Genomic DNA, 70,508 nt, shown 5'->3' with positions numbered 1-70,508 from the left:
AGAAGAAAAAGAAGGAAGAAAGCAGAGAAAGTGACCGAGGAGTGACTATGAACTGGACGGGAAGCAGACTGCCACCGCCTTGCCCACTCGGTAATTTATTGAAGCAGATGATACCTTTACTTTAAAACATACCTGAAAGTACAAGATACGCGGATGTCAGCTTGCTATTTTTCTTTAATTGGAAAAAAATTAAAATAAAATTGAAAAAGAAGTGACAAGTAGTGACTTTCCTCCCGCCCCATGTCACCTTGTCACCAGTTACACGGCAGCCGCGTGCCGAGGAAATTCAAAACAAAACGCGAACTGCGACAACACAGAGTGCGTGCAGCGTTGTTCCTCGATGGGATTTGGTGACAAACGCCACCACTGGAACACAGCGAGCAAATGAATTACAAGTCATGTTTCTCTCCTTTTTTTTCCTGCCTCCAACCCCCGCTAACGCACACTTTGCGTGCTCGCGTCGGAAACTTGAGAAAACTATTACAGACTATTAGCGGGCCAATCAGGCGCTGCCTCGAGGATTGGGGTCTTACGGTCTTATTATCATTGTTTCCAGAACGCGATTTAAAAAAAGCCATTCAAAGTCCCAGACGTCGCCAAACACGCGTCTCTCTCTCTCTCTCTCTCTCTCTCTCTCTCTCTCTCTCTCTCTCCCCGTCTGTGTGTGCGTTTGCGCGTGGATGTATGCGTTTGTACAAAAAGGCAGAAAGGGGGAAAGACTCCCCGAAGGACGCTCGTAGGACAAGAGTCCCTTCGGGAGGATATCAGGGCCAAGGCCACCAAGGCCGTAGTACAAGCAGCGCACACACACACACACACACACACACACACACACACAGACGCACAGACCCACGAGACGGGAAACGGCGGAGGCATAAGATGACTCTGGGCCAAACGTGTGCTGTCACAGCTTCACAAAGGTCAGCGAAAGTCAAGATTGAACCGCCTGAGCCGAGGGACACGAATACGACTCGCGCGCCACGTATGCGCCTCCGTCTCTCTCTCTCTCTCTCTCTCTCTCTCTCTCTCTCTCTCTCTCTCTCTCTCTCTCGCTCAAACACAAACTCACACACATCACAACCCTCTCTCTCATTCTGAGTGGCGCATGCCTGGACTGTCGTCCTTGCGGCAGAAAAACCGCCCCCGCAACAGACAGTTGCCTAAATCAGCTGAAATAATCAGTGCGCCCAGGATGATCTCGGCCCGCTCCCTCGTTGTTGTTTTTGTTGTTGTTGTTAGTGCTGTTGCCGCGGTCTGTTGCTGACAGTGTTGCTGTTGATGTCAGCGTGGTAATGATACTTGTTGTTTTTGTTGTTGGTGTGCGAGGGAGAGGGCCGCCCCCCGCTCGCGCGTGCGAGAGAGACGGCGGCAGCGTCGCCGTCGTCGAAACCGCAGGACAAACTGTTGTTGTCGTTCGTCCCCCACGGCGCCTCGCCTCGCACGACCGCACGCCGCGCGCCTCACTACTACTCATTGGCCAGGTCGTCAAGCCAACTTAGGCGGCAAATTTGAATTTTCGCCGAGCAAGCCACAGTGGGCTGAGACTCGAGACGCGTTTTGAGGTCCAGAGTCGCTGAACAGGACTCGAACCGAGCGTGTGACCCCACCAATGGATTGCTCTCCAAACGAGGAATCCATTGGTGGGGTCACACGTTCGGTTCGAGTCCCATTTAGCGACTCTCGAGTTCGAAACGCGCCCGGGATTTCGAGGAGACGGGCCCAACTGCATGCGATTCGGCTCCCAGTTGAGGCCCCCCTCGGGGCAGGCCGGGGCTGGCTGCGGCTCCCGGCCGTGCCGTGCGGCGCCGTGCGGTCGGAGTCACTTTCCACGCGAATTGTGGCTCGGGTACCGGCCGGGCCATGGCGGGGCCCACGCAGGCCCACGCCGCAAAACCACACGACAACAAATGTTTTATTCCCTTCCGGGGATCGGCCGCCCCACCGCCTGCAAGGGCCTGCAGCCGCCAAGCCAAGGATCCGCCCCCGCGGCCATAACCGCAGAAATTACCTTTCTGTTACCGTGGCGCGGCCGGCAGACTGATTCCGAGAGTCGTCGCTCTGTCTCTGTCGCACTCATGCGCGCCCCGTATAGGTGCGAGAGAGACAGAGCGACGGCTCTCGGAACGAGTCCACAGGCGCGGCGACTACGAAGGAACACCCCTGCGACCGGCACTCCCCCGCCACTGTCTACCAGCCAGCCACCCTCCGCACACGCGCCGTCGCACGCTCCATATATCACGAGTCCGTATAACATGTTTCAAAAGCACTTATCTGTGAGAGTCATCTCGAATCGGTATAAAAACAAGGCCCGCGAGAAGCCGCGCTCGCCGCGCCGCGCCGCCGCCGTCGGCGCTTTGGCTTTGCTTTGGCTGCTCGGCCGCTTGGCTGCGGTTTTCATTAAATTTATTGCGGTGGCGCAAGTCCGGCTGACATGACTACACCACGCGTGGCGAATCTGTTAGTCAAGGTGGGGTCATTTGCAAGGGTTGGCCTGGCTGGCTGCCTGCCTGCCTGGCTGCCTGCCTGGCTGCCTGGCTGCGCCTGCCGGTGATGGCCGCGCCACTCCCCCTTGTCCTCCTGTAGTGCCGCAAGAAGTTGGAGATGGCGGTGCAGCAAGAACCGAGTGTGACTTAGTATCCACGCGTTAGCGGTGCGCCACTGTAACACAGTCCGCGGCACAGTGGGCCAGAAGACCGGTGGAGGCGGCCGAAACTCTAGACGCGTTTTGAGCTCCAGAGTCGCTAAATGGGACTCGAACCGAACGTGTGACCCCACCAATGGACTCCTCGTTCGGAGAGCGATTCAATGGTGGGGTCACACGTTCGGTTCGAGTCCCGTTTGGCGACTCTGGAGCTCAAAACGCGTCTAGAGTTTCGGCCGCCTCCGCCGGTCTTCTGGCCCACTGCGCGCTGCAGCCCCTCACCGACGGGCCGAGAATAATAACGCGAGGGAACGCGTTCGTCAGCGGACTGACTCCGTCCGAACACCGGCGCTATCGCTCTGTCTCTCTCGCACTCACGGGGCGTGGTGGCGTGCCGTGGGGGTGCGAGAGAGACAGAAGCCTGCACGTGCATGCCGGTCTGATTCGCCCGTTCTTGAGTGGCCGGGGGACCCGAGAGGTCCCGGACCTGCCGGGCGCCAATGCGGGCCTCCTGCCCTTGGGCTGCCTGCCCTCGGCTGCAGACTGATTCCGGGAGTCTGTCTCCCTCACACTCATGGGGCATCCCGTTCGGTGCGAGAGAGACAGAGCGACGAAGACGACTCTTGGAATCAGTCCATAGCCTTGGGCTGCTCCACCGCCACGGCGCGCCACCCCTCAAGCGGCGACTGATTTTGTCTCCCCTGGGAGCCGGTCACACTTGAACGACCTCCACCTGCAATGCTTCCTGTCTGTCTGTCTGTCTGTCTGTCTGTCTGTCTGTCTGTCTGTCTGTCTGTCTGTCTGTCTGTCTGTCTGTCTGTCTGTCTGTCTGTCTGTCTGTCTGTCTGTCTGTCTGTCTGTCTGTCTGTCTGTCTGTCTGTCTGTCTGTCTGTCTGTCTGTCTGTCTGTCTGTCCGTCCGTCTGTCCGTCCGTCCGTCCGTCGGCCCTCCTTCCCGGCTGACACCCTCCAATCCAAGCCACTCCACCCACACGTGCCCCGCGGCCATGCAGTCGAGATAGTTGTCTTACAATCCCCCACCGCGCGCGCTATCTCCGCCCGTCCGTCCCGCCTGTCCGTCCGCCTGTCTTCCCGACTGTCCGTCTGTCCGCCTCTCGGCCGCCGCACGGAATGTGGCTGTGTGAATTTTGCCGCAGCGACATATCTGGCGGCTGCTATCAGTCGTGTGCGGCGCTGCGGCGCGGGGAAGGAGTTTGCCTTGTGGGGGTGTGCGCGCACTACTTGTTGTTTTAATGGGGCTGGCCACCGGCCGGCACGCGCGGGCTCCCCCCCTCCCCTCCCCTCCCCTCTCCTCCCTTCCTCTCCCCCCCCCTCCCCTCTCCTCCCTTCCTCTCCCCTCCCCTCCCACGCTTCGCCCGCACGCGCGTGCAACCCCCGTCGTGTCGCACGCCGACGACGCGCTTGACTCCCCCCGCAGACTTACCGACCTGCAGACTGATTCCGAGAGTCGCCTTCGTCGCTCCGTCTCTCTCGCACCTATGACGGCCGCCCTACGAGTGCGAGAGAGACAGAGCGACACACGAGCGGCGTTCGGAGACGAAGAACGCCGCGGTGTGGGAAGCCGAACCCACTTGCAGCACTTGCAGCAGGCCATGCATTCGAACGGTGTGCTAGCGTCGCTCTGTCTCTCTCGCACTCAAGTGGCATCCCTTCCGGGTGCGAGAGAGACGAGACGACTCAGTCCGCAGGCAGACTCCTCTTCGGCATTCCTCCTGGCCAATAAGCATATCAATGCCAACTCTTTTGTTGCGCGGCTTCGCGCAGCCTCGCGATGACCGAGGCCGTGCCGTGCCGTGCCGTGCCGTGCCATGCCGTGTCGTGCCGCACCGTGCCGCGGGAAGCGCGTTGCCTGGCTTTACGCCGCCGCCTCTTTTGTTCTTCGGCCAACGGATAACGAATGATGGTTTTCGCATTTAGAAAAGCGGACGACAAAAAAAGGGCGCAAAAGAAGAACGGAATAAGAAAAGAAGTGTGATTTGGACAGCCGGCGACTTTATCCAGTCAGAGGGGACTTGGGGCGAGGGCTTGGGCTGGATTAAAACCGGACGTGTTGGCGCGTGGAAAGCGTGTCCAGCTCGGACCCAGCCGACGGCGAAAAGAACAAAAAAATACCGCACGCGTTTTGAGCTCCAGAGTCGCTGAATAAAACTCGAACCGAACGTGTGACCCCACCAATGGATTGCTCTTCGAACGAGGAGTCCATAGGTGGGGTTCACACGTTCAGTTTTAGTGGCATTTCGCGATTCAGGAGATCAAAACGCGTCTTGTGTCTAGGCCGCCGGCGCCAGTCTTCTGGCCCGCTGTGCCACCTCCCAGGAGATGATTTTTACCGTGCTTGACAGTGTAGGCACGTGCACGCGTACGCCACACGACAGTGCAGCACCACCTGCCAAGGAAGCAATCTGAGGCCTGCATTAAGATGGCGCGAGCCGATAGTTCTGGCGGGTGCGTACACTGCGTAGCACTGCGTACGCGGTACTGCCTCTCCCGTCTCGCTCCGTTCGCCCGGATCGGCGGGTCGCTCTGTCTCTCTCGCACCCATACGAGAGACACCACGAGTGCGAGAGAGACAGAGCGACGACTCTCGGAATCAGCCTGCAGGGTAGCCATCGACCCCAAGGCAGGCGGCACGCGGCGACCAGTACGGAGCGGTACCGCACCAGCCCGGTACCAAAAAACACATTAATGTTCCGTTCGCTGTAGATATGTCGCGGGCAAGTTGGGTCCCCCGACCCCGCACTGCCAGGTGCATTACTCCAGAGCCAACCGGCCCTGCAAACGGAACGAGAAACGGAACCGTGGTTATTTTATGGTTTTTAACATCACATATCATCACCGTGCAGCCTCTGCGCTCGCCCATGCTCGAACTGCTACAAAATATTCTCACCGCGTATCAACGCTGTGGAATCACACCAAATTGCAAATCCCGCGAACATCATAACCACGCTGGATTCCTGGAATGCTTCCATTATTCGAAGCAGTTTCGTTCCTGATGTCACCAGTCCAGCTAGAAATTCGAGCTCTCTCTCTCTCTCTCTCTCTCTCTCTCTCTCTCTCTCTCTCTCTCTCTCTCTCTCTCTCTCTCTCTCTCTCTCTCTCTCTCTCTCTCTCTCCCTCTCTCACGTAATAATGCCTTGACTTCGAAAAGAATAATCCGCGAACGCTCTCAACAACGTGACTACCCCATACCAAAAACTTTTCTCTCTTTTATTTTTTTTCTTCTTCTCATTTTATTTTATTCCTTCCCCTCGTTGCATAGCGAAGCAGAACAAGTACGTAGGGGTGTCGCGTGCCCGGCCTGCCGCCGAGCAGCACTCGCCCCTGTTCACACACACACACATGCACACACACACACACACACACACACACACACACACACACACACACCACCTGCGTCCTGCCGGCACCCCGTCCGAGCCCCGCCCTGCCACCCCCGGCCCTGTTGCTCAGCCGCTGCAATCACAGCTGCTGGGTGGCGGCCCGGCGGGCCGGCGGCCCCTACACTCGCGCGGCCCGCACGGCCACAGCTGTGTGCCGCCGCACTGAAACGGAAGCCGCATCATCCATACACCTCCACCAGGAAAAAAAAAAACACCCGACAAAAAGCAACAACAACAAAAGTGACATTATCATTTATATTTTGCACGCGCGTTATTACATTTATTATGTGTTTCTGCAAAGCATTTAACATGATCTTGCTGCACCCCTGTTAAAGACCACAGCTCACGAGAGAGAACGTCCGAGCTATGTACAAGCGTGGTCACTCTTGTGAGTAAAGCAGCCCCCTTCTCTCTCTCTCTCTCTCTCTCTCTCTCTCTCTCTCTCTCTCTCTCCCCCTCAAGTGGCTGGCCGACCGCACCGCAATGCCATCCACGGCGAGTCGTGCCGCCTCTTGCTTCTGTTGGCGGATGAGCCGCGCGGGTCTCGTCGTGCGGGGAGAAAAATGTATTCCCGTCTCTCTCGCTCCCGCCCGGGGCTGTCCCGTGAGTGCGAGAGAGACAGACAGCGGACGAAAGAGGACAGAAGAGCACTTTTCGGACTGGGCCCGCAGGCTTGTGCCCCGGCCTGGCCGGCGCCGCGGCGGAGAGAAAAGTAGTAACGCTTCCCGTTCCTTTCGGCGACCAGGGAGACGGAGGGGGAGGGGGGTGGGGGAGGGGGCAGATCGAAGGAAAAGGTCGAGTGGTCCAACGAAAAACTTGGCCACTCCGGGCGATACGCGCCCAAAGGCTAAAGGGGTCTGTCTGGGCCGCGGCCTCGGCCACGGCGGCGTTGGCGGCGTCCGAGTGGTGCCACGCGAGAAGGCGACGCGACGGAATGGAAAATTAAGATCTCGAGGGCGGAGAGCGCGAGGAGCAACGTGATTTTTCTCTCTCTCTCTTTCTCCCCTCGCGCGGCAAATCTCTCGGCGGTGGAATTGTGCGGACGCAATTGGCTATGGTGCTGGTGGTCACTAGGGCCGCGCTGCCGCGCCGCTGGCCCCGCCATGCCCGTCCCGCTGACTGCACACAGGGGCTTTTGACTGGCTTTCTTTTCGTCTAATTTATTTTCGCAGGGTCTCCTTATTCTCACGCCGCGATGCGCGGGCAGAGTCATTGTTGAGGGCCGGATTTTTTGGTGTTTCCGGCAAAGATCTCAAAAGCGAGATTTTACAAGCCGGATCTTGAAATCGAGATCTCAAATGCGAGATCTCGAAAGCAAGATCTCGAAATCAAGACCCTGAAAGCGAGATCTCGAAGGCGCGCCCGTTCCCAGAGTGGAGCGCGTGATTGGAACTGAAACAAGGCGGTGGCGGCGGCCAGGAGGAAGCAGCACTGAGTGGTCCAGTCGTCTGATTCCGAACCGCACTCTCTCTGTCTCTCTCTCACCTCGGCCCACCCTGCGGCGGGGCGCGTGAGTGCGAGAGAGACAGGGCGACGAGGGCGCCGTGCGGAGGCAGCCGCCAGGGACTCACGCGAGGAGGGCCAATAAGGTTCGGCTCTCTAAAGTTGGCGGTAATGGACGGCATTCTTGTGGCATTGCAGCGGCTTGCAGTGGCGTGGCGTGCGAGTCGAGTTCCTTTCTCGGCGAAGGAAGCGGGGAGAGCACAGTGGGCCAGAAGACCGGTGGAGGTGGCCCAAACTCTGGACGCGTTTGGAGCTCCAGAGTCGCCGAATGGGACTCGAACCAAACGTGTAGCGATGTAAAAATACCTGTAAGATTCAAAGTTACGTATATAACGGTAAAATACGGTATTTTACTGTATTATACGGTATATTTGGGTAAATAAAATTTTATCGTTTTGATTACTTTGCTGCGATACAGCTCCCAAACTAAGGCGGCCAATCGCACTCCGTAACAAAGGTGTTCTAAAGGAAGGCCCAAAGACCAGCTACCCGTTGGGGGAGAACGATTATGCACCTTAGATCAGACGCAGTGGCTGCCCAAAGTCAGCCCAAACGACGATTTCTACACATTTGATACCGTTTCGACAAACTTTGCTGCAATACCGCTCCCAAACTAAGGCGGCCAATCGCACTCCGTAACAAAGGTGTTCTAAAGGAAGGCCCAAAGACCAGCTACCCGTTGGGGGAGAACGATTATGCACCTTAGATCAGACGCAGTGGCTGCCCAAAGTCAGCCCAAACGACGATTTCTACACATTTGATACCGTTTCGACAAACTTTGCTGCAATACCGCTCCCAAACTAAGGCGGCCAATCGCACTCCGTAACAAAGGTGTTCTAAAGGAAGGCTCAAGACCAGCTCCCGTTGGGGAGAACGATTATGCACCTTAGATCAACGCAGTGGCTGCCCAAAGTCAGCCCAAACGACGATTTCTACAATTTGATACCGTTTCGACAAACTTTGCTGCAATACCGCTCCCAAACTAAGGCGGCCAATCGCACTCCGTAACAAAGGTGTTCTAAAGGAAGGCTCAAAGACCAGCTACCCGTTGGGGGAGAACGATTATGCCCCTTTGATCAGACGCAGTGGCTGCCCAAAGTCAGCCCAAACGACGATTTCTACACATTTGATACCGTTTCGAAACTTTGCTGCAATACCGCTCCCAAACTAGGGCGGCCAATCGCACTCCGTAACAAAGGTGTTCAAAAGGGAAGGCTCAAAGACCAGTACCCGTTGGGGGAGAACGATTATGCCCTTTGATCAGACGCAGTGGCTGCCAAAGTCAGCCCAAACGACGTTTTTCACATTGATACCGTTTCGACAAACTTTGCTGCAATACCGCTCCCAAACTAAGGCGGCCAATCGCACTCCGTAACAAAGGTGTTCTAAAGGAAGGCCCAAAGACCAGCTACCCGTTGGGGGAGAACGATTATGCACCTTAGATCAGACGCAGTGGCTGCCCAAAGTCAGCCCAAACGACGATTTCTACACATTTGATACCGTTTCGACAAACTTTGCTGCAATACCGCTCCCAAACTAAGGCGGCCAATCGCACTCCGTAACAAAGGTGTTCTAAAGGAAGGCCCAAAGACCAGCTACCCGTTGGGGGAGAACGATTATGCACCTTAGATCAGAAGCAGTGGCTTCCCAAAGTCAGCTCAAACCACGATTTCTACACATTTGACGCTGTTTCGACAAACTTTGCGGACTGCTTGTTTCAAAATTAACAATAGTTTCAAAATTACCAAAAAATACTAATTTTACCGGGGGCTGCGTAAAATACCGTATTTAACCGTAATTTACCATTTTTTCTGAAAAGGACTTGAATCTGAAACCACCCGTTGCTCGACTACGCGCGGATGGACTCTCGGATTCGGCGGGAACGCAGTAACCATAACGACGCGTTGTGAGTCACGAGACAGGTGTTGCAGATAAACAGGCCGAGAATGTAGTAATTACCAAGCCAAAAGAAGGAGAAAGAAAGGGAAATGGGAAGAGAAAGAATAATACGACTTTTCCTAGAGATTTTGGTCTCTCTCTCTCTCTCTCTCTCTCTCTCTCTCTCTCTCTCTCTCTCTCTCTCTCTCTCTCTCTCCTCTCTCTCAGTTTTTCAACCTTTTTTTGTGTCCGTCGTGCCGCGCGAAGGCGTGTGAATGTGCCACTTTGTACACTTGGTTCATTACGACCGAAGCTGATAAGGTTTTACGGCTGTTTTTAATTGAAGACAGTACAGCAGGTTGAGGAAAACGGAGTGGGGCCGCACCCCGGCAAGGCGTGGCGTGGCTTGGCGTGGCGGTGGCGCACGCGAAGAAGCGGCAACTGCGCTCAAGTGATTGTAAAAGTTGCCCTATAATATTTTCCCTCCCTTGAACTTTAACAAAACAAAATTCCTCCAAGTGAAACAGTTTGCTAGTTTACATAATCGACGAACAGCAGCAGCACTTTCGCAGCGCCACGCACGACCCGGGTGGGTGGTTGGGGGTCGGAGCGCCGAGGGATTGTGCTACAACATTCATAGTGCATTCCTCCGGATATAATGCATCTTTGTTCTGAGCGCGTTTTCAACCGCACTCCTCTCATCGCAAGTTTGTGACGCTGAAATAATTCTTCAGTTGCAAAATCAATGACTGACTGCAAGCCTTGTATCTTGTATCTAAGCCTGCTTCGGTCAACAACAAAACTGTAAAAAAAGCTACAGAAAAAATGGTTAGGAACAGGAACCGTGTCCTTTCCTCTTTCCCTCTTGTCCCCGGCGGACGGTGACCACTGCACACCCCGTTCCTTGTTTCCACCCCTGTTGCCTCCCCCCCCCCTCTCTCTCTCTCTCTCTCTCTCTCTCTCTCTCTCTCTCTCTCTCTCTCGCGTCGCCACGGCCCGGGTTGTAATTAAAAGTTTGGCTCGCTCCGGTTACGGGTCGACACGCTAATAATCTTCCAGCGCGGTCCTGCGCGTCGCCGGGGCAACGAGTGCAACGCAACAGCCGCGCTTACTTGGAACGTGCTATGGGTCAGGGCGGGCTGGCTGGGGATGGCCAAAAATATCGGACAAAGTGTTGGGATTTTGGTGCGGCACTGTTCGTAGTGTTCGGAGCTCTGTGTTGCTGCTGGGTGAAAAAATCGACAATCACTACTAATCTCTACTACCATCACCAAAAAAAAAAAGCCTTTAAGTATCCGAGAAGCCAGTATTCGAACCAAGGACCAAGGGAAATGAAAAATTTTCGTGGTTATGCTGAAGTATACGCTTTGCCGTTCCCAGTCAAGAGTGCTGGCTATCCCCTCCGGCTTGGCTATTTATTCCAGAAGCAGCCCTCGAGTTGCAACTCGATTTTTCTTCGTAAGCATTTCTAAAAACCTTACCGAAAACAGTCCCGTTTTGAACTCTTTCGACAGCAATGTAACACGTACTGCCGCTTGTCCGTGCACGAGGTAGCTGAGGCCTCTTCGACCTGGGACGAGCCAGAGCGAGCCGGGGCGGCCAAAAACGATACGAAGCCCCCTCCGATGCAAATATGATCACTTCCGTTGGATTTATACCCCCCGTAGACTCGAGCGAAGCCGAGCCGGGGCGGAGTCACTGGCCCTGGCACGGGCCTGCCACGGCCCGGCCGCCACGGAGGGAAAGGTGTTTCTCTTTCTTTCCCACGCGTAAAACGGAGGGAGAGGGGAGGGACAGGTGAAAAGGGACGTATCTCGTTTGGCGATAAATCCGCTTGCTTGTTTCATCCCAAAGGTCTTCGCCGAGGCCTCTGCGTGCCCAGGCCCAGTGAATCACTTATCTTGGCCTTCTTTTACGTTTTCTGGACGTCACAGACGTAGTTTAGCGGTGTTTACCCGGCTCGCGTTCTATCAGCCGAATCTGCACAAAGAGATCATCAGCGCACGGCAGCGCCACGGCCCGGGCCATGTATCTCTCTCTCTCTCTCTCTCTCTCTCTCTCTCTCTCTCTCTCTCTCTCTCTCTCTCTCTCTCTCTCTCTCTGGCGGGGCACTGGCGGTGTCTCGCAATAAAAAGCTGCTCCTGACGGCGCGCTGAAGTGAGTGAGGAAGGAAGGGTCTCGCGGGGAAAAAAATGAGTAGTCAGCGGCACCGCGATTTTTCTCCAGATTGGGAGCAGCGGGCTGTCGCTCCGTCTCTCTCGCACTGCCAGGGGGCGCGCCGCGAGTGCGAGAGAGACAGAGCGACGCTTCTGAATCAGCCTGCAGCGCGAGGTGAGAACAGGGGCGTAAAAGAAAGGGCAGCAGCACTGTGCGCGAATTTTTTTTTCAAGTTAACGAAACAAAAAAGGAAATGAACGAAAATATACTCTTTTTTTTTGAAAGTGTGCAAATTGTGCCGATGAAAAAGAGCACACACTCGGAACGGACTCGGTAAATGACGGAGTAAAAAAGAGAACGTGACTTTCGGCCCGGGCGGCCCACCCCCCACCCCCGCCACCACTAATCATATTCCCGACTGCACGTTCCTCAAACGACCAAAGCATCAACTCGACACGCCACTATCTCCAGCCAAAGCTACAGTTTGTTTCCAGTAATCTTGCAGGCGACGGCTGCTCTCATTTGAATTTCTGTCGCGACCGCCCCGGAGAGACCACGTCCACCGCCAGCAGGCCGCCAGCGGGAAGGGGGGGGGGGGATGTCCCTTGGTCTCTGCTTGCTCTCGAGGGGCGGGGCGGGGCGGGGCGGGGCGGGGCGGGCACAAGTCGCGGGGACGCTTCTCGAAGCCCTCTCGGAGGCAGCCCCTCTCGGCCCCGGCAGCACTGCGGCGTTGTAATCTGTTTGCGTAAAGCACTTTTTAGTTGGCTGGCCGGGGCGATTCTCGCTCTTATTCACTTCGAGGAAGACCGGGGAAGGGGAAGACCGCCGGCAGGGAGGCCGGAAAAAGAGAAGAAGAGGAAAAAATGAACCGCCTCTTCTTTAAAAGCTGTTGTTGTTGTTGTTGTTGTTAGCGCGAAAACGCGCATTTAAATTAAAAGAGAACTAGTCGCCGCCCTGCCCGCGCGCGCACCGCGTTGAGTTTTGTGAGTTTTGTCTCTCACGGTCGCTGCGTGCGGCGCGTGCGGTGTCACCGTGTGCACGGAGTTGTTGTTTGGTAGTTCGGGATGTTGCCGCCAGGTGCGCTGTGGACATGCGTCTCGGACACGCTTCCCGAAGGGCTGGACCGCGAGTGCCCGTCACAAAACTATCGTCCCACAAAAAAAACATGAAAACTCGAGAAAACTGTACACATTTCTCCCTAAATGTTTTTGGACAAATTTTGTACGAGACATCACATTTTTTTGTGCACAGGAACATTTTGTACAAATTTATTCGCGGTTTCGTACAAAGAGTGCGGAAATGTGTGCAGTTTTTCGTACAAAAATTGTACGAAAAGTTGGTGTGAACAAAAGACTGCGGTGTCTCGTACAAAATTGTACACCTGTGTAGTGTGTTCGTTGAATTCGTCCACTCAAACCCACGAAAGGGTATGCGCTACTAAAATGTGTGCCCCGGATATTACGTCTATTCTACTCCATTACACTTCAAAATTATTGGGATTTACTTTAAAACAGCCCAAATCATGCCAAAAATGGGTTAAGCTTTCGGCAGAATGACATATCAACACGTGCACCCCTCTGACGTCACACTATCGGTGAGAGTTTCTTCCTCCTCTCCCTTGTAAAACGAGAAGTCCAAAAAAAAGTGTTATTGCTACGTCAGCGAGTTACGCAGGGAGGGGACACGCTCGGTGATGCGTCGCTGCCTGACCATTCCACTCGGCCGAGGAGAAAATGGAAGTTAAGCTGTTTGGAGCCCCCCCCCCCCCTCTCTCTCCAGCCGCCCTTCCGGCACCTGACAGCAGGGCTCATCCACATGCGTGGGAGCAACTACACTCTGCCAAAAAAGTCATTTTCACTTTCCGTTTGCCGCTCGGGAACTGCCACTGCCATGCGTGCTTACACCGTGATAAGCTTTGAAAAAGTTTTTATTTTCAATTCCAAACTGAAAATTTAAACGGGTTTAAAAGTCCAAACGCACCCAAGAGAGTGAGTGGGGAGGGGAGGGGTGTCAGTTCAGAAGGCTCGGTACAATCGTAATGCAAGAATCGTTCAGGTCGACGGTGGAAAACGGTAAGCGCGGTGGAGGATGAAAAATTCCCAAGGTGTGTGAACCTCATCGTCGGCGGACGGTGAGGTCGGGTCGAGGGAAGACCCGGGCAGAGCCGGCAGGGCAATCCGAGCCGAGACCGATGCGGGGCAGCGCTCTTCAATCCCCTTTTCCCTTTATCCCTTTATTCCGTTTGTGTTGTCTGATTCATTCCCTTTTTCGTGCCGCTTCGTGTCGCTTCGTGTCGCTTCGTGCCGCTTCGTGTCGCTTCGTGTCGCTTCGTGTCGCTTCGTGTCGCTTCGTGCCGCTTCGTGTCGCTTCGTGTCGCTTCGTGTCGCTCCGTGTCGCGGCCGCGCGGATCGGCCCTGCCCTGCCTTGTCCTCCGCCCCGCACTACTTAACATGCGCAAGGAGAAGTCGCCGAGTTGTAGCGGTGCGTCCTTTTTCTGTTTTGTTTGTTCTATCGATTTGCACCCGCGCGCCTCTACTCCCCCCCCCTCCCCTCCCCCTCCACGCCCCGCTGACGTATTTTGTTTATTTGAGTCGACTGTTTGGCGGGGCGAGGGTGGCAATCAGTCCCCACACAAGGCACACTGCGCGGAAGCGCTGCGCAAACCGGATTCGGACATCGGTGACGCGGCGCACAGTGTGCCAGAAGACCGGTGGAGGCGGCCAAAATTCAAAACGCGTTTTGAGCTCCAGAGTCGCTAGATGGGACTCAAACCGAACGTGTGACCCCATCAACGGATTCCTCGTTCGAAGAGCAATCCATTGGTGGCGAGTCACGCGTTCGGCTCGTGCCCCATTTAGCGACTCTGGAGCTCAAAACGCGTTTTGAATTTTGGCCGCCTCCACCGGTCTTCTGGCCCACTGTGCGACGAACGAGTCTTGTCTTGGGTCGCTCTAGTTCTCAACACCTGGTTTGTACTTCATGCTTTGCTCCGAGTCTCGTATCGAGCTCCATCGTCACTCGTGTTAGGACGAAAGTCACACTTCTGGCAGGACGAAAATTTTTATTAGTCAACGGAACAAACTTTCAAGGAAAGCAAAGCGATTATCTTTGTCGCTGACGCCGCGACCCTTTTTTTCCTGTCTCCGAGGTCGTCACGAAGTCTTCATCGACGTGTTGTTCGTTAATGAGTGTCCACGACGGCCACGACATTTCTCGGCGGGCAAACGCGTTGACAGGCAGTCCAGTTGGCCCCGACGCCGGAAAAAACGTCACTGTGAGAAAAAAAGGACGGAAAAAGTACGGAACATGTCTGGTCAATAATTTGCCTGGACCGTCCGCACTTGCCAACTACGGAACGTTCCGTACTTTTCTCCGTACCTCCGTACTATATTTGTAACACTGTAACACTGCAAAAATTGGCGATTCACTTCTGAGGTTTTGGAGGCGTATGTCATCTCGTCTCTCATGACAGTCGTTTAAAACTGAAACAACTCCGAAAAGGTAAAGAAAATTTGACGAAAATTGGGAAGAGCAAAATCTAACAAACTTTCATGAATGCTTTATCTATGAACAAAATCATTTTCATGTTCTTCAGGTCAAATTTTAGGAAACTACGATGAAAGAATGGGTGAGACGAGAGGCAGGGGGTGGTGGAGCACAGTAGCAGGTACAGTGGGGTGAGGATGCAGCAGTGTCCCTGGAGTCCATAACCACCGCCAGGGGCGCGAACGGGCTTCGGACCAAGAAACCTCCCCCTTCCCCCTCTCCTCCCCCTCCCGCGGGAGCCCTCCAGGGGGCAAGACGCGAGGAATAAATCAGATGAGGCGGTGGATGTCAGAAGCTTGGCCATGAGGCTTGGCCCCGCTCGCTAACTTCGTTCGGTCCGTAGTTGTAGTGCCCCCCCCCCCTTCCCCACCACGCCCCTGGGCTCCGCGGCCTTCCCCCTCGACCTCTAATTTGTTCGGACGGAAAAAAAAAAATCGTCCGCCAGTGCCACAAACACTCTATCGGCTTGCATCGGCTGGAAACTCGCAAAGTAGGCGCTTTTACTTTCCTGAAGAAATCGGCAAAATTTAGCGCCGCGTAAGAAATGAACTTTTACTCGGTGAGCCAGCCACAAAACATGGCGTATGAAATGACACTAAATTGCAGAGTTGAATTTTTTCAATATTTTTGCATTTTAAGTGTCCATTGCACCAAGAAGGCCTTGGTTTTTTTTTCGCCACTGCAGGCTACATCTCGGCCAGGAGACTGATTTTGAGAGTGGTTTTGGCGCTCGGTCTCTCTCACACCTATAAGGGACGCGCCATGAGTGCAAGAGAGACAGAGCGACGGAAATGGCTCTCGAGATGAGTCTGCGCAGGGCTCCAAGACCGCGCGTTCTGCGAGAGAGAAGCGTCCCCACTTTACCTGTTTCGGGAGGACCTGTTGACCCGCGCGCTGCTTGCCGGCCGGGGCTCTGACCTCCAGCAGCAGCGAGGAACAAGGACAACAAGGACAACAACAAGGGCAACCAGGAAGGAAGGTGGCTGGGCCGGACATGGACTATCGGTTGCACTGCACATGCCAGCGTGGCCTGGGCGGCGGGGCGCGGCGGGGCGGCCCCCTCCACTGCACTGTGAAGCCCCACACTCCGGGTGCAGCGCGCGCACGCCGCACGCGCCTCGCCCGGCAGTCCCGCCTGCCAGTCCGGCAGTCCTGAGTGCCGCACAGTGGGCCAGGAGACCGGCGCAGGCGGCCAAAACTCCAGACGCGTTTTGAGCTCCAGAGTCACTGAATGGGACTCGAACCGAACGTGTGACCCCACCAATGGATTGCTCTTCAAACGAGGAATCCATTGGTGGGGTCACACGTTCGGTTCGAGTCCCATTTAGCGACTCTGAAGCTCGAAACGCGTCTGGAGTTTCGGCCGCCTCCACCGGTCTCTGGCGCACTGTGAGCGGCACTGTGTGCCACGTGTTGTGCTTCCGGTGATGCGTCATCTCGTGGGAAGGGAAGACCAAGGGAGGTGATCGGTTTCACGCGGGAACAGGGGGAACCGCGCCGCGCGGGGGGAACCCCTAGAACGACGCGCCTGCTGTTCCCGCCTCGGCGCGCCCGCCCGCAGCGCCCCTCGAGGAAATGATGAGGATTAACAGTGGGGAGGGGAGGGGGGGAGGGGGGGGGGGGGGGGACGTTAGCACGGCCAGTGACGCAACTACCGCTGAGCGCCGGAGCGGTCGGTCGTCGAAGAAAAATATTCGTTTCATTTCGGCAACGCTATTTTTATTAGTTTTTCTAACGTTATACGGGCTGTCCCACGTCTACGTTTTTGAACCCTGAATTGCGCTTGCACCGCGCGCGCGCGCACACACACACTCACACGCACATACACACACACACCCGCGCGCCCCCCACGCACACACGCACACGCACACACACACCCCCCCCCCCCCCCCACACACACACACCTTTGTGCACACGTGCGCTCCGCGCGCATGCCGGAGAGCACACCGCCGGCCGCCGCCGCCGCGAAAGAGAAAGAAAGGAGACGTTCTCGGCGACGGAGTAGGAGGAGCTACGGACTCTCCCTGCGCCCCTCCCCCTCCCCCACCCGAGCCCGGGCCGCAGCCAGCCAGCCAGCGCGCCCCCCGGCGCCCCCCCCCCCCCTCCTCGCCCCGCCCCCGCAAATCGGTACGCACCCCTGTGTGTGTGTGTGTGTGTGTGTGTGTGTGGGGTGTGTTTTGGGGGGGAGTGTCCTGTCACGTCGGACGTCGCGTTGCGTTCGAACGAAGCGGAAGACGCGGGACAACTCGGCTCGCTTCCGGCGGCGCGCGGTCTTGGGGAACGCGTCAATCCGCCAGCCGCCCCGCCAGGGCAGCCAGCCAGCCAGCCAGGCAGGCAGCCAGGCAGGCAGCCAGGCAGGCAGCCAGGCAGGCAGGCAGGCAGGCAGCCAGGGCGGCCGCCGCTCTGCCCTTGTCTTAGCCGTATCAGTCAGTCATTGTGTAACTCTCTGACTTGTTGTTCGCATTTTGGGGCCGGGCCAAAGTTGGGCAAATGCGGTGGAAAGTTTGGCGTCAAGAGTGTTGCATAGCGCTCAGGGGAAACGTGTCAGCGAAGCGTTTGCCTCGCGGTTGCCAGAGTTGCTTTTTTTTCTGTTTTCCGGAGGTCGGCGAAGGCGAGGGGTAGTAGGGGGCTTCCAGAGGATAGAAACAGTTTCCCCTTTTTTGTTTTCGGCTTCGGGATACATAGTCTGCCCTTTCATTTTCGGCGCACGTCGAGTCCTCGGCTCCTCGGCGTCGTGATTCGTGATTTAGCGGGCGCTGACCTGACAGGGTAGCATCCCCGGCCAAGACTTTCAGCCGCTTTCCCTGGGGCGGCCCAGGGCGGCCCAGGCGGCCAAGGCCCGTGAGGCCATAGCAAGGCCTAGCCCTGGCCGGCACGGCCGGCATCGCCTTTGAGCCACATTCCAGGACACGCGAAATTGCTTTCCGCCGGCCGGCCAGACGCCAGTGGACGCCGCCACAGCGGTGGTCAAGCCGGGTCCAAAACGCGAACCTGGAGGGAGCGCGGCCAGAGGACCGGCGCCGGCGGCCAAAACCTTGAGACGCGTTTTGAGCTGCAGAGTCGCTAAATGGGACCCGAACCGGACGTGTGACCCCACCAATGGACCGCTCTCCGAACGAGGAATCCATTGGTGGGGTCACACGTTCGGCTCGAGCCCTACTTAGCGACTCTGCAGCTCAAAACGCGTTTATAGAGTTTTTGGCCGCCGGCGCCGGTCTTGGGCCTCTGTGGTCAAGCCGAGTCGAAAAAACGCGACCTGTGGGGAAACGAAAAGAAGGCCGCCACAGAGCGACCCGTTTAAGTCGGACGAGAAGCAATCGGCATCGATCTGAGTCGCAGTCGAGCGGCGTGGCGGCCCAGCGGCAGCGCGGCGTGCCGCCAGACACTCCATCGGGGATCCGGGGCCAAATTGGGGAGCGGCATAACAGTATAACAGCATAGTCCGGCCGCGGCCACACTCAATTGCACGTCCAAGAAAATGGCCGGGTGCCGTGCCTTGCCGTGCCATGCCGCGCCGTGCCATGCCGCGCCGTGCCACGCCCGCCCGGCCGCACTCATTCGAGTTATCGATTGGCGTTGTTACGGTTCCGTATCCCCGGCCGGCGAGTCCCTGAAAGGGCCTCTGAAAGGGTCCGCGAAAGGTCGCTGCAGTCATCAGCCTGGTTGATTTCCTTTTTGATGAATGGATGGCCGGGCGGGGCGGGGCGGGGCGCGGTGGGGCGTCGGGCCTGCTGACGCAGCGCTACGCGGCGCCCAGTCCGCCAACAGGTTAGTGTGGGGAAGTTGGCGGCGAGGCACGGCCGCGAGGGCGCGGCTAGCGCGGCGGAGGCAAGGCGAGGCGGAGACGGCTTGTCCGGGGCTTGTCCGACCACACGGTAGCCACCACGTGGGGCATGGAATATGCATGGTGCCGTGACGTGCCGCTACACGCCAAGCCACTCCACCCACTCGCGACCAAACTCCACTCGAAACTCGCGGCCAAACCCCACAGCTCCCACCCTAACCCAGTGGTTCTCAACCTTAGGGTCGCGACCCCAAGTGGGGTCGCGAAAAAATTTTGAGGGGTCGCGGCGGGCTGAGGTCACCTAGGGGTCGCGGTGGTTTCGTGGCTGGCCTACAGGCCGAGCACTGCCGGGAACATAAATTCGCGGAAAGTTGATCAAAACGGTCAAAAATGCCTTTGAAAAAACGTGTTTTTGGGGCCCACTTTAAGCAGCCACTGCGTCCGATCCGAGGCGGGCCTTCGTAATTTCTCAACGGGCATTTGGTCTTTGGACCTTTCTTTAGCATGCCTTTGTTACGGAGTGCGATTATCCGCCTTAGTTCGGGAGCAGTGTTGGCTCAAAGTTGATCAAAACGGCCAAAAATGCCTTTGAAAAATTCGAGTTTTGGGCCGACTTTAAGCAGCCACTGCGTCTGATCCCAGGCGGGCCTTCGTACTTTCTCAACGGGCATTTCGTCTTTGGACCTTCCTTTAGCATGCCTTTGTTACGGAGTGCGATTATCTGCATTAGTTCGGGAGCAGTATTGGCTCAAAGTTGATCAAAACCGACTTTAAAGACATTTTTGACCGTTTTGGTCAACTTTGACCCAAATACTGCTCCCGAACTAAGGCAGATAATCGCACTCCGTAACAAAGGCATGCTAAAGGAAGGTCCTTAAGACCAATGCCCGTTGAGAAAGTACGAAGGCCCGCCTCGGATCAGACGCATTTGGCTGCTAAAAGTCGCCCGAAACACGATTTTCAAAGGCATTTTTGACCGTTTTGGTCAACTTTGAGCCAACACTGCTCCCGAACTAAGGCAGATAATCGCACTCCGTAACAAAGGCATGCTAAAGGAAGGTCTAAAGACCAAATGCCCGTTAGAAAGTACGAAAGCCCGCCTCGGATCAGACGCAGTGGCTGCTAAAGTCGGCCCAAAACACGATTTTTCAAAGGCATTTTTGACCGTTTTGATCAACTTTGAGCCAACACTGCTCCCGAACTAAGGCAGATAATCGCACTCCGTAACAAAGGCATGCTAAAGGAAGGTCTAAAGACCAAATGCCCGTTAAGAAAGTACGAAAGCCCGCCTCGGATCAGACGCAGTGGCTGCTTAAAGTCGGCCCAAAACACGATTTTTCAAAGGCATTTTTGACCGTTTTGATCAACTTTGAGACAATACTGCTTCCAAACAAAGGCGGATTATCCCACTTTGTGTCAAAGGCATGCTAAAGGAGGGGTCGCGTGGGGTCGCGGAAATTTTTGGCTACAAATTTGGGGTCGGGAGCGGAAAAAGGTTGAGAACCGCTGCCCTAACCTCACTCGTGCTCCAACCTGATTCCCGTCCTACCCGCCCTTACTTCACTCCCACCCTTATTCTAAATATCTGATGCAGATGCGCAGTAATTTTTCTTCGGGGAATACACGAAGATTTTTCCTAAAATCTTTCAAGGAGAATAAAAAAACAAAACTTCGTATTACGGATAAATTTTGCTTCCTTTTACCTGCATCATCATCATCATCAACGCTGCTGCGCTGCATGGAATTTATAGTCACAAATCTCAAATTTGATTGTTAGACATTAAGAGTGTGTTTCACTTTCACTTTCAGCCTCACCTCACTCCCCCAACCTAACCTCACTCCCGCCCTAACCTCACTCCCGCCCTAACATCACTCCCGCCCTAACCTTACTCCCACCCTACTCCCTCCCCTACCTTCGCCCTAACCTCACTCCCGCCGTAACCTCACTCCCGCCCTAATCTCACTCCCGCGCTACTCCCGCCCAAGCCTCACCAACCCTACTGCGGCCGGCCGATTGTTCTCTCCCGCCCTAGTGTTGTCCGTCGGCCCGTCGCTCTGTCCGCCCGTCCGTCCGCTGTACCTGTCCGTGCGTCCGCCCGGCAGTAAACATGCACGGTGTCTCGCAGAGTTAATGGATTTCATGAATATTCAGGGTCAATGGCGCAGAGCGTAGCAGAGCGTAGCAGAGCGGGCTGGCTGAGCGCGCGCAGACAGCTGACAGACAACCTTTGCCAACTAATTCTGTTACCAGCACGCGCGTGAGTGTCACAGGGTGTGACAGAGGCTTCGTCACATTCGAACCTCTATTTCTGGTCTTCCTCGTTGAATGACGACACTGCACCGGAGTGCGGAATGACGTCATGTCACAATCAGAGCGAACGAGATTGGGCAGTCTGCGAGCGCTCCTCCAGGCCACGGTCTCTGGGTCACGCTCGGGCCACGGTCTGTGGTATACACTTAAGACTACGTTGTGGGCTTCGCTCTGAGCTATAGTTCTTGCAATAATCTGAGCTAACGCTCTATATGTTTTGGGCTACGCTCAGGGCTATGAGAGTATACTCTCGCGGCTACGCTCTACGCTCGAATCTTCACTCTGCACCACGTTCGGCGAGTGCTACGCTCCGGCGGCTACGCTCAGGGCTACACGCTCCGCCTTTGTCCAGTGTCCTTCCCCCAGCGCCCTTCCCACACATAACCTCTTGCTTACCACATCAAAGGCAAAAGACCACTTCTTATGAGCTTTCTTCTCTCGTCCCTTCCCCTCCATTTTTTTCTCCCCTTCTTCCTCTCATACCTGCTTAACCCCCCGAGGCCACCCATGGCCCCGGCCGTGGCCCCGGCCGGGCCCACACTGTCATCTCGGGCTGATCCGGCCGAATCGCGTGGTTTCCTTACCGATGCCGCTACGCCACGCCACGCCACGCCACGCGGCGCAGACCGCAATATGTGTGCAGGGAAGCCCTCTCATATCTGGCCGGCCGAGGCTGCTGTAAAACGTTTACGTAACCTGGATTTGTTTTGAGCCCTTCGTCGTCGGGATCGGAGGAAACGTCATTCTTTATTCGCCCCCTGCCTTTTGTTTCTTCATTTTTGTAAAAACATTTTGCCGTTGCGTTGTTGCAAGTTGATTTTTCCTTTAATTTTTTTTTAACTTCCTGTTCTGGATTTTTTTAAATTTGATTCCCCGGGGCAGGTGTGGCACGATGCGCTGCGCCGGCGCGTTCACCAGTAAAGTCAATAAGGCGATTGGCTGCCTGTTAAGAGGACGGCGCCCCGAGCGAGCCCTCTGGTGCCCTCTGGTTCACGGCGCATCTGCCCAGCGAGCCGTGCCCTGCCGCCCCGCCGCCGCCCCGCCGCCCCGCGCCGCGTGCCGCAGGGACGAACCCCTTAACACCTTTCCCCTCGTCATCGGTGGCGTACCCGCCGGCAGACTACCGCACACGGATTGAGAAGGAGAGGGGAGCGCTCGTGGTTTTTTTCCGGTGTGAAAAAAGCAAAACAGGAACCAAAAAATATGAAAATGTCGGACTGAATAAAACGAAGGTATCCGGGGCGGTTAGGACACCACCAGACGACCGCACCTTATTTTTCTCCTTGTATTTTTTCCCGCTGCTACTGTCCCCGGCCATAAGTAAAGTTTTTTCTTCTTCGGCATCGATCCAAGACGGGTGATATAAAAGTTTTGATGCGACCGGGTGTGGTGCATGTGCGACCCAACGTCGCCGTGGGCGCGCGGCCCAGCGGACTCGACCCGATTTCTTCGCTCTGTCTCACTTGCTCTCACGGGGCGGCCAGTGTAGGTGCGAGAGAGAGAGAGACAAAGTGACGAAAACGACTCTCGGAAGCAGTCGACTCGGCCGCCGGGTGGGCGGGGCATTTGATTCCACTCTTGCACACGCATTTCACTCATTTCGGCCCGTCAAAGATCCGCGGCCGAGATAGAGCGGCTACTTCGCGCCTTCTCTCTCGCTCGCTGGGATTAGGTTTGTGCCGTTTCCGTCCCGATAAGCAAAATGAAGGGGGAGGGGGCAGGCGAAAGGGATGGGGGAGGGGCAGTGTGAAATCAAGACCTACATTCCAGCTGTACTAGATTCACCGTTGTTTTGGTTCCTTGTCCTCAAAGCTCGTCAAAGTCCCATAACCGACATTCTACAACTTTGCGTTTCCTTTTCCGATCATCTGGTTTTTCTTTCTTTTTTTAGAGTGGCGCGTGGCCGCGCGTGGCATACGTGTGGCGGCCCGCCGGCTGTTCCCCGCCACCTTCTTCATCAAGACCCCCTTTTTTCATTCCGTTTTATTCTTCCACAATAAAAAAGGCCTACGATAAAAATCCGGTGCAGACACTGCCGTGATCGGTTTGATGGGCCGACTAGGCACGAGACGCACCCACGACGTTCTTTTTTTTCGGTGCCCTCCTCGTGTGGTGATGACCGACAAAAAGAGAGGAGGAAAAATTGGATCCCCCACACTCTTTTTCTTTATTTTCTTTATTGTTGTTTCTTGTGAATGGACCAGACAGGGCGCGGCACGAGGGCCCCGCGCGCGTGGCGGCCCGATCGGCCCGAGGTGGTCTCGGAACAGGAAGGATGAGCGCTTATCACAATCTAGGACTCGCGCGTGCCTGCAGCCTGTCAGTCCTTTTTCACACTTTCAAACTGTCGTGGGATCGACTACTACTCACACCACCCTCGGCCCAAGATTATTCCTCCATTTTTTCGACAAGTAAAAAAGTCTTTTGGATTGTCTGGATCAGTACCGTCTTTTGCCCCTGGGTTCGCTTCCGGGTTTGGTACCGGGTTTGGTACCGGGTTTGCAACCGGTGGGTTCGCTGCTGGGTTCACCTCCGGTTTTCCTGCCGTGTTTGCCACCGGCATTGCAACCGAGTTTGATACCAGGATTGCAACTGGGTTTGCAACCGAGACTTGCTACCGGGTTTTGCTACCGGGTTTGCTTTGGGTTGAATACTCGGTGCACCCCTGGCTAATCCATCCCCTGGCTGGCGCCGCTGGCGCTCCCCTCGGCGACGTGCATTGTAGCCTCATCAGCCACGCAACGCCAGCAACAGTCGAAGCAACAGAATCAGCAACAGAACAGCCTTCGCAGCAATCGATGTGTCGGCGCGGCTGGCGGCTGGCGCGGCGCGGCGCAGCGCGGCGCAGCACGCAGCGACTCGGAGGGTTGAGGGTTGTCGCGCCGGGCAGGCCTAGAGGCAGGCCTGCCTGCAGGGCCCGGCTTGGCCTCCCTCGCCGCGCCGTCGTGCCGCCGCTGGCGCGATCTGTGCGCCGAGGGAGGAACTACCCTGGCGGGGGAGGGGCGGTGGTGGGGGAAGCCAACCAACCCCGTTCGAATGCAGTCCCCCACCCTCGCGCCGAGCCGCGCCGTACCGCTCCGCGCGCCGCGCAGGGGTGGTGGAGGGGGAACCGGGGTGGGGAGCCGAGCGACCGAGAATATAAAAGCGCTGGCAAGCCGGCACATCGGCTCATAAGCCACTACTACGGGGTTGGTTTGAGTTTGTTTTTGCTCCGTTTTTCCTTAAGGGGGGGGGACCCGCGCATCCAAACAAACTCTTCTGCGAGTGCTGCCGGCATTCTTCTCTTCCACCCTGTACCGCTCGCTGTTTTAAGTTCGCTGCCATGGTGCAGCACCTCTTCGGCTCGAAACTGTTTCCGTTCTAACCCCCCCCCCCCCCCCCTCGCTTTCTATCGTTCTTCGCGCGCGTGTGTCTCTTCGCTTCGCTTGGATACTTGTGCTGATGCTTTGCTGACGGGCCGCCGGATGGTGCTGCAATGCCCAGGTGCCTGATGGCCAAGAAGTGGAAGGCCTACCCTTGGCCGGACCGGGGCGACAACGTGGACGCCGAGGCCATGACGCCGGCCTCGGCCTCCGCCCCGGCCCAGGCCTCGGACCAGCAGGACGACGAGGAGGAGATCGACGTGGTGGGTGACAGCTCGCCCATCAAGACGTCCGTGATCCGGCGGGCCGGCGGCGGCGGCGCTTCGGTCATCCAGGAAGCGCCGCGGAGTGCGTCCGCCACCGCGGGGACGACCGGCACCACCTCGACGTCGTCCTCGACCTCGTCCTCGGCGCCGCACCAGCCCTCCTGCTGGAGCCCCGCCAGCCCCACGGCCGGGGCCACGGCGCCCAGCCCGCCGCCCAGCGAGTCGCAGGCCATCCCGCCGACCTCCGCCACCCTCGAGACCCGCGTCTCCGTGCTCTATCATGGTGAGTGCTCGCGTGTGCATGCCGGCCCGGCCAGTCCGCCGGCCAGTCCGCCGGCCACCTTGCATGCTGGAACTGTTTTTGCTGCCCGTGTCAGTGTGTGAGTGCGCGGGGATTGAGTCATTCGGCGCAGACCTTTGCCGCCGCCGCTGCCGTGTGCACTTTGAAAAACAACAACACGGCCCCTGTTTTCTCACTGGCCGGGCAGCGAGAAGTGACGTCATGGGCATCCAATCGGAAACGCGCCGTGCGCCGGACCGAGTGCCGTCCACTGATTGAGGATTCCCCGCATCGCCGCGAATTTCTCTGTATATGAGTGTGTGTGTGTGTGTGTGTGTGTGTGTGTGTGTGTGTGTGTGTGTGTTTGTACGTGGGTGTGTGCGTGTGTGAGTGTCTGTGCCCATGTCCATGACTCTGTGTCTGTGTCCGTCTGTGTGCAGTCCACGCGGCGCGTACGCATGCGCACTTCCCTTTTCATTTTATCATTTTCTCACTCTTGCTCTGCGCCGTGCCCCGCCGTGCACGCCGCCGTGCCGGCCGTGCCCACGGAGCCATATTGCACAGACACACACGTGCAGCCCCCCTGGAAAGTGAATGAAAAAGTTGCTCACCGCCATTCGGGCACGTAGAGGAAAATGCGTGTTATATCTGCTGCCGCGTGTACTTGTGTGTGTGTGTGTGTGTGTGTCAGCGTCCAAGTTGTGTTCTGTGTGTATGTAAGAGACTTGTCCAGTAATGCCAGTTAAACTTGCCTCTCACGTAGGGAGTTTCTGTCCGTGATAAAGACCAGACTCACACACACGTACACACACACACACACACACACACACAAGCACACATCGTCACTCACATACACGCACACGCAAGTCCACCCCGGTTGTGTGTGTCCACCATCCCCTTGCTTGCGGTCACCGGCGAGGTTGTTTGTTTTACTTCTAGTGGCTACCATGCAAAAATCATCCGCATTTGATTTTTAAACGAGTACGTGGACTCATAAAGTGTGTTCTTTGAATATTACATGTATACATCGTTACAAAAAAAAGGAAATAAGAATTAAAAAACATCCTTGGCTTGACGCATTTTTGAAAGAAAATTGGCTACTGAAAGGAAAAAGTAACAGGCACGGGTATACACTGTACTGCAGGAGCAAATGGTTTCTGACGGTGCACCACCACTCGGGACGGCGCCGGCCACGTCGCCACGTCTCAGCCGGTGGATTATGCAGGCTGTTATTGCAGAAGGCAAAAAGCCGAGGCGGCGTCGGCCAGTTGGCCGTCGACCGATGCACTCGATAGTCTATCGGCACCACCGTCCACCACCGTCTTCGTGTCACTGTTGCGCGGCGCTGCGCCGCTGCATACTGCATGGACTGTTTGCGCACAGGCGACACCTGACTGGCTGGCCGGCTGCTCGAAAAAGCCGATATCAGTGTCCGCCGAGGCACTCCGAGCCCCACGACCCAGAGTGCCACCGGTGCGCCCGCCCTGCAGCGTCCACTGCAACATTCAGTTTGTGTTGGTTCTACAGCCCGGGTGGTGGTGGTGGTGATGAATATGGTGATGGTGATGGCGATAGTGGTGGTGGTAATGGTGGTGGTAATGGTGATGGTGATGGTGGTGGTAGTGGTGCTGGTGCTGGTGGTGGTGGTGAGGGTGGCGGTGGTAGAGGTGGGAGTGCAGGGCAGGGCTACAAATGGAAAACACGAAAGAGTGCTGGGGGAGAACTATAGAACTACGTATGTAACGCCGACATGCTGGGCCGGGTGGGTGAACGTGTATGGGCATTTGCGCGCCCTCACGCGTTTGTGTGTGTGTGTGTGTGTGTGTGTCTACGCCCCTCCAACCTGTTCCACCTCCTGCAGTGCCGACAACCCCCGCACACACAAAAACCTGCTGCTGCCTCCACCTCGCTCCTCCCCCCCCTCCCCCCTTTCATTCCCCGCCACTTCCCACTTCCCTCCCTTTCGCGCTTGGTTTGGACTTCAAAAAGATTCGCTGGCCGCCGCCGCGACGCCGTCGACGTCGTGGGTTTCATTAATAACAAAACGCGCCCCCGTATTCTCTCTGCCCCCTTCTTCTTCTTCTTCTTCTTCTTCTTCTTCTTCTTCTTCTTCTTCTTCTTCTTCTTCTTCTTCTTCTTCTTCTTCTTCTTCTTCTTGGCGCGGCTGAACGCGATTTCCACCGGTGCGCCTGTTGGCTTGGTGCCGCGAGGGGGGAGAGAGACGGGGGGAAGGGGAAGGGGGAGGAGGGGGAGGTCCGACGCGCGCGGGAGACTTCCGCGAATGTTTTCTTTCCAAATATTGGACGGTAACGAATAAATCGTATTACGCGCGGCGCGGCGCGGCCTGGCTGGGCCTGCAGACCGATTCCGAGGGTCGTTTCGATCGCTCTGTCTTCCTCGCTGCCGAACGCGACGGCCCCTTGAGCGCGAGCAGGACGGAGCGGCGAGAACGAATCTCGGAATCGGTCTGCTGGCCGCGGCTGGGCGCCGAGTGCGGCAGTGCGGCGGTGGTTATGTTTTTAGGCGCGTTTGCCTTTCGCGAGGCTGCGGTGCGAGGGCGGTGCAGGGGCGGGGCGGAGGGGGGGGGGGCGGAGGGGCGCACACTGGAGGGCCAGGGCGCGGGGGTGGCGCCGCGGCGCGCCGTGCCGCGCTGCCGGGGCCGGCCTTGCCGAGGGCTTCGGTCGCCTCGCTCGCCCCGCTCGCATGAATTCTCCTAGTCATTTCACCCCTGGGAAGGGACGGCTGCAGCAGCCGCCCAGGACCGTAGTAAAAGACACCTGTTACAGTGGGGCCGGGCTGCTGGGTCGGCTGGCTGGCTGCTGGCTGCCTGCTGGCTGGCTGGCTACTGGCTCCTGGCTGTGCCCATGTAGGGTAACGGCCAGCTAGGGGCGCGGTGCGGTGTCCGCAGTGGTCGATTCGGGCGCGCGTTTCGCGCCGCCCGCTCTGCAGACTGATTCCGGGGCGTCGTTTTCGTCGCTCCGTCTCCCTCGCACCTCTACGGGACGCGCCATGAGTGCGAGCGAGACAGAGCGACGACTCTCGCGGTCGGTCTGCCGGTGGCGCCCGCCCCCTAGGGCGCGACGTCGACGGATGGGATGCAGTGCGCCAGTGCGCCGCGCCTGGCCACGCCCGGATGCGAATGCCGAATCCGAAAAGGGGGAAGGGAGGAAGAACGACGACGCGACTCCTTCTCGCTCTGTCTCTCTCGCACCCATACGGTACGCCCCTTGAGTGCGAGGAAGACAGAGCGGTGAAGAAGACTCCCATGTCTGCAGCGCCACGGCAGTCGCCCCTTCCTCGGACATAATCTCGCCCGCCGAATTTGAAATAACTTTCCAGCAGTTCCCCTTCCTTCCCGCGTGTGTGTGTGTGTGTGTGTGTGTGTGTGTGTGTGTGTGTGTGTGTGTGTGTGTGTGTGTGTGTGTGTGTGTGTGTGTGTGTGTGTGTGTGTGTCTGTGTGCGTCTTCGCGGTGGCGGGAATCCATACCGTCTCGGCGACGCCTCCGGAAAGAAAAAGTTGATGGACGGCGTCGCGCAACGGCGGGGGAGGGGGAGGGGCACTGTATAGAAGATAAGTGCAGAATGAGATATGTTTGACCGAGCCGGGGGGTGGACCCGCCGCCCACCGCGCGGTGCGCTGCTCGCACAAAGCAGGCGAAACTCCTTCGGCGCGGCTCCTTCACCCAGTGCCCCAGCGCGGTGCCTCTGCCTCCGAACTTGCCCTTGTCTCTCTCGCTCTCGTGGGGTGTCCCGCGAGGGTGTGAGAGAGACAGACCGACGAAAGCACGGCGACGGTGTGCCCCGGCCCGGCAAGCAACCCCATCCCCGATTAAAGCACACGTCAGCCAGAGAAATATTGCATTTGTCATCGTCAGGCGCGGCGGCCCGGCGGCGGCCCCGGTCTGAGGCACGCCGTGGGGGGGAACTGGGGAACGAACACGCCGCCGTGATGAATGATGAAAAATTGCGCGGCAATGGCTCGGGCCTGAACCGAATATTTAAACAGATTTTTTTTCGGCGCGTCCTTTGCCAGCGCAGAGCGCAGTATTTATTTCCTCAAGTCCCTCCAAACGACGCGGCGGGTTTGCGGTGTGCATGCGTGTGTGTTTGTGTGTGAGAGTGAGTACTATGTGTGTGTGTGTGTGTGTGTGTGCCTCCAGCAAGGGCGGGGAGCGACCGACCCTCTCCAGGATGACGACATTGCTGTCCTGTGTGTTCCGGGGCGACTGGAGCACGCCGCGCCGGGCCAAGCCAGGCCACGCCACAGCAGGCCAGCTCTGCAATAAACTCGAAACATCTCTCCTCTCCAGCTCCAGTCGCTCCAGCAGCCTTCCAAGCCTTCGGGCTGCAGCTCCAGTTTCCGTCCTCCAGCGGCGCAACCCAAATGGAGTCTGGTGCCATGGCTTGGGTTATCGTACTACTGGCGGTCTTCCCCGCAACCCCCTGTGCTTCCTGCCCTTGAACCACACTGCGAGCCCCCCACCCCCCACCCGGCCCGTAACATTACGGCCTCCGGAAGGCGACCCGCCCGGAGGATCTGAGATCTGGGACGCGAGAGGGAGGGAGAGGGAGGGGAGGGAGGTAGTGGAGGGGGCGAACGAACCCGCAGCCCGGCTGAGCCTGAGCCTGTTGGACGGTGCGGCCGTGGCGCGGCGCGGCGGCGGCGGCGGTTTGCAAAACAAAATCGACAAGGGCGGCGCCACGGCCGCGCGGGGTTTTCAAGCCGCCCAACTTCGCCGTCGTCGCGGTGGCTGCGCGGCAGACTGATTCCGAGAGTCGTTTTCGTCGCTCTGTCTCTCTCGCACCGACCCGCGAGTGCGAGAGGGGCAGAGCGACGAGAACGACTCTCGGAATCAGTCTGCTGCCGCGCTTGCCAACTTTCGCATTTATTTCCCTCCTCGGCGGGGAAAAAAAGTGGATTTTAAAACGTTTTCGGTGTCGTCGGACCGGAATGCTTGCAGCAGGTCCACGACCGTGCCACTGCCAAGGCCCCGCCGCTCCACCCTTAGAGCCCTTAGTGCAGTGGGGGCTCGGCGAAGTGTTCACCCCTTCCCGAGCCCTGCTGCAGGCTGCTTTCTAAGTCTCTCTCCTCTCTCCCTCTCCTCTCTCTCTCTCTCTCTCTCTCTCTCTCTCTCTCTCTCTCTCTCTCTCATAAGCTTCGCGAGTGCGTGGGAGAGGGAGAGGGAAAAGGGGGAGAATCAACGAGACCTTTCTCACTCGGAATCAGCCGCTCCTGCGAGTTTAGCCGCGCGGCGATGTGGTTCGCCCTTCCCTCCCTCTACGCCTTGCTCGTTACTTCCACCACGAAAAAATACATTCACACACATACATACACACACACACTTAACCCTCACTGTTGACCTCATCTGATACAGTAGTTCTGCGAACCCGCTCGTGGTTCTGCGATTCCTGCTTTGCGAAAGTCCGCGCCAAGTGTTTCCATTTTGCAGAGGGGGCGGCTAGGCGGCGCTGGCGTGCGTCTTACTCACGGCAAACGAAGAAAACATGGACCGCGCCGCCAAGTCGGCGGTGGTGTGCCGTTCCCGGCCGTTCCCGGCCGTTCCCGGGTTCCTGGGGGACCTCCTCGGGGCCGGATCCTTGCGGTGCAGGAGGCGCGGGACGTCGAGGGATCAGCCTCCAGGCTTGCCTCCAGGCTCTAGCCTCCAGGCGCCGGCTCCAGGATTGTCATCTGGGAATTCTCCGGGAGGAGGGAGCGAAATCCGGCGAGCGGCCCGCCCCGCCCCGCCCCACCTCGCCCCGCCCCACCCCGCCCCGCCCCACCCCGCTCCGCCCCACCCCGCCCCCACAGCCGCCACACGGAAAGAAGCCGTCACAGGAAGGCGGCAAGGCGCCAGCCCAGGCGCCGCCGCGCGTCGCGGAATGGAAAACGACGCCGTGGCGCAGGCAGCAGAGCGCCGGACTGTCGAGAGAAAGGTCCGCGGATCGAACCCCCATCCCTCCTCTCTCTTCTCATTCCTCCTCGAGTTGTCAATGGGCGCGGGAGAACGGCGGCCTGCTCGGAAAAGGCCGCGCGGGTCGCCGTCGCCGTGAGGAGGACGAAGTGACGTTCCCTGAGCACTCCGTCTGCACACAATAAAATAAAACACACAAAAAAGCCTGAGCGAACAGCCGGGCGCAAGGGAATTACAAACAAGATTAATGAAAAGCAGATGAAAAAGGGAGATTAATTTAACGGCGAGGAGGGGCTCTAGGCTCTGCCGAGGCGGTGCCGAGGCGGCCAGGGGATTCGATACAAGTGGGCGCAGGCCGGCGCACCAGGCCATGGCCAGGCCCGGGGCGTAGCGGCGCGTACAGAGTTTCTTCAAGGCGTCGGACTGTCTTGCTGCTGCGGGCCGGGGGGTTCTGACGCACGGCCCACGAAACCTGCCAATCACCAGCAGCCCTTTTTACTTCTTCGCGTGTACGTGTGTGTGTGTGTGTGTGTGTGTGTGTGTGTGTGTGCGGGTGGCCCCGGTGTGGGAAAGTGTGTTTGTGGCGCCGAACAATAACCTTTGGAATTCAACATGTGATGGTGGGGGGTAGGGGTGCAGGGCGGTGCAGGGCGAGAGGGGGGGGGGGAAGAAGGGTTGGGCGGATGATAAGGGGGAAATGGCCCACTGGATTTGGGCCCAGCCCGGCCCAGCCCGGCCCGGCAACCCCCCAGCCAGCAGAACACCGGTCAAGGACATGGAAACACTCCCTGTAATTTATGTACCGGCCCGGCAGATAGCAGCGGCGGTGTGGGTGTGAAGGGCAGGACAGGAAAAGGGGGGGGGGAGGGTGTCAGCCCGTGCACTAGTATAGCCCGGGGGCTGGAGGTGCCAGGAGGGAGGAGGGAAGGGTGGCAGGCCGGGAGGGGAAGGGGGAGGCGGAGGGGAAGGGGGAGGATGAAATAAACCTGGGAATCGCGACACAAGTTTCTGATACAGCTCAGTCTTAGGACTTTATGTTTGTGCACGCCCGCCCGTGTGGTGGTGGTGGTGGTGTGTCTGTGAGTGTGTGCGTGTGTGAGTGTGCGTGCAAGGGGTGGAAGTGAGGGAGCAGCGTGTGCGTGCGGCGAGGATGGAGGAACACAAGTGAAATGATGGAGCAGGGCGGGTGCGAGTGAGAGAGAGAGAGCAAGAGAAGCAAGACAAGCCCAGAGAGAGAGAGAGAGAGAGAGAGAGAGAGAGAGAGAGAGAGAGAAGAGAGAGAGAGAGAAGGGGACTTCCGCCCCGCATGTAGTAGTGGAGTTTGAGAGACAGACAGCGGAATCGGACAAGGTGGAGCTGGAATGCGTGACTTACTGGAGGGGATCGGAGGCCCCACCCCACCCCGTCACGCTACAACGCCTCGCTGTGTTATGTCGATCCGTGCAACAGAGAGAGAGAGAAATAGAGAGAGAGAGAGAGAGAGAGAGAGAGAGAGAGAGAGAGAGAGAGAGAGAGACCGGGGCGGGGCGCAGCGCGCGCGTGTCTGCGAAAGGATGGCACGATGGTGAGAGAGACGCGGCCGCACAGTCGTCGCCGCGCGTCGCCATTTTCTAGGCCTTCAAGGACGGAGCACCCCCGCCAACAACAAGGACATGGGGACAACAAGGACAACAGAAGCAAAACTGCGGCCGGCATCAGATTCTTTCGGGGTCGTAAAGTGAGCCGGCCATGCTTGGCTTTTGTGCGGTCCAGCCGTGTTCACCCCTCACACAGACAGACACACACACGCACGCACGCACACACACACACACACACACACACACACACAAGTGCGCGCGCACGTACGCCCAAACAGCCCCCTCGAACAAAAGCCCCAGCCACTACACGCGGGGGATACTGTTTTGGTTTATGGCCGAGCCTGTTGCCAGCGTGCAGCAGCTCCCACCCAACCCCATGCTGTTGGTCAAGGAGGACGCGGTGCGGTGGGTGGGGCGCGTGGTGAAGGTGTCGGTGGCCATGGTGAAGGTGGTGGTGGCCATGGTGAAGGTGGTGGCCGCAGGAACTCGGTACATAGTGGTGAAGAGGGTGGAGCGGTGTTGGTGGTGAAGGAGGTGTTGGTGGTGCGGAGGAGGTGTTGGTGGTGAAGAGAGTGTTGGTGAAGAAGCTGTTTGTGAAGGGATGTTAGTAGAGGTGAGAGCCGAGACCAACGGGGTGAAAACGGTCCGCGGTCCAATCTCGCAGCCGAGCACGGCTTTCGTTCCATCTGGCGCGGCGGTGCTTGCAGACTGATTCCGAAAGTCGCTCTCGCCCCTCATCTCTCTCGCCCTCGAACGGGACGCCCCGTGAGTGCGAGAGAGACGGAGAGACTCTCGGAATCGGTCTGCTGGCCGAGGCTGGCGCGAAAAGACGCGAAGGGGCATTAGCACCCTCCAGCGCTCCACCAGCCAGCGAGCACACATCGCGCCGAAATATGTTGCAGCGCCGGATGGAATCCCAAAGAGGGCCAAGCTGGAATGCGGCCCCACAGTGTGGGCCCCACACCCCAGAGGCCGAATTTTTGTGGAGCGTTATTTTTCTTTCCGACTGGGTGGCTCGGCGTGAGGCTAGCTCTACCTGCAACCCCCTGGCGGTGGGCTCCGGCGGCCCTCCGGCGGCGGCGCTACAGTGGTGGCGCTCCAGCTTGGCTTGCGCGTCGCGGCGTCGCGGCACGCCGTCTACCTGTCTGCTTGTCTGCGTGCGACACGACATTTCGCTCTCGGTCATTTGCTTTGCCAATGGAGGCACACTGTATGCGGTGGCGGCGCGCGCGGCGCGCTCACGTCTCGACGTCCACCAGTGACACATAGCTCACGCGGCGTGCTCCCTCCCCTCCCCTCCCCTCCCCTCCCCTCCCCTCCCCTGTCATTCCGCTAGAAAATCCTGCATGACGTATCCCTCCCATTTTGCTGCTTCCCCCTCCCCCGCGATCTGCCCCAGCACGGCTGGCTGGAGTCCTGTCGGGGTGCCATCAGTCCTGGCGGGTCCTTTCGGTGTCCTGCGGGCCTGTGCCGCCGGAGGCTGAGTGGAAGGCCCGTCCCTCTCTCTCGCACTCCCCGGGGGTGCCTCAGAGGTGCGAGAGAGACAGGCCGACTGGCTCGGGACCTGCCTGCCGTGCTGCCGCCTCGGCCATCCCTCAAGCGGTCCGATGGAAAAACGCGGAATCACACCCGAGTCGCGATAAGCAGGCGGGGCACCTGAGGCCCGCGAGGACTCCTGCCGGGCGACGCGGCGACGCAGCCCGCATCCGAAACAAGGCGTGGGGGCGGTGGGGGCGGCCCCGCGGGGGTGGCTGGGGGCGGCGCAGGGCGGCGCGGGGACTGCGGGTCACTTAACTCAAATCCCGGGGGTCGTTAGAGCGACTCACGCTTAGGTAAACACCACACGCTCGCCGGCCTCCGTCTCGGTCTCGGCCTCCTCCACGTTCTCCGGCATTCGCGCCGCATTGGTCCGCGGGGACCGCGGCGGGGCGGCGGCGCGATCCGCGCGGCAGGGAAATTCCAAAATTTGGGCGGCGAGAAAAAGGGGAAATTGGCGGCGGATCGATACGCTGGGGTGCAGGGATGAGGGCGAGGCTGGCGAGGCGGAGGGAAATTTTGGCCCGTGTCCAGGAGTGTGGTCTCGACGGCGGCAGCGCAGCCAGCGGCAGCCAGCCGGGCGGGGCGGGGTGGGGCGTGGCGGGGTGGGGCGGGGCGGAGCGGGGCGCCCCCTCCAGCATGGCTACTCCGGGGTCATTTCCACTGAATGGCTGTTTGCGATCCTTTGGCCTTTTCGGGGTTGGGGTTGGGGTTGCGCGGGAGCGGCGCGGCACACGGGGGCGGCCCGGGCGGGTCAGGTGGTGCGAGGTGTTTGCCGTGCCCGATATTGGCCCGGCTCGTTTTATATTCCTGCTACGTCTCGCCGTGCAGGACTCCATAAAGCAGGTGTGTCTGTGTGTGTGAGTGTGAGTGTGTGTGCGTGAAGGGGGATGGTGTCCGCAGAGAGCGAAATGCTTCCTACCCTTCCTTATGTTTCTGCCTTCCTTCCTGTCGGGGTCCTCGTCCTGTCCGTGACTCTCTCTCTCACTATCTCCCCTGCCCCTCTCACGGCTTCCGCTCAAGAAAAACGCGCGTCCCTTCCGAGATTCGAACCATGCTCCCGGACAATAGCAGCCGAGCGCGTTATCCACTGCGCCACCCAGCCAAGCGATGCGGCGACTTCGAAAGCGGTGGCGGAGCGCGGCGGGTGCGCTCCGCTGAATGGCTAGTGAAATTTGGCGATCTGTATGCGAACACGAGTTCGCAGGGCGGTGTGGCTATTATGACCCTTCCCCGTTGCGCGCGCGCACACACACACACTTACGCACACACCAGCTCTTACACACAGAAAAAAACACACACACAGAATTCAATTGGAGCAGTCTTTCTCTTCGACTTTTCCGGACTAATTCGAAACGCGACGCTGCATCGTTGCAGCGATTTAAGCACCAGAAAATCATGCCTGTAGGAAAGTATAGGAAAGTTTCCGAGGTTCACGGGTTCTCTCGGTTTCCGGAGGTTCGCGGGGTTCGCGGGCGCCGCGTCCCCGCGGGGGCTCTGGCGGCCCGCAGCACCGCGGGCAAGGACGTTCATTCCAATCGTTGCAACCCCTGCAGCGCTTGCCGCCCCGACCATCCTGCTGCCAGCCTGCCTGCCTGCCTGCCTGCCTGCCTGCCTGCCTGCCTGCCTGCCTGCCTGCCTGCCTGCCTGCCTGCCTGCCTGGCGGCGCTAGCGTGGCGAGGACGGGGTGGTCTCGGAGGAGCCATCGCCCAGTGTCACAATACGGAGAGGGGGTGGGAGGGCTGAGGGCTCAGTCAACCCTTCACCATGCAGGAATCCACCACCATTTTTTTTCGCGCGTGGTCTTTACATTATTTTTTTTATATTCTTTGACTTTTTTTTATTCACACTCCCCCACGCGCGCGCTGGCCCACGCGACGCAAAATTTTCATTTCAAGTGCGCAATTATGATTTACATTCGGAATCCCTTGACGGCCGGCCCAGGGGTGGTGGCGCGGTGGCCGCTAGAGAGGCAGGGGAGGGGAGAAGAGGGGGCGCACGGCACAGCGCACCGGGATAATGAGGGCTTCAATCATTTAACCAGACGGGTCAGCCTTAAGTCAACAGCATCTCCTTTGCTGCCGCTGCACTGTTCGAGCGACGCGCCCCGTGTTGATGGAGTGTATCCCAGGGATTCTTCGTTCTCTGCTTTCTCCTAAAGAATTGAAACCGCAGCACATATATCGGTTGAAAAAAACACTCCAAAACCAAGTTAATTTTCCTCTGAAATGGTTTAAAAACACTGTTGTTGGTTAGAAGGCAGTGAAGCTTTGAGTGCTTAAAAAATGCTATTTTATCAAATTTTATCAATGAAACGAAAATATGTAAAATATTAGACGGGCTAGCTTCCATCAGCATCAACTCTCAACCAACTTTATAGTATCTGAATGTTGGGGGGGATTTTGAAGTCACCATTTTCCGACCAATTATCACTTCTTGGTGCGACGTCCTGCCTTCGGCGAGCTGCGAAATTGTTCGGAATGCTTTGGTAGTGGCGTGGCGGCCGGGCGCCTATTGGGCGACCGCGAACTTGCAGCGCCTCCACTGTTGAATCTGGGCGGGCCTGCGGACGGATTCCGAAGGTCGCTCTGTCTCTCTCGCACTCAAACGGCACTCCCCACGAGTGCGAGAGAGACAGAGCGACGGAACCGCCCCTCGGAGTCGGTCTGCGTGCCGCGAGGACAAAGACGACGCAAACACAAGAGGACGCGGCCATGCCATCCACGCCATCCATGGCACGGCCCATGGACCGGCCATGCGACAACACAATGCTAAATTGCTAAAGCGTCCAAGACGCGAAATAATCTCCCGATCCAGGCCGGCCAGGCTGGGGGGTGGGCCATTAAGGGATGGAGCGGCCGCCAAACCAAGCAACAGCGTCTTGTGAGGGGCGGCGGCGCCGCGCGAGATAGGGTGACAGTGCAGGCAACGTGGCGCGAAGAAAAAGCGGGAAGGCGGCGGGGAAAAAGGGGAAAAGGGCAACGACAATAAGAAAAGCGGAAAGGGAGACGGTGTCCGGGGAAGAAGACATGACAAGGTTTTCGGGGGAGAGAGATGGAGACGGGGTGGGAGGGAGCCGAAAACTCGAACGAGAGTGAGAAATTAGGTTGGCGGGCCCGGAAGCGCGGTTTGTGGTTAAGTTGTCCGAAGGTGGCGGCCCTAGGCCCTGCAGCTGCACTGTATAAAAGCGCGGCGTGGTTAACGCGCGGGGTAATGCTCGCCGACACGGAGTGGCGGTGACGTCATGCTGCTCCGTCTCTCTCGCACTCGCGAGGCGTTCCTTTCAGGTGCGAGAGGGACAGAGCGACGCCTGCTGTGCGCCCCCGCGGGGTAGGCAGCGACGCGCCACGGCCGCGCGGCGGGACGGCCCGCCTCGCGGGCGTCTTGGCCCGACTTGGAGCGGGCAGGCCATTTACGGTGTGACGTAGTCGCCCTGCTGAATCACAGCCTTCGCCACGGCGCGTGGGCCGCGCTGCAGTTTGCACGCCGATGTGTTTGCCATATTTAATCGCATTGAGGGGGCTGCTGTGGGCCGCCATGTCCGGTCCGCTTCGTAACTCCACCCTGCCCCGGCCCGCCCCGCCCCGCCCCGCCCCACGCTGTCATCGAGTACGCACCGCCTGCCTGATAGGGGATGACCTACGCCTCGGCCGGCCCGCCCCCTAATCACCCGTAAACACACACCGCGCGTCGGTACCGCGGGCTGCCTCCCAAACAGTGGCGCGCTCTGTCTCTCTCCCACACTCGCGGGTGCATCCCGCAGGCCGCCGGGCGTGCGAGAGAGAGACAGCGCGACGAACCGCTCGTCGTTTGCAGCGTGAGTTATGGCAATCTTTGGCGGGAAAATTAGAAACTGTCGGGCAGAACGAGGGAGTCTTCATTTAGAGGCTAGTACCTCCTCCACGCGCACGCACACACCTACTCTCCCACACACACGCAGGCGAGATGGTGAGGAGATGACGTCACCACCTTTCTCTCCTCGTGTGATTCATTGAATTCCCGCCGAGGCTAGCCCGCCCCGTGCGATTAGCGCCAGCGCGAAGGTGAAGGGCTCGCCTCCTCCCTCGAGCCAACGTCTCCACAATTTTCACCTGACTGGCCCCGCCCCGCCCCGCCCCGCCCCGCCCCGCGGGCTGCGTCAGGCGAGTAATTATCAACGCTATGAATTATTTCGTTTCCCTTTCTTTCTCGCTCCATCCCTTCAGGGTATTTACTCTGAGTTACCACTGAGCGCCACTGTCTCCATCGTCAGCAATTTTTATTATTTCTTTGTGGCGAGGAAGCGAAGGAGAAAGAAAAGAAAGAAAAATAAAATAAAAATAGGGGCGCGCGGTTTGAAGAAAAGAAGCAGGGGAGAGAAAAAAAACGAGAAAAAAAACACACAGACGCCACAGCCGCGTGCCTCGACATTTTTTCTTCCTTCCTTCTTCTTATTTTATGGATGGAGTAATAATTCGCGGGACTCGGTAAGCGGAGGCGATTTCGCCAGCTTGCGCCGACTATGCGGTTCTTCAGTACCTATCACAGCTTACAGCGAGGCGCCCGACCGCGGCCCACAAATTTCTGGGCTTTACCTGAGCACAACAGTTCCGTAATTATGTGTGCTGTTTCGTCGTGCTCAGACTCACCTGGTGGGCAGGGCGGGAGCTAGGGAACTCGGGAAATGGGAAAGCCCCTTCTGGGTCCGCGTCGGCATGCACGGAGTTTCCCGGCGGCGTCGCCCTGCTGCCGCCACGGCAGTGCGAGACCCGGGGAAAGAATCACTGAGCGGCAAAAATTCAAATTGACCCTGGGGGCATAATTATGACACACTTAGCATGGCGCGCTACACACCGAGAGCGTTTGTGTCCTTATCACATTCATTAGTGGCTAATGAGTTCGGGCAGACGAACAGACAGACAGACAGCCAGACACGCGGAACAAAATCCCCACTCTTAGCGCCCCCTGCGTGACAACAGCCTGCAGTTGCTTTCAATGTCTCTCGCCTCCTAATTGCAAAACGCCTCTCACCCCCATACCCCCCCCCCTTCTCTCATACCTCCCCCCTCCAGCCACTCCCTTGACTCCCGCTCCCAGTAAAAGGGGAATTGGCTTTGGCGGGCATTAGCCAACCCGAAGCCGAACACACACACACACACACACACACACACACACACGCGCGCGCGCACGCACACACACACACACACACACACACACACACACGCGCGCGCACGCACACACACACACACACACACGTGATGCGCGTGTTTGTTTTGGCAGGACACTCTTCTTCGCGACGCTGCCCGACTCCCTTGGCTCGCGCTAGGCTATTCTGCCGCTCTCGCCCGCGCCGCGGTGGAAGGGGTCCGTGTCTCCAGAAGCATTACGTGCCAAGCACGTGCGGGCGAACACGCGCATACGCACACGCGGGCATGCACACACACACGCACACGCACACACACACACATTCGCACACATATACACGCACATAGACGCACGCACACACGGGCGTGCGCGCTTACGCACATGGCAGCGAGCCACGGCGCGCCCCGTCTGCATTCCTATTCAAGGCACTACTGGCGCTCCCCCTCCCCCTCCCCCTCCCCTTCCCCTCCCCCGCCGCCGCCGTCGTCGTCTGCTGCTGCTGCCCACCCCTGTAACGCAAACGTTTTCTTTTCTCTCGAAAGGAGGAGAAAGTTCATTTCGCCCGCCTCCCTTCTGACTGCGCCGCGAGTGTGTGTGTGTGTGTGTGTGTGTGTGTATGTGTGCGTGCGCGGTGTGTGTATGTGTGCGCGCTCCCCAAGACTTATCGCCAGCTCATCACTCCCCACTCCAGTGGTTCCCAACCCCGGGGTCGCGACCCCATTTGGGGTCGCGGAAAAATTTTGTGGGGTCGCGGCATGCTACCTGGGGTCGCGTGGGGTCGCGAGTTGGCTCCTGAGGGTCGGTCTGCGGGGAAACCGCCAGTGCGAAAATACGGAAAAACCGACGGGTGTTTGGTGTTTTTAGCGCTTCCAAGCGGAAACAGACGCATAGAATACAGGCTCGTAGGGATTATTTCGTCCCCTTAGTCTACCGATACCTGGAGCCTGGATCGCTCGTTGCCAACCATGTTCTATTTTGTTTCCTTCCGCGAATCCTCAAATGCTTTATGTTGAAGCGGCCCAAGTGGTGGAGGCAATCGCCAATGTTAAGCGTGGTATAGGCGCCAATGTTTTTGAAAGGTACCGCGCGGGCGGCACAAAAGAGTACCAAGCTTGGGTGTCAAAATTAACAGCAAGGAAGCTATCATTTGAAAATTAGAATGTCTCATTACAAATATTGGCCCTCTATTTTAAATGCACTCAAACCCTCAAAATTCGGTCAAAATTCAAAATGTGACAGATAATTTTCGAAAAAATCCCCCCCCCCGAAAAAAGATGGGGTCGCGTAATTTTGTTCCTGGGGTCGCGAAAAATTTTGGAAGCCATTTTGGGGTCGCGGGCTGAAAAAGGTTGGGAACCGCTGCCCCACTCGCTGCCGTTGCTGCCGCCGCTGAATGCGATGGCTTTCTTCCTCTTGTCGCATTTCCGCAAGTGCGGTATTTTTGCAAATTTGCCGCTTGGCCTAATGGCGTGCCTGTCTTCTTGTTGCAGGTGAGTTTCCCCGCCGTCAGGCAGGCGGTCGGACAGGCCGGAGCTACGCCGGCCCGATCCACGTCGCTCCGTCTCTCTCGCAACCCCTCCGGCAGCGAGTGCGACAGAGACGGAGCGACGCCGTCGGTGGCCGCGGAGGCCGGAGGAGGTAGGACTGAAACCTTTCATCGGGCCGACAGCCGCTTCCTGAGGGGGCCCCGTCGGGGTGTCAGCCCATCAACCATCTCGCTCTAATTATTCGTATCGTCTCGAGGACTATCCAAAGTTTTGCGATACAAGTTTGTCCGCAGGGAGGCCAGCCAGGCCGGGGCCCCGCGCGGGGCATGGCGGCCGAACTGGGGCGCAACAGGAGGGTCTTGCCGTGGCACAGCCCTGCCCTGGCGCAGCCCCGGCAGAGCCCCGCGCACTGTGGCTGCCTGCCTGGCTCCCCTCTGCAGTTTTCTTCACGCTGCCGCATTCCCACACTGCGACCCTCCGTGCCAATCCGAAAGGACTTACCCCACGACTCCCCTCTCTCACTCTCTTCTTCTTCTTCTTCTTCTTCTTCTTCTTCTTCTTCTTCTTCTTCTTCTTCTTCTTCTTCTTCTTCTTCTTCTTCTTCTTCCTCTTCTTCTTCCTCTTCTTCTTCTTCCAATTTTCATTTTTCTGTTTTTGCTTTCATATTTCTTTTTCTTTTCCTTCCTTTTCCTATCCTTCTCCTCCTCCCCCCCCCCCTCATCCACCTCCTCCACCTCTCCCTCTTCTCCCTCTCCTTCCCCTCACCCCCTCCCCTTTCCTCCTTGTTGTGGAATTTCGCCAGCGCGTGGTCAGTGGCTTGGCTGCCCGCCTGGCTGGCTGGCTGGCCGGTTCGGCCCCTTATCACGGGGCGCCACTGCGGCTGCTTACAGCCGGCAGATATGCAACGGGCAATAAATTCGGGGATTTCGAGGCGGGATTGTTTTACACGCGGCGGGCGCGTGGGTTCAAACACCAACACACCCACCAACTTTCGGCCCCAAGTTGTTCCAGTTTCGCTTCCGGGGCATAAATCCGACGCGTTGCATTCTGGGGCGGATGCCAAGCGACGAGCAGGTGGCGTAGGGGAAGAGAGAGAGAGAGAGAGAGAGGGGGGGGGACTCCTGCTTCCAAGCAGCAAACACTCACTCACACCCTCACGCTCGCACAGACACTGCAAACAGGGTACCGGCCGGCTCGATGAGATTGCACCCCTTCTTCACCTTCCACTTCTTCTCCTTTTTCTTCTTCTTTCTGCTCCATTCTTCCCGTTCTTCTTCCCCTTTCCCAGGCAGCAGCTCTGCTTTATTGGCTGTGTGTTTGAAGGGGTTCCCCGCGCATGTTTGCAGTGGTCGTCGCCTCGCAAGTGCCACTCAAAAGCTGCTGCCGGGTCATCATAAAATCGCCGCGCCGCTGTGCCAAGCCGTGCCAAGCCGCGCCACGCCGCGCCACGCTCGCGCCAACGCTCCACTGCGGGATAAAAGTGTCCCGAGGATGTCGTCTGCCGTAAAGGGCGACGCGTCAGCCACGTGACTGATGTGACGAGGGAGCGGCAGCTAGGAGAGAAAGAGGGAGATTTTTATTTTATTATTGCCACAAGCTCGAAATTACGAAAATGCCGCGCACCTGAGCGACCCGCCCCCCCACCACCACTCCTCCCCTGTCGCCTCCCCTCTCCCCCTCTTCCACGCGACACGTCCGCCGCTGCAGCCGAATATTAAATTGTAAATTATGGCACTTAATGCGTGGAGTAAAAATATGACGTTGCCGTGTTCGGGCCGCTCGGTGAGTCCAAGCGGGGGGGGGGGGGGGGGGCACCCCCGCGGTCAACCTTTCTTCGTTTCCCAAATTTATATCCTTTGCGATTTGCCGGTCGTGTAGATAGATATCCGTTAACAATCGTCTTAATGTTTGCCTGGATAGATAAGCCTGAGCAGGGCTTGGGTGAGGGGGGTTGCAAAGCCCTACTGACTCCTCGACGCCGTAAAAATGTTGCTAACAGCGTTGTTTCTGTCAGATTTCCCCTTCTCGTGTTGTTTTTCTTTCTCTCTCTCTCTCGCTTTCCCTGTCTCTCTCGCTCTCTCCCGCCCCGATGCAGGTATATAATTATAGCGTGGTTTTCATCGGCACGCCAGAGCGTGTGTTTTGATAACGGGCCTGGCCCGGCCGGGCTCGGCCTGGCGACTTCAAAGGATACTACACTGCGTATTCAATTACAAGGGTTGAGCTCCGGCAGGCTGCAGAGTCGCCTCGTCTCTCTGTCTCTGTCGCACTCACGGTGCGTGCCGCCGGGGTGCGAGAGAGAGGGAGCGACGCCTCGCTCGCCGGCCAGCAGGATGGAAAGGATTGAGGGGGAGCACCTGGAGTGGAGCTCAGGCGGGGCTGTCCGCGCGCACCGGAGGGACTGCGCGTCGCTCTGTCTCCCTCGCACCCATGGGGCGTCCCGTGCGGGTGCGAGGGAGACAGAGCGACACACTGTGCGAAACCACCCTGCTGACTCGGGGTGACTGGCAAGCGGCACCGGCCTGGGCGGTTGTAGAGATCCAGCAGTGACCCATTCCGAACAATACTCCGTTGCTGTCTCTCTCGCACCCCGACGGTTCACCCAGCGAGTGCGAGAGAGACAGCACGACATTGCCGAGCCTATCGGCGGCTGATCGGGCCACCCAGGACCTGCCAAGGACTTCGGCCCCGCTCGCTCCGGCACTGCTTTCCGCATTCGCTCGCAATCGTTATTTCTCTCATATTTATGTAACGAATATACCAAAAGTTTGCCCGCTTCCTTATGGCCCTCTGCGCGGCGCAGTGCCGCACCAGTGCCGCGGTAGTTACGATTATCGCTATTCGGGAAAAGCAAAGCGCGCGGCTGCCATTCAAATCCACATGTCCTTGTTGTTGTTACTGTTGTTGTTGCTCTAGTTTTTCGTTTCGGCGCGAAAAACAACAACAACAAAAACAACAACAGAAAACACGCCGGGTCGCGTCACCGTTCCCAACGGAAGGACTACTGCGGACTGAGCTATATTCGTTTTCTTCTCTCTCACACTCACGGGGCGTCCCGTAAGGGTGCGAGAGAGACGGAGCGACGACTCTGAGTGCTGTCTAGGTGCGACACTCGGCGTAACGCGACGACGGCCATGTGCCCCCCGCCTTTGGCTGTGCCTTTGGCTCGCCCTGACTTGCCGCGCTGCTGCCAAACTAGCGACGCAAATATTTGACGAAAGGAAAAGGAGCAAGACAAACAGACGGACAAATTAAGGAGGGCCGTTCCTAACGAAGCAGCGTGCGACATCGCTTAGCGACGGCTCTGTGTGTATGTGCGCGCGTGCGTGTGTGTGTGGGGGGGGGGGGGGGGGGCTGTCGTGATATGGTCCGACACGGGACACACGAGCGCGATGGGATTTTGTACGGTCACGTTCGGTCGCGGTGAATGTGCGGCTAGGAGGCGAAAAGAGAGTGGGAGGGAGAGACAGGGAAGGGGGAGGGGCTTCTGGAGATCTTCGCGGAAGAAGTTGTGAAAGTCCAATGTCGTTAGGCAGCCCGCATTTCATTATGACCTGCCATTATGAAGGGAGCTGCTGGAGGGAGAGAGAGAGAGCGAAGGGGGAGAAAGCTCAGGAAGAGATAGAGAAAGTGAGAGAGAGAGAGCTGGAGGCTCCAGAGTCTGCCTCTGGAGGAAGATATATGGCGTCAAAAGTTAGAAGTGGACCAAGTGGTCCGCAGGCCTCGGCCTCGCCGCCGCCCGAGTCGGGAGCTGCGAGTTTGCCTTCAGCTGCCTACCTTGGAGGGAATGGGGTGGAATGGAACCGAATGGAACCGAATGGAACGCACGGTCGGCCAGGATTCACAATTAGCGATGCCTTCCGCTTTGCTCCCTCTCTCTCTCTCTCTCTCTCTCCTCTCTCTCTCTCTCTCTCCTCTCTCTCTCTCTCTCTCTCTTACAGCAAAAACAAAAAATTGCCGAGCCTGTGTACTTTATTCCCCTCCCTCCGCCACCCTGGCTCCTCCAGCTGGGAGTGACGTGGTCCTTGTCACCGGTAATCAGTATCAAACGCATCGACCGACCCCCTGGTCTGCTTGAGTGCGAGAGAGAGAGAGAGAGAGAGAGAGAGAGAGAGAGAGAGAGGGGGGGGGGAGGGAGAGAGAACCTTACAAACCATATCAGGACTTACAAAGCAGAGCAGTTTGTCATAACAATAAGTATGTTGAGCATACATGAGCTTACAAAAAAAATGCTTCGTAATTTGCGATCTATTTCTTTGCATAACAAAGTAAATCAGATTGTACGTAGGTATGCTATGCTCAAAATACTTCGCAAGGTTTTAAGGGTGTTGGGGTGTGCCTGGACTGCTCTTCTTCTAGCCGAAATCAACAACACATTGTGTTGTACGTACATTTATGATGGGCACCGAAACTTTGAGAGCTACGCGGCGAGAAACCGTCGCTCGTTCCGTTCCTTGTACTTGTTGCTGTCCATTGCCACCCCGTTGGACATCCCCTCCCCCGGCCAGGCCTCGCCGGTCAGATAGCGCCCCTGCCCCGCTTGACCGCACCCCAATCCAGCCGTCATGAAAACACACAACACAGCTCCAAACAAACAGAAAACCAAGTCGCAAATGAATGTGCCGCAGAAAAAAAGAGAAAGAGGGGGCAGTTGGCGGTTTGTTGGGAATCTGCGGCCGCGCGCGAAGCGCTTCCGGAATGCCAATGGCCAGTCCAAAAATGGGGCGTTGTTGTTGTCCCGCCGCAGTCCGTTTTCTTCTCGATTCGGAGAGCCGTTTTCGTCGCTCTGTCTCTCTCACACCTATACGGACCGCCGCACGAGTGCGAGAGAGACAGAGCGACGGCGCTGCGCGCCGCGGCGCTAAATCTTCATTGCCAACAAACAAATGACTTTGGCGGGATAAACTTGCCCCGACTCACGTAGTAGTGGCGCCGCCACCGTTGCGGCGCGCGGCGCGGCAACAACTACTCGAGTCAGCCGTGAGAACGAGTGCGGCCGGGATATAAATCGCAATTCCAACTTTGCCGGGAAAAACTTCTCGCTCGCGCGCCAATTAGCGCGGTGTTGCTTGATTGTGATTGGTTGCAGCCCGATTGTGCAGCCCGATTGCGCAGCTCGATTGCGATCGCGGCGCGCCCTGGCGGCGGCCAACACAATCCAACACGGGGTTCGATCCTTCCCCCTTATCGTGGACGCCATGCAAGGCGGGAGAAGTTTGACACCGCCTCGAGGAAGCGAGCGGGAAAAAAAAAGTGGTGAGCCGTGGAGGTTCGAACCCGCGACCTCCGGCGCTGGGGGCGAGCATGGTAACCATGGGTCCGCGAGCTGCTGGTCAGTCCTTTAGCGGTGTCTTGCCCTGCTGGCGAAGGACGGATTGAAAAGAGGGCAGCAGGCATTTTTTTCCGTCTTTGGCCGCCTGAGAGGCGGGCAAAAGCCTATGCAAGTAGGGAAAAATTGCAACTTTGCCCTTGCAAAAGTGGACAAAAAGTACAACTTTGCCCCTGCAAGAGGTCAAAAAGTGCTTGTTCTCTCTCTCATGCCGGATCCGCCCCCACTGCAAAGTGACCTCGTTGCACCGCCATCCCGCTAATTGCAAAACTTGGCGGTGGAGAGAAAAGTAACAGAGCGGCGCGCCGCCCCGAAGGACTCGAAGGGCAGCTCATCCCCGGCAGGTCGATGTTTTCGGATTAGTGGCGGGTAAACGGTGACCGGTCGATGTCGTCCGCGAGCAACAGCGGCCTGGCCGACCTGGTGGGGCCTGGCGGGGCCTGGCGGGGCCTGGCGGGGTTCTGGCCGACGGGGCGACGTGCGTGTCGGGAATTGGCCCGTGTGTGCGTGACGCGGATCACTTTTACCCGACGGAGGAAAAACCGACACGCCCTTGTTGCTGTGTTGTTGTTGTTGACTTGAACGGTGCGGGCACCTCATCTTCCACCTCAATTTCCTTCTCTCTCTCCTTTTTTCGCCCCGCGCTGCCACGCCGCCTTCCCGATACATGTTATGACCCGCGAAGGACCTCCGACGGACGGGGCAAAGGTGTAGCGGTGAATTTTTCATGACGAAACGAGCCATTTACGAAGTTAAAACCCCGCCTAGGCCCGCTTGAGCCGCGAGGCGCGCGAGGCCGTCTCCATACCTTGCCGTGGCGCGGCATCTTTTATTCAGGGCACACAGCTGCCCCGGCCGGCCGGGTCATGCACATCCATTTTCATGGAATGGCATCAAACTGGCATCACGATCGGAACGCCATCCTGACTTGTTGAGGCGTCGCGCCGCTAATGCGGTAGCGAGCGCGGCAAAAATAGCCGCGCCGCGGTGGGGATTCGAACCCGGGTCGGGCCGATGATGGCTGTGATGAGGCCCGGAACTTCAATAAGTGGAATATTACAGGCTGCGTCGCTCCGCGGCAATCAGGGCTCGCGATTTGGAGTCGATGCCGCGCTAACCATCGGCTAGCCTTCCTGAATTAGTGAACGCCGCCGGCGGACCCTCCCCGTCGGCCTCGGCCGCCGCGACCCGCCGCGCCGCGCCACGCCCGTTTCAATATTTGGCGCGGTACTACCGGCAGTGCGTTGACCCGTGCTTCTTGTTGTTCTGCGCGAGGCTACGCGAGGCGAGGCCGGATTCCGCAGCCGGCAGGTGGTCTGGTCTGCCGGTCGGCCGGGAGGGAAGCGCTCCGTACTCCGCGAGCCGCTCTGCGGCCCGGCGGCCCAGCGGGGGAAATGCATTTTTGATAGAGCTCGCGGCGGTGCCGAGGACGCCCCACCCCCCTTCCCCCTCTTTCTCACTCTTTCCCTCTTTCTCTCTCTTCACGCCTCCGCGCGCCCACCTGTCGGGCACGGGGGCTGCGCGCGCAAGGCCTCGGCCGGTTCCACCGGGGGTTTCGCCGACACAGTGTCACTGACGCCCTTCCTTGCTTGTGTGTTGCAGGCTACGAGCTGACAGCGCTACCCTTCACGGCCTACCTCGGCCACCACCCCACGCTGCCGCCGCTGTCCCCGGGCTCGCCCGCGCCCACCTATGCCACCCTGCAGCCGCCTTCGCCGTCCTCGTCCACGCCGAGGCGGTGCTTCACCAGCACGGGCGCGCAGCTCTCGCTGCCGCCCAAGAAGAAGGACATCTACCGGCCGTACTCGCTGGAGCCGTCGCCGGGGTCCTCGCCGCAGCCGCTCGACGTCCGGGAGGAGGACGACGGCCCCCGGCCGCCCTCGCCGCGGCACCAGTACGTCGAGGTGACGCGGCCAGAGCCCCAGCGGGCGCGCCCCATCACGCTCAGCATCACGCCAGGCACGCCCGTGCGGCCCATCCCGCTCGACCCCATGAGCTACCAGACGCTGGACACGCGGCCGCCGCCACTCAGCCTGAGCACGGCGGCGCCGGACGACCTGACCGCCGCCCACGCCATCCTGGACCTGAGCTCGTCCACCCTGCCGTACCCGCCGGCGCGACCCGCCAGCCCCATGCACCACCAGGGGCTGCACCTCCACCACCACCAGGAGGAGGCCGAGCAGCCGCACCCCCTGCAGCACGAACAGGAGAAGCCGGGCACCAAGGGCGGCAAGACCGTCTCCTACACGTACGAGGCCTTCTTCGTGAGCGACGGCCGCTCCAAGCGGAAGTCCTCGTCGTCCGAGGACGAGTGCTCCAACAACACGGACAAGAAGGGGCGCTACGTGTGCGGCGAGTGCGGCAAGCGGTACGCCACGTCCTCCAACCTGTCGCGGCACAAGCAGACGCACCGCAGCCTGGACTCGGGCTCGGCGCGCCAGTGCAACGTGTGCGGCAAGGCGTACGTCAGCATGCCCGCGCTGGCCATGCACGTGCTCACGCACCAGCTGACGCACGCGTGCGGCGTGTGCGGCAAGCTCTTCTCGCGGCCCTGGCTGCTGCAGGGCCACCTGCGCTCGCACACGGGCGAGAAACCGTACGGCTGCGCGCACTGCGGCAAGGCCTTCGCCGACCGCTCCAACCTGCGCGCCCACATGCAGACCCACTCGCAGGACAAGTCCTACTCCTGCCACCGCTGCCACAAGAGCTTCGCGCTCAAGAGCTACCTCAACAAGCACCTCGAGTCGTCGTGCGTCCGCGACGGCGCCAGCTCGTCCGAGGAGTCCTCCATGACGGGCTCGGTGGAGGAGAGCAACAGCTCGGCCTTCGCTGCCCCCAGCATGGTGGGCATGCCGTTCGCAGCGGCCTGCTCCGCCTGAACCACTGTACCGACTCAGCACAACTTGCCAAAGAAAGATATTTTGTAACTGGCTGAGTGAAATTACGCGATGCTCGCTCCGTCCCACTCTCTCTCTCTTTCTCAGAGCGTGGCCGGGCTTTCTTCATTCTCCTATATTGTGGCCCGGTCATTATTTTTTACAAATTTTATATACGTCTTTTCGCGGACAGAAGACAGCAAAGCCGGGTCCATGATTTGATGTTGTTGTCGAGCGAATGTGTGCATTTTATGGACTATAGCTTGACCGGTGATGCAGTGGTTTGTTTACCATGGTTTTGGAAGTTATTTGCTGAATTGATGTTTGACATTTTATTAGACTTGAGAGAAGCTAAATGGGATGCACGCTTTGACAAACCGTCTGCAAGGTTTGGTTAGAGATTTGTACAGGTTATTTATTTAGTCAAGTTTATAAAATCGTTTGTTTTTTATTGCGACTGGACGTTTATTTAAAGAAAAACTGAAAAGTTTTTAAGGTAAGTAACACCGACCAGTAGTCGGCTAGTCTTAATTCTTAGACAGTTTTAGTGAGAAGTAACACTTTGCTAGTCAGCGTGCATAGTCCTAGTCACTCACTAGTCGGGACCGAAAAGCATTTGGTTAGCATTGGCTACCAATGTCTTCACTTTTACCACGTAGTAAATTATTACTTACACAGCTCAGGTCCTACCGCGATGTAACATTCTGGGTGGGGTTATATTTAAAAATATACATGTTTGAAGTATAATATTATTTACACGGAATATTATAAGATTGATATGCTACGCATATAGCTCACGTAACTCCATGCAAGGTATGTTTACCGGCTTTCCTTACATTTTAGGGTTGGCTTCGAGAAAATTGCCAACACAGGCAGTGGTCTTTTGTTAGGTGATAACATTAGTGATAGACCAAAAGACTTAATAAGTTAAACATTTTTTCTTTTGTTTAAAGTTATTGATCTCCGTAACTTCAAAAACATTCCAAAATTTAGAGTGAACCGCTGCCTTTTATATTTTAAGTGTGTCGTACTGTTGAGGCTGTAATTGTATATATGTGTAATACCAAAAAATGCATTATTATTGTATAGGAATTAATTGAAGTTTATTTTATACCTATGAGTATGAAGCGTGCTGTGACATGTGTATTAGTGTATATAGGTGCTTTATGGCCATTTATAAAGGAAACAATTAGTCGTAATTTAAGTAGACTAGTCAAAGCCTAGGGAACTGGTGCAATATTGCCTTAAAATATAACATACGTTTATAAGAGAGTCGTAAATGAGAGTTTTGAGAAAATGGCTGAATGCAAGTTTGATTGTGTGCTGTGTGAATGTTATGCATACCAAGAACTAAATTATAACTTAACATTTTCATTTGTGTTTTTCTTGAGTTAACTATTCTTTTCACCCATGCCAGTTCTGAATAACTGGGAAAACAAACACTGATATTTGCTCAGCTATCGCCTTTTCTATCTCTCGGAAACGTTTGATAAATATTCACATGAAGTTATTTATGACTAACTTGTATATTGAAACCAAAGAAATATTTCGAAATTACCCTATCTATTGGTGAAGGGAACAAAATTCTCCCATAATTAAATGCATGCAATTGACATCGAACTATCATATTACGTCCTAGCTTGCTCAGCAACATGAACAACTCTAGTCCAACCGCTGTCTCTTTTAATCAGAACTTCAACGCCAACACAACATTTATCTCGTAGTTGGCCCTCCCTTCTTCTATTCCTGTCTTTCTCTACGGCTATCCCCTCTACTTCTTTCTCTTACTGAACGGGGTTTCTCTCTCCCGTCTGGTTATCCCTTTCTCTCGCCTTCTTCGCAGGGATGCAGCTGCGAGTGCCACGAGCTTGCATCGTGTGCGGAGAGATCCTACTCTTCCTCTTTGCTTAACTTTGCACTGGACTTTTCCCCAGTTGCTCGTTCTTTCTATGGCGCTCAACGCTCTTTCTAATCTATAATATCTGTTTTCTTTGAGTTTTCTATTCGTTATTGTTTTCTTCCTTGACTCTTTCTTTCGAGGCTCTTGTACTTTCTTCATTCACGATTCTTGAGTCTCAAACATCTCGTATTTTCAATTCTATCGCTTCACTTTCTTCTTGGGAAGGACAATTATGGGTTGCAGCTGGTTGAAAAGTCTTAAGTCAACAGAACGCGTTTCTATGTGAATTGCATGGTCGTAATAATGGGAGGTGTAAGTCTATTCATATTGTTTCCCCTTTAATCGGAACTAGCTGTGGTAAGTCCCAGCGAGTGTATAATCTAGTCATGATATTACTCTATCCAGCGGCAAAGTGCTTACATAGATAAATATTTATTCGTAGTTGTATATTTGATATTATTGTGAAGTTGCTTGAATGAGTGCGTGCATGTGTTTCCTGGTCAATTTCGAGTCATTTTATGTGTTATCTAGTCAATTCTAAGTGAAAAATTGGGATCTTTCAAACCAAAAGAAAACTGTTATGCAGTTTCTTTTGTTTGAACTGTGTCAGTACAATAATTGTTAAACAATGTTCATTGGTTGGCCCTGTTATGTTATGGTAGCGTTAGCTTTATTTTATTGTTATTTTGTTCATAAAATTGAGAAACGACCTTTCTTTGTGACCACCATTCTGTTTGGATTGTTGAGAGATGTTTAATTTTGAGAGAATGAAATGTTAAATTTGATAGCAATCAGAATTCGTTTGTATGTAAAACGGGTCTTGTTGCATAACATTTTTGTCACATTTTGTGAGTTATTTTTTCAGAATTTTTTCTGGCTTCTCGGGTCGGTCACTTGAATGTACGGGGCTAATCTCATTGTGCCGAAGAAAAAAGTTAAATCATTAAGTCGTTTTCATGTTCATTTGAATCAAAAGCTTATGTAAATGCTGATTTGGGTTGTTGTTGGAAGTTTTGCACTATGAAATCATTTTTTAATCAGACTGAGAGCTGAAAATGTACCATCTGCTCTGGCTGTTGAATTATGAGTCAATTAATTTACACGTTCAATTACGCATGTACAACATTGCGAGCGTCTTAACGCAAGCTACTGTTGGCATGGTCTCTGCTACAAAAATGTCAATTCATGTCTTGTTTGTACATAGAAAAAAGTGTAAGTAAACATAAATATGTTGTAACATCAAAAAGATAGTGTGAAAAGGTTTCGGTGTATAAAAACGTTACACAGCTGTGTTTGCAAGCAATAAATTAGAGCAATAACACTGTTTATTTCAGCAATAATAATCTGTTTAATATTATTTGTTGAGCAATAATTACAGGAGATCTGGTCGTTCCATCTTCGTACTCCAGTGCTCCGACCGCACGAAATGCCGGGTATTCGAAAGCAATAAATTCGTAGTAATACGGGCTACTGTACAGAGCATAATACTCTTCAGTGCCCAATACTTGTAGCAATACTACTTGTAGTAATAATTCTAGTTCATATTTACAAAATCGTGTAAGTTTTACAAAAAAAAAGAGACAAATTGCAAAAATGAAAAAAATAAAAACTGATGAGTGAGGAATACATCAAATGGGAGAATGGACGTGTACCTTTGAAACTATGCACTTTATTCGAACGTATTGGAGCTGCAGAATTATTCCTTGGAGGAGTGTGGCAAAGATTGACTGAAAATGACATTACTTCTTAGCTATTACGTAACTGATATTGAACATATAATTATGTGATTGTCAGTTTGTATGTCCTGTCATTCAAAATAATTATGTACATCAGTTTTTCGTGTTTCTTTTAACATACCACTCAGATACTACAATGCACGAAATGACTTGAGCGTCACTTAAGTTTCATTCTCAAAAACTTGGTTCAAAACATGTGAACAAACCGATGCTTCGTCTTGTGATGTAACATTTCCTTACAATGGTCGGCAAATTTCGGCTTGGCCTGGTCATGGTCGCTTTTTTAGTCTTGTGTATCTTGCATCGCTCTTCAATACTTCAAACATTGTCAGACACCAAAGTTAGGAATCTTTTGTTGCGTTTTGCTAGTGTGTGCTACCAAAAAAGGTATATTAGAATAATTGAAAGCCATTTGTAAAGCTGATGTTTCAGAGTTTAGGTCCCTAGTGGAGCAAAATAGAGTTTTGGTAGTTGGCACCAACCTTGATTGGTGATTTGCTGTCGTGACAATGTCCTGAAGGCAACACAATGCAATTATTCAATTATGCTGCCAGCACAATTTGTGCTTATAACGTGCTTAGAGCAATGCCGTTTGAAAGCATTGATGCCATACTGAACCAAAGGCATTAATATATTATATAGGAAATAACGTTTTTAACGCAATATGTATATATCATGACTAATTGATTTCAATTCGATAAGTGAGTGTAAATCTTGTCATATAGCATTATCTTATTTGTCTGGTGCATAACAGTGCCAGAATAGCAAATTAAACATAAACAAATTAGCAACTTTTCCTCTTACTAGTGTTTTGTTCATAGAGCATTTCTCACATTTCATTACTTTTCCTGTATTCCGGTTTCTATGTTTGCTGAGGACTGATGCCATTCTTTGTCTGTCAACTGTATTGTATATTTTGTGACTGATATACGAGTTTTCGAACAGTTTTATTTATTTAATAAATGAATATGATTCATACCCAACTGAAATGACTCGTTTTATTAACCTGAAATGTAAAGCATTGAGCGAAGTGTCACCAAAAGTGAGAGAATAAATAATTAATTAACTAGAAACTTCAAATTTCTTATTTTCTACAACCAATTGAGCTCTTCTGCTGTCGAGCTGCACACTTACACCGATTTCTAGCAAAGTAACGGCCTCTTTTTACCTGACACAAAATTCACTTTAGCTTTGTATAAAAATATGGTGGCCGGAGAGGCCTTTCTTCCACACGGCGAAGGCACTGATTACGACTTTAGATAGCAAATGACTGATGGAGATGGGGGTCATTTGTCGCGCCGGCAGAACAGTGGCAAGTGTTCACGCTAACGCGTTGCCCTCCCAGGGCGCACACCGCAAACATGATTGCACCTTGGCCGTCCCGGACGGACAGCCAAATCACAGCAACAACGCCAAGCTGCGAGCGTTTCCAACAAAAACAGAGGCATGAATAAAAACAACAACTTCATGCGTATGCCGACTATTTGACGTCCAAACTGACAAGCGCCGCTAATACAGCGTGAGTGTTTGGGCAGAGCCAGGCAGAGCGACAGCCTGTGAGGGAGAGAGTGAGAGAGGATGAGGGGAGAAACGGACTATATTGAAGTTCCCGACACGTGCTGCCGTTCGACAGACAAGCCGTGACGTCTGAACGGACGAATGAAATCACAAACCGGAGGCATAAGAAAAAAATAAAGACGAGGAAAAAACTGAATGGGACATGCCATCGTTGAATTATTGGATTGTCCCTCACTGAGTCCGTGGCAACGTGCGGTGGACAGCAGCCTGGATAAAACAGAATGGTGGCTAGATAGATGGATAGACCATCCCCCCCCCACGGGGCACATGATAGGAGCCGACAAGTGAGCACGGGAAATAGAATTAGGTGGGCGAAGTTTGAGGCAAGTGCCATGGCCGGAAAGGAGGAAAGGGAAGACTAATATAGCAAACGGACAGCACACGGCTTCCAGTAAACGCCTTGTCCAGTGGTTCGGAAGGCCGTCGAGTATGACAAAAATGCAGCCCCTGCTGACCAGGGTGGGGTGGGCGGAAAAAAAGCAGCCCTCTCCGCAGTTAATCATTCAATCGGGCGAATGGGGCCTGGCGGCCTGGTGGTCCCGAGGGGACTTGTGATGCGACCAACTTTTTGTTTCTGCCATCGCCAGGCCTGTCTCCGTTCCTCCGCCACACCAATATGAAGGTTTTGTCGTCGCGGGGAAATATATGGCGCCGAGTTCCGTCTTGTTTTTCGAGGTCAATCAGATAAATCGGGACCGCCGGGGACTAAGTCGGGTGATCAACTTTTTACTCGAATCGTCCCTGTCGTGTGCGTTTTTTTTTCAGTCCGCGAGCTTTGCATATTATTTCGTCTTGTCTCTCTTTTCTTTCTTGGACGCGTTTGGAAATTGGGTGTGCCAGGCAGAAGAAAGCCTCCTGTTGCTGCGAGACCGAAAAAACGAGACTCGCGGTGTAAATGTTTGATGGCTTCCGTGCGGGGATGGCCACCCTAGGCTGCCGTAGGCGGCCACTGCGTGCGCCCAGCACCTCAATATTGCAGCCGGCAACAAATTGTCGGGCAGGGCGTCACGGGCACGACCGGCCACCGCCGCTAGTTGGTGAATCCGAAAGTGATGGGAAGTGATCCGATCGTCGCCCACACCACGTGGCAAGCAGACGACGGTCGCGTCGGCGTACGTTGGTGTCGCAAGAAAGGCCCTGACGTCGGACCGCTGGCCAAAGTCAAACACCACACGAACACTGAAGAAACTGCAAACACGTTGTGACATCTTATTTTCAAAAACGGATAAAACCAAAGGGTTCTTGTTCCATGGATAAAACCACCTGCTTGATTTGAGAACTTCATAACAGAAGAACCATCCCGATTCAAGGATGTCCATCTGCAGAGTCTTCTGGGCACCCGATGGTTCCGCCAAGGTAGGTAACCCCTATGAAACGCCGCAACTCCCTAGACGAAAATCAAAGCTGTCCTCCAAGAGACCCGTCATTGCGTTGTTTGTTGTTCTTTTTGCGTACTACTCTACGCGGACCACTCACGCCCACGTGATGCCCTTCCCTCGCGGAAGTCGTTCTTGATTCAGCGCAGCTATTAATTCCAAGTTAGCGCCGCGTTTTTCGCGTGTTGCGCCACGGTTGTGGCACGTTGTGGCACGGTTGTGGCACGGTGCGCGTCTCGCGGCCGATTTGTCACGCCTAATGTTTGGTTGCCACTCGGCAGGCCGCGCGCGCTTTCCGAAAGGCAATTCATTCCTGCTTTGGCGAGCATTCTGCCGGCACAGCAGACTGACTCCGAGAGTCACTTTCGTCCCTCTGTCTTTCTTGCCCGGACAAGGGAGGCCACATGGGAGCGAGAGAGACAGAGCGATCGAGTTAGGTCCGCTGCAGCCGTTTGTAGGTTGGCCGCCCTGCAATTGGCGCGGGAAGGAGCGACAACACAACGCAACTGTACAGCAGAGGGGAGGTCCTTGTGGCGTGCGCACCTGCAGCGCCCCCGCGCCAGCGCCGCCACCACAATGGCACAAAACTCGCGCCGTTTGAAAGTTGCACAGAATCTCGGCCATAAAAGCCGCAGTGATCCAGTTTCGGGCAAGGTCGAAGGCACGCCGAAGGCACTCGCCAACAAGCGGCAGCGCCACAGCGGGCTGAGAGTCGTTCTCGTCGCTCTCTCGGAATCAGTCTGCTGGTAGCCAAACTTGCCAGCGAAAGGCAGCGCTGGCGTCGTCTGCGCGTCGCCATGCCGAGTGCGTAATTTGTTCTGCTTTGTTTTCGGCGGCGGTGGTAAGCCCGGCCAGAAAAAGCGGGGGAGGAAAGATTCCGGCTTTACGGCGGAAAGTTTGAAAACGGGCCGGCAACAGGGTGCGACACTGGCCGGGCCAGCCCGGCCCGCGCGGCCAGGGGTTTATTTCGGCAAGTTATCTGGTTTCAAATAACTTTGGGCCGCGGCGCGTCACGCTTTTACTTTGACGGCGAGGGGCGCGGGCTGGTGGAAGGGCTCAAATCTTTCTCCACTCTTTGCCAGGCCGCCCCGCCACTCGGGCTCCGCGTATAAATTAGTGCTAAATGTCGCCACGACCCTTCTGTATCATCTCTCCGCGATATTGGGTTACGATAATGGAAGGCCGGGGTGAGTAGTTGGAGGGTAGCGGGCTGCGGACCGTGTCGAACAGTCACGTGGTAGCGGAAAGAGTCCCTCCGGCCAGTCTTGTTTCGCTTACGGGAGGACGGGAGTCTCTCCCCTGGAAATTGAACCAAATTTCCGGCGGCTGCAGTCGTGCATGAGCTGGCCGCTCTCGCGTGGGTGAACGCGGAACGCGCCGGGCAGGGGCCGAGCTGCTGTTTGGGACAGGACGGACAGGGTGGCGACAGTTCGGGAGCAGTTCGGGACACTTCGGGGACAGTTTCGGGCTGCGCTGTCCGTATGGCACGTCGCTCGCATCTGCACACGGCTCGCCACGGCCCGGCGACGCATCAAGAAGTCATAACATAACAAGGACGGGCCCTCCATCCCCTCTTTCTTTCGCGTCCCTCATGTTGAAGCTTACAAAAGTTTGTTCATTTGCCCGCCGGACGGCCGGACCGGAAAGTGTTGTACCGGAATTTCAGCACCAGATGCCCAGATGGCGCGCTAAGCGGGGCCGCGCATTATTTTGGCCATGTGCGAATGTCATGTTCAGAGCAGCTTGTTGTGGAGTAGGCCGGCACGCCGCGCCGCCACGCCATCGCCGCATCGCAGCGCTGCCACCCGCAGGCCTTGTCCGATATTGATACCATAATCAGCGAGCTAGCCTGCCAGCGCCGCCCAGCGGGTCATCAGGGCCGTTTCATTGCATCCAGCCGAACAAAAATCAATCCTCTCGGCGTCACGGCGGCCTGCGACAAGTTTCCAAAAGCTGCTTGACTTGCTAATGACGTCACTGGGCGGGGCGGTGTCAAGCAACAAGCACGCGTGGCCGCGACCGGGGCGGCCGGGGCGGACTCTCAGACCTCGATTTCGTGGCCCCGGCTTTTCACGTCCCGAGGCGATGCCTGCCACGGCGCGCCACTATACCTGGAATCTCACCAGATGGCAAATTAAATAATGTACGCCAGTGCAGGAGGGTGGGAGGGGAGCGGGGTGGGCGAGCCTGCCTCGCCGAGCAGACGGGCGATCTCCTGGGGCGCGGCGCGCACTGCGCTGCTACTGCGCGGAGTAAGGGGGATAGAAATGTCACTGATGATGGTGAGTGGTGGCGCAGCACAAGTGAGATAGGAGTGTTATTTTGTGTTGTTTTTTTGCGTCGAGAGGTTGGTTGCCCTCCATTCCAAGTCGATGGCTTCATATAACCACCAAACTGGTTCATCCCGTTCTTGACGTTTGGGTCTGAATACGTGCCAGCACAGAGAGAAAGCGTGCTATAGTGCTGCTCCGTGGTCTGATTTCTTTTTCTCGTTACCCAAAATTCCTGGCTGTAAAAAATAATGACAAGAATTTTCTCCGTAGAAAAAAAAATTTCTTCGAAATTGATCGGAAACTTTGTTTTGTCTGAACATTTAAGAAATATTGGAAAACATAATATTTCACGGGTCTGGAGACCAGCCCTGAATGGTGACATCAAAACTCATTCCAAGTCCAAAAATATTTTTTAAACTTTTTTGGTTAAATGAGAGTGCTGCACATTTTTACGAGTGTCCGCCAGTCCACCGATCCACCCTGCCCGTGTTTTCACTTATTATGCCTGATGGGTCCACCGAGCCCCACCCAAACTAGATCGCTCCACCCCTCGATCGGACTGCATATGGTCTCGCCGTGCATGCGTACTACGTGCGGAACTCGTTTTCAAATGCATGTGTGTGTGTCTGTTCGTCTGTCTGTCTGTCTGCGTGTCTGTCCGCCTGCCTGAGTGCGATTGCACTGCTCATCTCCCCAGTAGCAGCCCCGTCAAGAGTGTCGATGATAATTAAATTTAGGGACGCACATAGTGGTAGTGGGGGGAATAACGGTGGACGGCATAAGGCTGGCGAAAGCGGCACTGGGATTTATGGCACGGGAGTGCGCTCCAGGTGAGCAAGCAGGTGGTCATCTTCTAGGGTTGCCTCTTTTTTTCGCGTCGCGCGGTGCGAGGGGAGGTAGCCAAACTAGCCAGGCAGGTGTGCCCGGTAAGCGCGCGCAACAGTTGGTGGCACACCTATACAAAGGCACGCTGCGTGCGCTCGCGCGTCCGTCCAACAAAAGGCAGCGACTTGCAGCGAGGGATTGGCTCGCCGTCTCTCTCTCACCAACAGGGAACGCACCAGGAGTGCGAGTGAGACAGCAAGCGGGCCTCGGTGCGTCACTTTACCGAGTTCACTTCCCGAACGGTATTTCGCATCGCGTCGTGGGAATTCGTGAGTGGTCTACTCCGCGGGTGCGGTACTGACCGCGTATCGAAGACAATGCCGTGCACACGATAATGATCAAAGGCACGCAAAGCTGCGTTTCGACGCGGGGGGTTGGCAACGCGCAGCGCGGCGCTGTGGCTCGACCTCTCAATACAACAATAAGGCTCTACAGAAGTGGTACCAACGTAACGACACGTTGGCGTGTGTTCGCGACGTGCAGTGCAGGTCAGCAGGTGGCCGTTTGACGGACTATCATAATTACTGCTTTCAGATTCTGCGTATTTACTCGTGTCTCGCAGGCGTACTCGTGGGAGCACACCACTTTGAGGGTGAGCGACAGTGACCGTTTGCGTGGGATATGACTGAGGAAGTTTGAGAAACTTTTTGAGACATGTAAGAGTCTCGAGGTAGACTGGATACTGAGGAGACTGGAGAGGCTTCATTGACCGGCAAGACTAGAGAGATTGGAGAGATTCGAGCGACTGCGGTGTCAGGCGGCAGCAGGAGACAGTCGCGGTGGAGGGAGCCTGCGCGGACGACTAGATGGCTGCCTCTGCTCGCCCTGCTCCTGCGGGACGCATCCAAACACCTCGTCTGATGGCCTTTTCGAGTAGCTGTTGAGGGGAGCGGGAGAGGGAGGGGATCGGGGGTTACAGGACGGTCACGTCTGAGCCGCTGGTCCGACAAGGGCAGAGGGAGCCGTGTCGTACTAAGTACATTGCGAGGAGCAGCGCCAAACTTAGCCGTTTTGACGCGCGTTGAGTCCTCTCCCAGGGGCCGTGTCTCTCGAGCAGCCGGAGGAGGATGGGACGGGGCCTGCAAGAAAGGAGTGCGATATCCATCCCAGGGCAACGAAACGCCGACCTCCGAAAACCAAACCTTGACGGCAGTCTGCGGTGTGGTGTCCTCGCAAAAGTTGTTGATCTAAGGGCAAATGTGTCACCTTCCCAGTTGTAAGGCCATTCTCTTCTCAAACGATCCTGGAACACCATAACCCTCAAGAAAGAGTACGCGCGCATGCAGACGGTGTTTGTTTTTCTCCAGCGCTGAAATTTCTCATCCTCGCGAATCTCACCCCAGAGGGTGTGGAACGCGCAGCCCACCCTCCCCGACGAAGCGGACGAGACGAGGTTCGGGGAACCTGACAACAGTGCTGTTGTCAGTCACAAGACCGGCGAGCTATTCGCGGAGGCTCAACAGGCTCGCCAGAGGGGAACTTTGAGGGGAGAGGGGAGAGGAGAGAAAGAGCGAAAGAGAGAGAGAGAGAGAGAGAGAGAGAGAGAGAGAGAGAGAGAGAGAGAGAGAGAGAGAGAGAGAGAGAGAGAGAGAGAGAGAGAGAGAGAGAGAGAGAGAGAGAGAGAGAGAGAGAGAGAGGTCAGAATGAACAGAAAGAGAGAGTTTAAGTGCCATTCATGTGCCCTCCCTGATGAGCTCAGACCGTATGAGAAATCGTGACGCCAAGCTTTCAAGCAGTGTCGATGCCACGGCAGTGCATTGGCTGTCGGGCTTCCCCTGTTCCTGTCCGCCCCCGTGCGTCCGAGGCTCGTCTGGAATTCCGGGGGATGATCGGAAGCATTGACACTCCTCCGGCAGCTCAGTACTAGAAGTCCAGGCTAGTGGCCTCCCTCACGCCCACTTCGTTGTTCGCAGAGAAATCGAGGGTAACCAACTCCACGGACTATAGAAATTTCAAAAATCGGACTGGGAACGCAAAACGATTCGATCATTCCTGGTAATGAGATTATAGGCACTGTCTAGAAAATAAGCAGCGGTAAAATCACTGTCAGTTTTTATTTCTGTGCTAGATATACCAGAGTCTTCAAAGTCCACTGACAGTTGCCGGCGGCATGCATTCCGCAGGGCGGTCCCCTCCGGAAGGGTAGCGGTCGCTACATTCACGCCTCAGACTCCCCAGACCAGCATTCCTCGCAGAGATTCGAAAGGGGGAGGGGGAAGGGACCGGCATTGCTTCGGCGGTTCACGTTATCAATCCCATTTGATGAGCTAACTGCCCCTTCCACCTCTGCCTCCGCCACCACCACGGCAACCGCTGTACGGAGCCCCTTCCCTCTCTCCGCCACGATGCCCCGGGGAGTTTTGCACGCAGCAGGCAGGCACGTCATACGGCACATCATCTTGTCTGTGCTGTTGCTGCATGTCTGCGCTGTTGCTCGTGTGTGTGTGTGTGTGTGTGTGTGTGTGTGTGTGTGGAATGGACTGCAGCGAGCTGACTGAACCTATCTACCAAGAGACAATGGCTTCGCCTGCCTGCTGCTCTGCACCTATCACGGTGAAGCGGCGCAGCAGCGTACGCCCTACGCCGCGAAAAATTCCAGTTGCCAATTTGGCAACACCGCGGACAAATGGGAAATTATGGTGAAGCGTTCGCCCACAAACAAATAAGTAAGCAGAAAAATTCTAGTAGTTAAAAACTTGAAGAATTGTTTGCCTTATAAAATTTAGTTTAGATTTGTAGTTGGCTTCAGTTGTCGACACCCGGACATGCAAAGTAAATGTTGAAAATGGATTCATCTCTGAACTGTAAACATTATTTTGGCGGTGCACTGGTGCCGTAATAAAAGCAGCTGATCGTACCTGCGCTACCGCTGCGCTGCCGCGCTCTCTCTCCCTCCCCGATCGCGTGTCGCGCTCGTGCGCACTGACCACCCCGAGCGCGCCGCGCCGCGGCACGTGTTGGAAATGGAACGGGAGGGGGGAGGGGAAGGGGGGTCATATATGGGGGAAATGAATCGAAAAGGGAAAGTAGGGGAGCAGCCCGGTCCGGTGCAACGGTCGAATGCGCTTACCCGTTCAGGTCTAGCTGCTGGCTGCAGACTTACGATTGAAAGAACGAAACCCTCCTCGCCCAGGGGTGTCTTTACCGTGAAATAGCCATGCGCGGGACGCATTCAACCTCCCTCTTTTTTCAGTTTTATTTATTATGCCGATCGGCAGGTCGGAATCGGACTATAACAAAAAGAACGAGAAAAAAGCTTATTGTTCCCATCTAGCCATGCAGGATGTTCCGCTTGACCATGTCGTCCGCCAGCCGTTTCTGCTGCAGATTCGGAACCGACGCTAGACCTGGCTATCCGCCGCCGCCGTCCAGCTCATGGCTGAACACCGCCAAAATCGAGAAGCCACTCAATAAATCATTTAGCGAGGCAAAAAGCGATATCCGAGCTAAGGGACTCGGACTCGCCCCCCGTTTGCCTTGTTGTGTCGCTTTTGTTACTTTTTTCGGCAAATCCCCGTAAATGTGTTTTGATATATTCCGCACGCGCACGCAGAAGCTCATCGCTACTTTTTTTCGGCCCTCGGTCCGCGGATGCCGCGAATCTGATAACTGCCGATTCATTGTAGCCCACATTCCGCGGCAACCCTTTGGCTGCATACATTAGCGTCTTGCACAAACAGACAATGGTGTTAGCAGTGTGCGCGCGCGTCAGGCCAAGCCGATTAGCCAATCAGATTAGAGGACACTGTCAAAGAAAAAGCCGGAGCGTTGGTAATCCTGGAAGGGAGAAGATGTTGTCCACAGGCTGCTGCCACAGTGAGAAAGGGAATGCAGAGGGTGCAGCCCACTGGAAGCATGCCGGGCACGTACGACAACCAGGCTGTTGCACATGCCCATTTTCTTTAATTTCAATCTGAAAAAAAAATCATTTTCACCCTTTTTGGTCCGCTGGGTTAGCGGCGCACGTGCTTGCGGTGGCGTGAAAAAACAACAACAACTGCAGACGAAAAGAGAATGAGTTGGGTGCATTATTGCGTGACCAAGATAGGGCGCGATGACTCCGCTTTCTGCCAATACCCGATTACCTGCTGTCTGATGACGATGAATGATCAGCCCTTCCGGGAAGAAACACCCAGCAGGCCGATTCCGAACCGTGCTATCTGTCTCTCTCGCACTTCTGCGGACAGACCCCTGAGGAGTGCGAGTGCGAGAGAGTGGCGAATTCGGAACAAGGGCTCCGCAGAAGCCTCAATACACAACAGGGGTGGCCACGCCGCGGTCACTGTGACTCTACAAATATTGCGTCGAGTTTTCTCGACACTCTAAAGGATGCTACACCGTATGTAACCCTCGCACGGCGCGCCGCCTTGGCGTCGCTCCAGTTTCACGTAAACATGCGCGTCATTAACACCGGCAAAGGAACACACAAAGGTATCTCGCGCGGCGGTGGGCAAAGGGCCTTCATGTCATATTCACACCTGGCACCCAGCACGCCGCCGCACGCCCCACCCCGCCCCGCCCCACCCCGCCCCGCCCCGCCCCGCCCCGCCACGCGTGGCGTTGCCTTTGTGGCCGTGAAGGCGGCCGTCCGACGCGCCGCGGCAGGTCATGCAGGCTCCCATTCAAGTGCAGCGGCGTCGTCCCGCTCCAAAAAGGAGGGACTTTTCCCGCTTTTTGTGGGAAATTCCGCACGTCGGAAAGGTGGCGGCCCTGGGAGGGCACGCGCGCGCGTGACTTTGAAAACTACTGCGCCGTGAGCAATTAACGAGTGTAGTGGCTCCGCCGCCCCCCGCCGCGCACCTCCATCCCCTGATTGGTGTGCCGTCTCCGTCGCACCGCCGCGCCGTTCGCCGCGGGTCTCTCTCGCTCCCGCGGCCGCGGCGCGCGCGAATCACACACGAGCGAGCACGCGTGCGACGGCCGCGCGGGAAAAAGAAAATTAGGGAACCATTTTAAAAATATGAAAGGATGGCGATGAGGACGACGACGTGCGGGGCGAACTCGCGCAGCAAGACGGCCACCGGATTTTGCTGCACGAATTGTTCGAAAAATTAGGGAATCGTGCTTCGTGAAGGTCCCGTGTAAGGGCTCAGTGCGCTGGAAAGAACTCTAAAATATGAAACTTGAGCTGCGGAGTAAGTCAATGCAGTATTTTCTAAAAGAAGAAATAAACTTAATAAACAATCAAAGTAATAAATTTATAAATAAATAAATGAATAAAACCAATGGAGAGACCAGGCAAGTTTTGGTAAAATGACAGCAGTAAAATCACAACAGTATCTTGGAAATCCAAGAAGAGGAAGCACTGCAAATAAAATGGAAGCTTTCTTTTCTTTATGCACTAAAATCTTTGCAGTGTTGAGTGGCGTTTGGACAATACCGTCAGCCCGCGCGCGTGCGTGCTGCACAACCAGTTGCTAACGAACACTGCACTTGCAGCGGCGTGGGAACAGCCCCACCACGGAGAGAGGAAAAGAGGGGGAGGTAATTTTTGGCGATACACAAAAGCGAGACAGTAGTCCCTAGCAGCACCCATCCTGTCAGGAATTTCGTGACTCCAGTAGACTGATTCCGCGAGAGTCGTTTTCGTCGCTCTGTCTCTCTTGCAACTATTCGGGACGCCCCGCGATTGCGAGAGAGGACAGAGCGACGAAAACGACTCTCGGAATCAGTCTGCGGGCGTCGCACGCTATGCGGAGCGGCATGGCGTCTGCTGCTGTCAGAATAGAATGATGTCGTAATTGGCATCGATTGCCATAGGCAGCCGTGTGTCGTCGCGCCACGCCACGCCGAGCCACGCCGAGCCACGCCACGCAACGCCACAGAATAGGGAACGAAAACGTGACCGAATCGCCACACACTTCCGCTGCGCCTTCTCGTACACTGAACGGCCGCCCTGTGGATTTACAAGACGGGCCGCGGTCACGGCCTTTCTCGAAAGCCCCGAAAGCTTAAAAAGTGGTGTAAGCACTGTAAGCGCTGCCAGGGCGCGACAGCCTGACAGAGTGGATTGAGTCGTTTGGGCTTTATGTGCTGCGCTGCAATCATAAGGCAATAATCAAGTCGACTCGAAAAAAAAAATTATCCCCGTGCGCACGCATTTCTTCAATCTGCGTTTGGAAATTAAATGTTGACGTGACATACAAAACAGCGCGCTCGGTGACCCGCGAGGCCCGCGAGCGCCGAGTCGTTGTTTTGATTTTTATTCCGAGAGGTCAAATGAATACGTTAGGCCCGCGAGTTTTTCATGCTCTTTTCTCCGTCGCTGGAAAACGGGACACAAAAAACAGCCGCCGCGAGCCCAACGGCCCACGGAAGCGGCGAAAGGTCTCCCAATGGAACGAATGAACGAACGACCGCAAGATTCGTCCTTATTTTCCCTTTGTTTTTGCGCCATCAAACTACACGGCGGCGACACGGCGCGACGCGAATAGCTGGAAAAGAAATAGGGAAAGCGATTCCCAGGCCGGGAAATAATGTCCCCAGAGCTGTTGCTGGGCGAAATCTGTTGCGCTGATGACGTCACGTGCGCCGCTCGCGCGCCCTGGTGGCGACTGCGAGTACTAATGATAATGATACGTATTAGCAGTGCAGGCCGTCGTATTGCAGCATGGGGTGACTGCAGGGGGAAAACAGCTGCGACAGACAGCTGATGTGAGCGGAAGGGGAAGGGGAGGGGGAAGGGGGGAGGGGAGGGGAAGGGGGGAGGGGGAGGGGATGGGGGACGGCGCGGCACGACGCTGCTTCCGTCGAACCGCGGCGCGCACCCCATACCGAACTGTATGCTCGCAATAAGATGAAAGGAGAGGGATGTGGAGGGGAGCGGTACGCGGTGGCACAGCCTACACCCCGCCGCCGTCCCCCCCCCCCCCCCCCCCCCCCTCCTCCCTCCCCCAACGCGGCGTCGATTCTTTTCGGTACATTTGGAAATGAGTACATTCCCTTTGATGCGACGCGCTGGAAGGGTGTGGCAGTGCAAGCTGTTGCACCCCGTGTGTGTGTGTGTGTGTGTGTGTGTGTGTGTGTGTGTGTGCATGCGTTGTGTGAGTATATCTGTGTCTGTCTACGCGCACACCCGGTCCGTCAGTGTGAATATGAAAAGCGCGGGATAGAAATACGCGGCATATCCGAGGACGCCGCAGTCAATCGTAGAACATTCCGTTAGATCGGAGCACAATAATAGTACACTGATTTCAGCGTTCATTTTCAATTTTGTTGGTGGGTTTCGTCTTTCAGCACCCCTTTTCTTTTGCCTCGATGCCTACCACTTCGATCGCGTGAGTCAACTGGGCACTATTTACGGAGCATATGAATTGGAAAAATATATAATGAAGTGCAAACGCCCCACGCGCGTGTGGGCCGAAAGGGGTGGCAGGGGGAGGGGCCCACTTTGGGGACGTCACTAGCCTTGCATTCGATTCAGAGAGATTATGAGGGGCCGTCCGTGCATGAGGTAACCGCTTCTTTTGGGTCACGGCTAAAAAAAAACGTGCAAAAAAAGAAAGAAAATCTGAAATTTCTTACTGGGGTAACAAATGTTTCGAGGCCTAAGAGGGCTTAGGCTGAGTGGCGTTGATAGGGATAGATCCTTTTGTGCGTTAGTCAATAACTACTCCTTCCCGACATTCTGCGAGTCACGAACTACTTCCAAGATAACAACTCTGGGCCTGTTTTTGCGAAGACGGCCCATGAATGCCGAACAAGTCATGAATCAAACGCGCCCACTGATGTAATCACAATGCAATTATGATTGATTGATCTCCTGGTATTAATAATTTATTAACATCGTGCACTTTCGCAGCGCTACCGCATAGCGGTTTGACAAGGAAAGCGATGGCCTCACATTGTCGTTTTTTTATTTCAATTATTTCTCCTTCAAATTTTGGCGTGAAAAGGCTTATTTTCCATTTTGGCGGCCCTGATTTTTTGTCTGTTTGCTCGCGTGCGTCGGTCTGGCTTTATGTCCTGCCGGTTACTTCATTATCTTCGTGGTCGATTTGTTTACCTCCAGGGCCATGAAAACAAAAACAAACAGAAAGGAATCTAAAATGCCACACCGACTCCGCGGGGGGTAAGTCTGACCATGGGCCGCGCAGGCGCGCCCTCACCTTTGGCCCGACACTCCCAGCAAACAAAATTAGGTGGAGAGAAAACGCTCTAAATGTCTTACGGTGAAAAGCAGCGCCAACATATTGGTGGAGATTTTCTCCGTGATGAACAGAAATTCGGGAAAATGTCTAAGGTAGAATTAATTTTCAGGGTCAGGTGGGTCGCCACAATTCAGAGATTTTTCATCAAAAAGTTCGAGAACGGGTCGTTTTCGAAATCGGGAACCGAGCAGCAAAAATGGACGTCTTTGATGGCCGTCTTACGGGCGAATGGATGAGACCTCGACGGCTGCTCCATCTGAGGTCCCCGGGAATCTCGATTACTGAGTGAACCTTCCAGGGGCTCAGCGCTGCCTGCCTTGCCTGCGAGGCGGCCAGCAGACCGCAGGGGAGGGAGGGAGTGGCTTGCCGTGGCTTGCCGTGGCCCCAGTGCCGGTGGGTCTACAATGACAGACCGTGGTCCACCTCCCCGAATTAGTCACCGCTCTGACGAGGGTAAAAGGGGTGGGGGTGGGGGGGAATTTCGGGATAATTGCAAGTAAATGAGGGTGTTGCGGAGGGAGGTCAAAGCAGCATGGGGCGGTCGAGAGACGTCGAGGGCGGCGGAGAGATACCTGACACCTCTGCACTGTCTCGAGGCTAGCCCCGTCCGCGAGGGCTGCCTCCATGGCTGCCTCCATGACTGCCTCCATGGCTGCCTCCATGACTACCTCCATGGCTGCCGCCGGCTGCCTCCATGACTGCCGCGGGCCTTGCCTTGGGCTGCCGCGAAGCGCGAAGCCAACGCCAGGCCGCCGGGCCGCCGGGCCGCCGAGCGCAACAAATTCAGCCGCCAGCCCCGCGGGCCTCGGGCGACGACGAGCAGCGTGGGCACTGCTAAGAACCGAATTAAAAGCGGCTTTGGTTTTGTGGTGAGGAAAATGTAAGAATCTATATGGTCCAGTAGTAAGAAGTACCCCTGGTCGTACACACTGGTGAAACAAAGGCATAAAAATTATGCCCTTTAAGGGCGTAAACGATTTACGCCCTTAAAGGGCATAAATCATTAATGCCTTTGGGAAGGGCATTAAAATTTTGCTTGAAATTCCTATACCATTTACGCCCTTTCCAAGGGCATAAAACGATTTATGCCCCTGGAAGGGCGTAAAAGAGTATTTATGCCCTTAAGGGCGTAATTTTTATGCCTTTGTTTTACCAGTGCACCGCCATCTTGAATACCCCAGTAGTAAAAGGTGCCCCACGCTACACGCGGCCATTTTGAAGACCCCAGCAGTAAGAAGTGCCCCAGGTTAGACGCAGCCATCTTGAATTACCTCGACACCTTTACAAGTAGTTTTCTTGAAGTCACTTATGGACCAGGGCTTTTTTCCCTGCCAACATATATTCCTGCAAATAAAACGTTTTGAACAGACATTTCGACTTTGGCGTTGTCGTTTACTTTCCCCGATTTTCTTGCCGTGTCCACCGCCAGGGATGAGGAGGTATTTGACGTTTTGGGCACATAAGGGCTTGGTCAAGCCCCTCCCCTCCGGGCCTTGGGCACAATACAATGCGGGGAGGGCCCATGCCCAAGGCCCATGGCCAGGGCCCCCCACGGAGGCGCGGCCGGAGAGGCCGGTCGAGCTATACATATATACAACCATCAAGTAGGAAAGGTCACAGAGTGGACAGGAAAGTGCTGAGTGGGGCTGAGTGGGGCGGACCAGGGTGTCCGCCGGCACGGCCGGCCCTCCACGACGCGAGACGATGCCGCCTCCGCCAATTTCGAGTGGCAAAAAGATGTAAACACAGACAGGGCGGCGTGCGACTCCGGCGGGACATTGATCCCACGAGGACCGCACGGCGGAAAATAACAAGGTGCTGCCGTTTGCAGCGTAGGGCCCCGATGGCCGACACCTATGGGAGGGCGGCAGCTTGTCAGCTGGGACGCCGATCGCCAAAATAGGTCGTCCAAGTAGGGCAGCTCAAAAGGGTGCAGGCTGGAGCGTGCCGGTGTGGCGGCAGGCCGTGGGCAGGCCGTCGGCAGGCCGGCTGCTGTCGCAACACACATGGCTACACGTGCTCTAAGGCTGCAGCCGCCAGGGGGACCCAGCGGACTGACTCCGAGGGTCGTTTCCGTCGCCCTCGCACCCATGCGGGACGCCCCGTCAGTGCGAGAGAGGCGGAGCGACGTAAACGACTCCCGGAATCCGTCCGCCGGGCACCCAGAGCGTGCCTGCCGGGCCGGGGCTGCCCTATGGGCCTGCCCTATAGGGCTGCCGGCACGTGGCGGGTCTACCTGCGCCCTGGGCCCTGGGCCCTGCGCCCTGCGCCCTGCGCCCTGCGCCCTGCGCCCTGCGCCCTGCGCCCTGGGCCCTGCGCCCTGCGCCCTGGGCCCTGCGCCCTGCGCCCTGCGCCCTGCGCCCTGCGCCCTGCGCCCTGCGCCCTGCGCCCTGCGCCCTGCGCCTGCGCCTGCGCCCTGCGCCTCGCCTGCTGGCCCTGCGCCCTGCGCCCTGCGCCCTGCGCCGCGCCGCCCTGCGCCCTGCGCCCTGCGCCCTGCGCCCTGCGCCCTGCGCCCTGCGCCGCCCCGCACGGCCCTGCGGTACGAGGGATCCCGTTTCATCAACTTCCGAGTGCATGGCGCTTCCACACACGGGACGGGATGCGGGTCGGGCGAGAAGAAAGGTTCGAAAAAATAAGAGGGAAAAGAAAAGAGGTGGCAGGATGCAGCACTGTTACTCTCGACCGGTGTGCTACGGAACCAACAGGGAACCACTGCTTGCATGCGATGAGGTGGCTAAAGTGTATGAAGTCAGGAAAAAATTATCTTCTGAAAAACTGTTTTCTTTTTTAAAAACAAATTATCAGCATACTTTACGAAAATAATAACGATTTACGATTTAAACAAACTGAAAAAATTGTACTTAGGTGAGGGGCCGTGGGCTCGGTAGTGGGAGTGGATGTGGAAGTGCCGTTGCTATTTGGAGTTTCAACGATGGATGAACTGGCTTGGAAGAAGCTGAACAATATTATCGGACCTGACATTTAATTACAGTTACTTATATGACAAATGCAGATGAGTTTCTTGACCTCGTCTCATCCTCCGGGCACCATTAAAACACCAAAATGAGAAGTGGACGCGGCTCTCATTTGGTGTCAAACTGTTGTACTTTTGGTTACCTTTTCCGTTCACATAAAATAAACCGGAAAAGAGCAGGTGATCGCTCACCTTTCCCCCACATTGGTTCCTATTTTGCGTACTATGCGATGCAGCCGGCGCTGCATGCATAGACGGCCGCCAGAGTAGGACCAACAAGTTTCCCTTTTTTTCGATCTGTCTCTCTCTCTCTCTCTCTCTCGCTCGCCGGGCCCGCAGTGGGCTCGCCCCTTCCATCTCCAGAATGAATGTTTGCGGTAGGGATTACCTTTAGGGTGTCTGCCTGAATCGGCGGCGTGCGGCGGGCGCGTGGACCAGACACTACACACCTTGGCAGGCGCTCCCCCGCTACGGCCAACATAGACTCATTCATTCACTCAAATTCATCAATTCATTCATCCCCCATTCATTCGTCGATTCATTCAATCATTTCTTCATTGTGGAATTACTGTGGTCCACTCTTTGCTTAATTTACCCTCACCATAAATTTTACCGAAAGGATTTTAACCTGCGAATTATTACATTTTCATGTAAATTAAATTTCCCAA

At 56.0% G+C, this 70,508-nt stretch overlaps 1 protein-coding gene across 1 annotated transcript; it reads left to right on the top strand.

Moving 5' to 3' along the window:
- Window positions 1–24,406: 24,406 nt before the first annotated feature.
- LOC117640166 (protein escargot) lies at window positions 24,407–53,665 on the top strand. The gene is made up of 2 exons (XM_034376447.1): window positions 24,407–25,130; window positions 47,695–53,665. The coding sequence occupies exons 1-2, from the start codon at window positions 24,695–24,697 to the stop codon at window positions 48,969–48,971; spliced, it is 1,713 nt and encodes a 570-aa protein (XP_034232338.1). The 5' UTR covers window positions 24,407–24,694; the 3' UTR covers window positions 48,972–53,665.
- The last annotated feature ends 16,843 nt before the right edge of the window (window positions 53,666–70,508 follow it).

This window comes from Thrips palmi, unplaced genomic scaffold (assembly GCF_012932325.1).
Source record: "Thrips palmi isolate BJ-2018 unplaced genomic scaffold, TpBJ-2018v1 HiC_scaffold_12, whole genome shotgun sequence".
In the NCBI taxonomy this organism is placed as follows: domain Eukaryota; kingdom Metazoa; phylum Arthropoda; class Insecta; order Thysanoptera; family Thripidae; genus Thrips; species Thrips palmi.
The sequence above is the reverse complement of the archived record's forward strand: the minus strand, read 5'-3'. Positions and strand labels throughout refer to the sequence as shown.

What these genes read in the sequence shown, in the direction of transcription:
- LOC117640166 (XM_034376447.1), top strand. Translation starts at nt 24,695, where the DNA reads ATGCCCAGGTGCCTGATGGCCAAGAAGTGGAAGGCCTACCCTTGGCCG. An exon ending in CGTCTCCGTGCTCTATCATG is followed by an intron (nt 25,131 to 47,694) that starts GTGAGTGCTCGC and finishes TGTGTGTTGCAG; the next exon opens with GCTACGAGCTGACAGCGCTA.